Consider the following 71152-nt stretch of genomic DNA (forward strand, 5'->3'; position numbering starts at 1 on the left):
GGTGATTGAAATTCTAGGTTGTTCTTCGGGAATATAAGTCCGGGTTATCGATTGGTTCTTGTTCACCTTGATTTATCAAAAGACGGAACAAAACTCGTAGATATTTCTGTGGGAGATAGAATTATGTATTCCTGTAGACTTTTCTGTGTGATACAGATTTGTTTATCAAAGTCTTCGACTTTGGGTCGTAGCAACTCTTAGTTGTGGGTGAGATCAACTAAGGGAATCAAGTGCATAGTATCCTGCTGGGATCAGAGACGTAAGGAGCGCAACTGTACCTTGGATCAGTGTGATATTGATTGGGGTTCAACTACAGTCCAGAGCGAAGTTAGTTTGTAATAGGCTAGTGTCTGTAGCGGTTTAATACAGTGTGTGTTCAATCTGGACTAGGTCTCGGGGTTTTTCTGCATTTGCAGTTTTCCTCGTTAACAAAACTTCTGGTGTCTGTGTTATATATTTTCCGCATTATATATTGTTATATAATTGAAATATCACAGGTTGTGCTTTGAGCCGATCAATTGGTAAATCCAAGCTTTGGTTGTTGATTGAAATTGATTGATACTTGAACATTGGTCTTTGGTACCGTTCAAGTTAATTTCTCTCGTGTTCAATTAGACTCGCAGATTTCTATTTGCTTGAGTAAATATTGAATCGAGAAATTGAGATATAACTCCTTGATATACTTTTTATTAAAATTGAGTCTGACCGTCTAGTTGATTCTCTTAAAAGTATATTGGAGATTGCTAAGCGAATTATTGGGCGAGGTTGTTGGACCCCCGCTTTTTCATTCTTATCTTTTATTGTTCAAAGATATTCCCTAATAACTAAAGGAGAATCCCAGATTGAAATAAATTGAGAATCTTTTGATTAAGGTTTTTAGTTTTATATGCTTTTAATTTCCAGCGATTAAAATGCATATCTTTAGACAATAAAAATTGGTAATGTGCATTTACTAATTGGAGATTCTCTACTGAGATTTCGGTCAATATTTGGACATAGCATTTCCAGGAATTATGAAGACCGAATTTGGAAATATATTGCATATCTTGAGAATATTTTCGGTTTTGGAAATTCCTTCGTGTCCAAACTTCCTTGGTCTATAAATATTGAAGTTTGCATTGCAAGCAAACTAATCCTCAGAGCCAGCAAAACTACCTAGTTATGTTGTTACTGGTGGAGCCGTCTATTCGGAGAGGAAAGTACCCTAATTAGGCGAAATCTCTTACGGTCGTTCAGTTTAAAGACTTCTTTGGGATTGAGAAGCTCTATTAGTACCGTTGGTGGGAAACTAGATAATTGCAGTTTATTATTAGTTTTCGATTGATTTGATTGACTAGCGGTGGTTGAAATTTTATTGCACCTAGTTTATTCATGCTTGAGAATCTTCTCTTCTGATATAAGATTCACTCAAACTAGATCGAAGTTTCGATGGGGATCTTTAGACTGTTTGTAGATCTAAGGACGTCTTGTGATAATTCATTGTTAACAGACTCCGTTCTGTGTGTCATTGATCACAAGAGATTCAAGTTGATTGTGTGCAGGTTTTTATTGAAGATCTAAGAAGATTTGAAGACGAAGAAGATTTCTGATTTGAGTTCATAATCTTTCGTGTGCACAAAACTTGATCGGTTGGGGATCCAAATATAATCGATTTATCTTTGTGATAATCGTGATTGATTAGTTGAGTAGATCAGCATCAATATATTGTCTTTGTAACTAAGAAGTATTTATTGCAAAATCTAGACAATTACTTTGGTAGTTGTATTGAGATAGATCTAAGAACCTGACAAAGGAGTTTATTGGGATAAACGAAAGATCCTTTTGTCAAACTCATATCACTTGTTTGAAAATAGTTGTTACCGAACATATTTGTTGTTCCTTTACTATTTGGAATACGAACCAAAGGAATTGTTCCAAGTGCGTGACTTATTGCAAGTTGGAGGCGCAGGGATACAGACGGTACTAGGTGAACTATAGGTTTAGTTGCTTGGTCTCAACTATACGAATTTGGTTTAGATTTTGTATTGCGGCTTAATCCTTAGAGTATTCAATTCTAGACAAGGTCCCGGGATTTTTCTGCATTTGCGGTTTCCTCGTTAACAAGTGTTAGAGCATTGCTCGGTTGAACCCACCAAGCGTTGGTATGTCAAGTTTGGTTGTCATATTTTAGTGAATCAAAACTCATGTTAAGAGTCGCTTGATTATGTACTAGAGTCAACTTTGTATAGGTTAGCTTGAAAGTATTAGGATATGAGACATTACAAGTATTGCGAAGTCTTGAAGATGTGAAGAAGCAAGGAGCTACAACGACAACAATCATCCTTCCACTTGAGGCTAGTGATATTTGACTTGAACTGTTTCATTTCCTAACGTATCTTTCAAGTCGTGCATATTGAAAACATAACCGTGAAGCATATTTGAACTCTAGATAGACATAGTATTAAGGAATACAATACGAGGTTTATTGCTTAACCATTAAACTTTGTAGATAAGACATCGCCATAATCATTTGAATGCTATTGTGATTATGTATGGGTATGAGGTGAGGATTTCATCCTAGGGAACAATGTTTACATGTGTTCTATGGAAGTAAGTTCATAAACTTGTTTGTGGACCGAAAAGGAAATTTCTAGGTGTTATTGGTTTTGTTATTCATTGCATATCTTATGAACAACCAATATGTGTGATAGAGTATAACCGCTCACAACTTGTTGTGTTCTTGGTAGAACTATTCACAAAGACCTGACTTATGTATTGGTATAACTTTTATTAGTAAAACCGTTCTTAAGTAATCACATGTGGTATGATCGGATTTTGTATTTATGACCAATTAAAAGGAAAGGGGAAACGATCCTTGTAATGGGTGCAGTACATCAAAGGGAACCAATCCTTGTATGGGGTGCAACAAGGTTTATAGCAGAAAGGGGAACCGATCCTATGGACATGTGCAACACATATAAGTTAGATACCATATGTATGTGGGGAACCGATCCTAGTACCTAGTCAACTGAATTTTTGGAAAGCTAGTGTGATTATGCACAATACTCACATGGAGAACCAAAACTTGTTTTGGTAGAACCGTAAACCCATGATTGTGATTGAATGTTGGTTTGATCAATCACATAGTTCTTGAAAGTCAGATGAACCAATTATAAACTTGTTTGGAAGTGTGGAAAATCGGTTTCAAGGTTGTAAGTGTGAAAGAGAACTTACAAAGTTAAGATGTCGACAAACTTTAAACACGTGATGTGAATGTTTATTTCTTTAATTGTTCGAAGATACTCCTTAACGGCTAAGGGAAGAAAATCCCAGGACCGAAACATAAGTAAGTTAAGAATATTTTAATTAAGGTTATTAAATTCATTTTGTAGGGAAATTACAGAATTAGTAATGTGCATTTACTAATTAGATTTTCCGAGAGTTTTGGATCATTATTTTTGGACAGAGCATTTCCAGGAATTATGAAAACCGAATCTGTGCTTTAATGAATATCTTGAGAATATTTTCGGTTTTGGAAATTCCTTGGTGTCCAAACTTCCTTGTCTATAAATACTCGAAGTTTGCCTTTCTAGAAAAATAATCCTTCGTAACAAAAGATTTACTCTTTTGTTTTTGTTACTGGTGTAGCCGCCTATTCGGAGAAGTAACCTAATTAGGCGAAATCTCTTACGTCCGCTCAGTTTAAAGTCTTCTTTGGGATTGAGAAGCTCTAGCGTGTACCATTGGTGGGAAACTAGATAATTGCGGTTTATCTTTTGTTTTCGATTGATTTGATTGACTAACGGTGGTTGAAATCTGATCGCACCTAGTTTGTTTATTGTTGATAATCTTCTCTTTTGATATAAGATTCATTCAAACTAGTTCAGAGCTTCGACAGGGATCTTTATACTGTTGTTAGTTCTAAAGACGATCTTGTGATAATCCATTGTTAACAGACTACATTCTGTGCGTGATTGATCACAAGAGATTCAAGTGATTGTGTGCAGGTTTTTATTGAAGATCTAAGAAGATTTGAATACAAAGAAGATATTGAAGATTTCTGATTTATGGGCTCATAATCTTTGGTGTGCACAATACTTGTTTCGGTAAAAGAGGATCCAATTAATAATCGGTGTATCCTTGTGATAGATTGGATTGATTAATTGAGTAGATCGGCATCAACACAATTCTTTGGATTAATAGTGTTGTTGGCTTAATCTTAAACGATTACTTCGGTAATTGAACATAAGATAGATATAAGGACCTGACGAAGGAGTTTATGTTAAGATAAACAGAAGAGCCTTTGTCCGAATCATATCACTTGGTTGAATAGAGTTGATACCAAACAGATTTGTTGTTCCTTTACTGTTTGAAATACGAATCAAAGGAATTTTTCCAAGTACGTGACTTATTTATAAGTGGAGGCGTGGGAATACGGACGGAACTAAGTGAACTATAGGTTTAGTTGCTTGGTCTCAACTATACGAAGTTAGCTGTAATTTTGTGTGGCGGCTTAATCCTGAGAGTATTCAATTCTGGACAAGGTCCCGGGGTTTTTCTGCATTTTCGGTTTCCTCGTTTACAAAATCTTGCTGTGTCATTTACTTTATATTTCCGCATTATAATTGTTTTATTATAATTAAAATAAATTACACAAACGTTAATTCCTATTTACTTTATAAGTGAATCCTATTGTGTTTGGTTAAGTCCGAACCTTTTTATCAAGTAACATACTTCGTTGTTGTATTGTCTCGATCTCGTATCCATAGACGATCATATTAAGTATGAACCTATTAGTTGTATTGTCTCGACTCAGTCCATAAACAATCACTTTCGGAGAAAGTGCTTATAGGTAAGAAAAGTTTTACCTTGAGGTATATTTGGGTACCCTCGACTTTTCAGATCGAATTTTACAGCCTTACCGAACATAATATGTGTGCCCCAATTAGAGCTGGCAAACAAGCCGAAACTCGCGGGTTAACCCGTGCCCGGACCGTGAAAGACCGAACCCGGACTGGCTGGTTTCTAAACAAGCCGGGTTCGGGTTGTAGAAATGGTGACCCGTCGAGAAACGGGTTAACCCGTCCCGGACCGCAAAACCGCGGGTTAACCCGTAAACCCGTACTTCCAATTTTCAGATAATCGACCCGGCTTCCCTTATCCTTTTTCGTGGGTGCCTTAGAAATTTAATTTGGTCTTATCCCCAAAACGTGTCGAGCAGGAGTCATTTCTCTTATTCTTTATCTTTTCTTCTTCTTCTTCGTTTTTATTTCTCCTTCTCATCTCTTTCTTCTTCTTTTCTTCCTGTTCTTCGTCTGTGAGAGGCTTACGAGATGAGAGTGAGAAGTGATTGAGTAAAATCAACAATGGGTTTTTACATATGATGAAGGAGCTGAGGTAGTTGTCGATACAACTCAGAGTGAAGAAGAAGGGTAATCGAGAATTAGGGATTTTCTGTAAATTTAATTGGAAATCGAATTAGATGATGATTAAGAATAAATTAGAGATGGGTTTGTTTAATTGAATATTTTTATTTTTGATTTGGGTTCGAATTAGGGATGTATTGATCTGAGGATTACTTTAGGGTTTTTGAGATTCCGAATTCGTTGAAGTTTATGATGAATTGAGGGTGGAATCAAGTATTTCATAGGGGGTTGCTGTTTAATCGATGAGGTGAAGCTGTTCTTGTGAGAAAGGTAATTTAGGGTTCTTGTAATTTGAATTTATCTTGAGTAAAATTGAATACGAATTGATGAATCTTATATGGATTTGTTCAATTAAAGTTGAATCGGTTATATGGAGGTTTAATTTGAGTTATTTGTAAAATTATGAATTCACTGAATTAGGGTTTCTCTCATGTTCTTCCCCATATTATAAATTAAGGTTCCAGAGTTGGAAGTTTAAATGAATGTAAATATAACTGAGGTGATGATATGGCTGGTGGTGTTGGTGTATGAACTGATAGGGGTTTTGCTTTAAGATGGTAGCTTTGTGGTGTTAAGGGAGGAGGTAGTTGTCTGGAAGATGAGTTACTTTGAATTGCTAGTATGAATGGGTAATGTTGGATGAACTGAACTGGTGGTTTGTTGATGTGCAAGATGATATGTTGTTGAGTCATGAGATGCTCCTACAGGTGGCTGTAACCCGTGAACCCGCAGGTTGACTCACCATAAATAGGTTTCTGGCGAGTTGACTCACCATAAACGGGTTAACCCGTGAACCCGCAGGTTTAACCCGTTACGGGTGCGGGTTGAAGAAATAACGACCCGTGAAGAATATCAACCCGCGGGTTTTGACCCGTGTTAACCCAAACCCGTGTAACCCGTAACAAGCCAGCCCCGGCCCGCCCGTTTGCCAGCTCTAGCCCCAATTCTCGTGATTCACTCACCGTATACATAGCAGGGCATTCCTTGGTGAGGATGCACTTACAACACAATCAAGTTTTGTTGAGGTGAACAATGTCTTGCTCACCATGGCACCAAGAAAGAGTTTCTTTCCAACTACTTTTGCATTCAAAAAAGTTGAGAAACATCCAAGAATCTGTTTTTACAAGTTTTGCAAAAGACTTTAGAGAGATACACAAAAAATTGAGTCCCTGATGTCTCGTTTTAAAACTTAATAAAAATAGTGTCTGCAGATAATGTTTAGTACTGCGCAGGGAAACTCTTTTGGTGTAAGAAGGCGTCCTGACATGTTTACAACAATAAACAAAAAAATTATCATAACACAGTGTATCAGGAATTGACCAATGAACTGATTCATGCTTTGAGGTGATACTGTCAGATGACTGAGATTTAAACTCCCCTTGTAATACGTTTAGTTTACTACAACCAAGTGGATTACACAGAGGAGGAGCATTTCTCTCACTAATTAGTAAATCAATATCAACCTCGAAATGAGTATTATTCATCATAACTTGATGTATCTTGTCAAGAGATTCTTGTTCTTTCTGGAGGTATAACTTAACATCAATAGATAAGCTCTCAAGTTTCTTTTCAAGACCTGAAAACACTTTAAGGGATTTTAAACCTGTAGGAGGATTAGATAGAATTTATTCTACAGATTTAATTAAATCAGTCATGGAAGAGAATTTTGAAATCCCTGGATCTGGTGGTGCATTTATTGAGATAGAACTTCTATCCATATAGTCAGATCGCTACAAACACAGACTTATGAGGTCTTAAACGTGTTTGCCTGCTCTGATACCAATTGGCCAAAGAGAAATCTTACCAACACATATTTCGAGAAATAGATAAGAGAGATAAACTCGGCTCGAAATAGCAAATGTGTATAATCGAAGTTTATATAGCAATATGACTTTTGTCTCAAGATAGGAGATAGAGTAGATAGACTTTTGGGTGATAGATGATTTCAAGTCTCCACATACCTTTTAGTCGATGAAGTTCCACCAGTTCCTTGAGCAGTTCTTCGTCTTTGTATGATGAACGTCGTTGAGTCTAGAGCTCAACTACACTTTCTATCCTAGTCCGAGACTTAGCTATAAGTAGACTAGAAATCAAGACTTATAGTTTTGGCAACTAAACTTGACAAACAAGCTTGAGATAACAACGCTTTCAAGTTCGACCGAGCAGTGCTCTAACACGTTTAAACTCAATTTCCGAATTTTCTATCTTTGGACGAATATAACCATCGACGACTAATATCCATGTATTAAAGTCTCGTGATTGAAGAAAAGATCTCATAAAAGATTTCCACCATAGATAGTTTGTCCCGTCAAATCTTGGCGGTACGTTAATTGAAGTCGATTCATGAGAACTCGAGTTCATTCTTATAGGTTGGATCACATCAAACACAGATTGTTAGATCTTTTCGTATTTGCCTGCTCTGATACCAATTGAAAAGACGAGGGTACCCAAATACACCACAATCTTTTATTTTGATCACAACCTATACAATACCCACTGTGTATAAACCTCTTGGAGATAAAATCACTCAAGGAATATTTCAACACAGCTTGATATAGGGTTAGTCCGGACTGACCTAACTCGTGAATTAAATATCAAAGGCAAGTGGAGAAAACCAATACACTTTGTGTGATTGTCCATGGATATGAAATCAAGATAATTAAAAAAAAAAAGTGATCACTTGATAAAAGGTACGGAAATAACCGAAACCAATGGGATCAATATCAAGTGCCATGTTAACGTACAAAGTGCAATTTACTTTAATTATAACAAAACAATTACAATGTAGAAATGAAAAGTAAATGGCACAACAAGATTTTGTTAACGAGGAAACCGCAAATGAAAAAAAACCTCGGGACCTTGTCGAGAATTGAATAGTCTCAGGATTAAGCCGCTATACAAAATCTAAACCAACTTCGTAGAGTTGAGACCAAGCAACTAAACCTATAGTTCACCTAGTTCCGTCTGTATCCCTACGCCTCCAACTTGTAATAAGTCATGCACTTGGAACAATTCCTTTGGTTCATATTCCAAACAGTAAAGGAACAACAAATCTGTTCGATAACAACTCTTTTCAAACAACGTGATATGAGTTTGAAAAAAGGCTCTTATGTTTACCCCAATAAACTCCTTTCTCAGGTCCTTAGATCTATCTTAATAACAATTATCAGAGTAATTGTATCTAGATTTTGCAATCAATACTTTTAATCACAAAGAAATGTATTGATGCCGATCTACTCAACTAATCAATCAAATCTATCACAAAGATAAATCGATTATAGTTGGATCCTTTTCCATCCGAAACAAGTATTGTGCATACCAAAGATTATGAACCCAAATCAGAAATCTTCTTCGTCTTCAAATCTTCTTCGATCTTAAATAAACACCTGCACACAATCAACTTGAATCTCTTGTGATCAATTACACACAGAACGGAGTCTGTTAACAATGGATTATCACAAGACGTCTTTGGATCTACAAACATTCTAAAGATCCCCGTCAAAAATTCGATCTAGTTTGAGTGAATCTTATATCATAAGAGATTCTCAAGCATAAAAAAACTAAGTGCAATCAAAGTTCAACCACCGTTAGTCAATCAAATCAATCGAAAACTAATAATAAACTGCAATTATCTAGTTTCCCACCAACGGTACTAATAGAGCTTCTCAATCCCAAAGAAGTCTTTAAACTGAACGACCGTAAGAGATTTCGCCTAATTATGGTACTTTCCTTTCCGAATAGGCTGCTCCACCAGTAACAACATAACTAGGTAGTTTTGCTGGCTCTGAGGATTAGTTTGCTTGAAATGCAAACTTCAGTTTTTATAGACAAGGAAGTTTGGACACCAAGGAATTTCCAAAACCGAATATTCTCAAAGATATGCAATAAAGCCAAAAACGGTTTTTCATAATTCCTGGAAATGCTCTGTCCAATTAATGACCGAAATATCAGTAGAAAATCTCCAACTAGTAAATGCACATTACTAACTTTTCTAAAGATATGCATTTTAATTGCTGGAAATTAAAAGGATATAAAAACTAAAAACCTTGATTGAAAGATTCTCAATTTATTTAGATCTGGGATTCTCATTTAGCTATTAAGGAATATCTTTGAACAATAAAAAATAAGAGTTACTGCACATGTTCAAAGTATGTAGACATCTTTACTTTGTATATCCTTTTTCATATTTACAATCTTGGAACCGATTTGCCACACTTCCAAACAAGTTTAGAATTGATTCATCTGACTTCCAAGAACTATGTGATTGACTATCCTATCAAATCACCATTAATGGGTTTCACGGTTCTACCTCAGCATAAAGTTTCGGTTCTACCTCCAAGTGGGTACTAGGATCGGTTACACTAGTTACCATAAAATGGCTAACTAAGTACTAGGACCGGTTACCACTTCTTATGGTAAAACTTGTGATTGGTTGACCAAGTTATAGGATCGGTTACACCAACTTACTAAAACTTGTTAAACCTCTTACACTGATGGATTACACTCTCTCTTGTGATCGGCCACACCTCTTACTAGGATCGGTTACCCAATAGCTAGTATTTAGTCATACCAAATTCAAGATATCAATCTTACCATCTTAAGTGATTACTTAAGATCGGTTTCACTAATAAAAGTCATACCAATACAAAAGTCAGGCCTTGTAAATAGTTTTACCAAGATACATAAACAAGTTATGAGCGGTTATACTAAACACACATATTGGTAATTCAAAAGATTTGCAATTAATAACAATACCAATGATCCTAGCGATTTCCCTTTCGATTCACAAAACAAGTTTATGAATTTACTTCCTTTAAACGAATGTAAAACATTGTTTCCTAGGACGAAATATTCACCCATACCCATACATAATCACAATAGCATTCATATGATTATGTCGATGTCTTATATACGAAGGTCAAAATATAGGCGTTATACTTTGTATTGTAATTCTTTAATACTATGTCTAACTAGAGTATAATCATTCACAGCTTGGCAGTTATGTTTTCAATATGCACGACTTGAAAGATACGTTAGGGAATGTAATAGTTCAAGTAAAGTATTACTAACCTCAAGTGGAAGGATGATGTTGTCGTTGTAGCTCCTTACTTCTTCTCATTCTTCAATTCTTCACGTAATACTTGTAATGTCTCATATCCTAATACTTTCAAGCTAACCTATATGAAGTTGACTCTAGTAAATAATCAAGCGACTCTTTAAATGAGTTTTGGTTCACTAAAATATGACAACCAAACTTGACATACCAATGCTTGGTGGGTTCAACCGAGCTATGCTCTAACAAGATCTTTTCTTCAATCACGAGACTTTAATACATGGCTATTAATCGTCGATGGTTATAATCACCCAAAACTAGAAAATTCGGAAACTGAGTTTAAACGCTTAGTGGATTTTTCAAACGAAGAAAAGGCTTTTGCTAAGCAGAATTCAGATGGTTTGAATGCTATATACATGCTGTAAGTCGTGATCAACAACATCATGTATCAACATTTCAAACTTTGAAAGAAGCTTGGGATAATCTTCAGATCATATTCAAAGGAAACACATCAGAGAAAGAAGCTATACTTCAAACTCTTACGTCCGATTGGGAAAACCTTCGAATGGATGACAACGACACTTTTGAAGAGTTTTATATCAAACTCTCTGAGATGGTAAATACTTCCTTTTCTCTTGGAAAGACTATTTCTGAAAAGATATAGTGTGCAGAATTCTCAGATCGTTGCCATCTAGATACGATTATAAGAAGCATGCAATCATCAAAGCTAACGATCTTTCCTCCTTATTGAGAAGCTCCCTTGTCTGAAAACTAAAGATATTTGATTAGGAGTATTCGTCTAAACAAAAAGATAATCTGTCTTATAAAGTTGGTAGAAAGGTTCCGACTCAATGTTCGGAAGACTCTCAAGATCAGTAAGATTAAAATGTTGAAGATGAAGATGAACTAAATCATCATTTGTCTCTTATTATTCAACGATTCAAGAAATTGTTGAGACACCGAAAAAGAGAATCTCCTGTGTCAAAAATAAATCACATTTCTACACATAAGAGTGAAGACACTTGGGATGATAATGATGATATTCTTCAATTCTACAAATGTAGAGGATTTGGTCATATTTCTCCGGATTGTCCAACTAAGGATAACCAATGGAAAAAAAATGCATATACTGCAACCATTGACTATTACCCTAACGAGGATGATCAAGACTATATTATGGATAATATTGCAACCACTGCAGAAGTCTATAACTATGAAATTCTTCCAACTCTATATACTCAAGAAGAGTTTACCCCTACGATTTTCAAAGAAATGTTTCAATGTAAAGACGAAAGAACTCAGCTTCTTGAATCCGACATCAATGGAATAAAATCATCGCTTGATCAAATCAAACAGAGTTTTCTGAATGATAAAGAAAATTTTAACAAGCGACTTGAGAAAATCGATATCTCTCAATTTTCCGAAAAGGTACAAGCATCTAGACTCATTCTCGACATTAAAAGTTGTCAAGATGAGATAAGGAAGTTAAAAGCAGAAAATCAGAAACTGAGAGACAAACTCAATTGCTTTGGAAAACCATCACCTGGGATGAATGCATTAAAAGGCAAGGAGGCAAGGTTAAATAAATCTGTGAAATCTAAATCCAGAAACCGGAATACTTCTGGTGTTTGTTTCCAATGCAAACAAAGAGGGCATTATCAAAGAAAATGTCCTGATACTAAACAGAGAGGGAGACTTTGTAAACCCAGAAATTCAAGATCTAAGTCTAGATCAAAAATCACTTCTAAAAGGGAGAATAAGATTTTCTAACATCAAGATCTTACATCAAGATTAAGAGTTAAACCTAAAAGTTCAAACACAATAGCTTCTGAAATCCTTAAGGATCTTGAAACCTTTTAAAGGAAGAAAATTCAACCACCGAAAGATGATAACCTAATTGGTTATCATGAATCCTTACTTGTTACCCTCAAAAAGTACACAGTAAGGATATGAATGTAAATATTTGGATAAAAGTATTGCTAAAAATAATTTTTTGGTTAAGAATTTTATTGAAATAATATTCTCAAAGATTTTGAGAGAAAGTTCTTGAACTTACAAGAGGAGAGACCTCTTACTTCATTTTATAGAGCTTTGACATAATGTCTACCTCTAGCTGCAACTCTCGCAAAACCGAAAAAGTCTGGACCATTCTGTTTCCTAAGAAGAAACTTCGTCTCGAATCTTCTGATGATGATTCAGATTCATCTCCAAAGCTTCATCAAGATGTTCCTAATAAAGAAATCTCTTCTCTCAATGATAATCTTCTCAAAAATCTTTCACTAAAATTAGATCTAATCTTATGTGAAGTAAGGAACATGGAAAAGGATTTGCGAAAGGAAGTAAAGGAAGTCAATGACAATGTTATTGGTCTTGAATCAAGACTAGTAATCATAGAAGATGATTGAAATCCTGGAAATCTTCTGATCCAACTTTGAAGGAAACTCTAAAAGGATAAAATTAGACTTTCAAAAATGAAAAAGAAAATACACATCAGTTTTTGATTTCTTTCAATAATTGTATTAGGTCTATTTTGAATAAAACTATCTTATTTATGAATAAAATTATTAGTTTATAATTTTTCTTGTGATAGTTTTGATTACATAGCATGTGTTTGAATGCTTTATATTATTGCTATGTATGTTTATGGGATGTTTGATTTCGGTTTTTTTTAACCTTGATATTCGATCTCATATTGTGTGAACTCTTATTGTTTGGGTGACTTTTTGGTTTAGCATGATTAAGTTCTAGCCCATGTTGGTAGGCTTTATCGAAGGATCATAAGGGGTTCCGATTGAAACTAATATGTGAAAAAGTCACAATATGTTGATTCATTTGGTTTAGCATAAAAGCATATGTGTTTCGGGGTTTCAACTTTTGCTATGCATTAGTTAAAACCGATTTTCAACCTTTCTCTGGTAAAGGTTGGTGTTTGTTGTTGTTCTTTTGTCTTGGGATGGCAACACAATGATATTCCTCCCCAGAAACATACGAAGAAATGGAGAAGAGGATGCAGAGCTTGACGTAACGAATTTGTTGGTTAATCGTTTTCCTGTTTAACCAAAGCCTAATTTTATTACATATATTTATTGCTTTTGCTTAACAAAATTTCGGTACAATTGATGTTTTATTCCATTATTTGTGTATGGATGTGTGTGTGATTCAATTGTTTCCGGTTGAGAAAAACTGTTGTTATCTTGCTTTATTGTTTGGTATCAATCGTTTAGGCTTACAAGATTTCGGTGCAATTGCGGTGCTTTAATGTCTATGTTGTTTCAATTGCTTCCGGTTGAGGTAAATAATTATGCAAGTTGATTTATTTGGTTTGTATGAATTGTTTATGGCTTAACGAAAGAAAAGGTTTACGGGATGAATTGTTTAGTCCAATTCGATTCCGGATAAGATAAATTAAGTCAATTCTGATTTTAGTTAGACTTATCAAAGAGGAGATTTCAGTTATTCAAGTCTAATCGAATGCCTTAACAAAATAGAGTTATCTTTATTTTGGTCTTATCGAACAAGCGATTGTATTTGTACAATCGGTTTAGCAAAGGAACTAAGGTGCTTAGTTGATTTTTTGGTTTGATAAACTATATATTAGGGAAAATTGTTTCGGGCAATTGTTTCCTTGGTAACATATCAAAATAAAATTACTTTGTAGTTTCGGTTTTTATATTGGTTATCAAAAATGTTGTGTGGAACCCTTGTGCTTAACTCTATAGGGTGCAAGTCTTTCGAGATTTGTAAGATCCTTTCGGCGTGTCCTTTATTTTTCGTTTCTTTGTCATTTTGTGACAAAAAGGGGGAGAAATTTATGAAGTAAATAAGTGATACTGGTATTGATTTATATTGATTGGTATCACCAAGGGAAAGGACATTGGTGCTTAAACGTTTATCTAACGAATGAGTGAAAGCATAGACTAAGGGGGAGTGGCATATCATATGATACTTGTAGTTATATGGACTACAAAGGAATAACAAAGACGTGCAGATTGGAAATCTACCTATCTTACCTTTAGAGGGAGTATTAGCTTTGTTATTATAATGTCAACATCGATAGTTATGGATTGAATGTATACAGGTTATTGTGTTGTTGAATTCGGGAATCAAGCGTATGTGTAATGAATTCTTGTAATTTGTATATCCATATGATGTAAGAGTTTTCTCACTAAAATTAACAAAGGGGGAGATTGTTAGATCATAGCTCGGTTGAACCCGCCAAGCGTTGGTATGCCAAGTTTGGTTGTCATATCTTAGTGAGCCAAAACTCATTTAAAGAGTCGCTTGATTATGTACTAGAGTCAACTTCGTATAGGTTAGCTTGAAAGTATTAGGATATGAGACATTACAAGTGATAGACACATTTTTTTGTCTAATTTTTCCTCAATGTTCTGTATTGTTGGTACTCGATTTCGTACATATTATGGTGTTTTTATGTTTGTGTAGGTATTTTTTTGGAGAAATACACTTGTGTGGAAAAAGTTGCTCAAAAAGTGCTATTTGGACCCCGGAGGACATTTGTTATATGGACCCCAGATTTTGCTAAGGGGCACCTAGGGTTATGCATATCCCAAATTCATCCTCAACACCCAATTACTAAGGGACACACTACCTGATATTTGCACCCCCAGAGCGCCACATGCTATTCGCACCCTCATATATGTTAGGGGGAGGTCATCCCCTACCTTTTAAATTCTGGTTTTTGGCGGGAAACATGCACAGTTTACAACCAGATTAGAGTTCGAGTTTTGGGCGTGTTTTAGGCGGATTCAATCGCTGAAACTTCTTGGGACGACTGTATTAGACTGAATAGAGATGGTATGTTCTCCGGAATCGAAAGAGCTGGGCTAGATAATCCTCTTGAGGCTAAACAGGGGAGGATAGTTGTTCTCGGGTTTTTGAAGATGTTCTGTGGATAATCAATCATCGAAATTAATTGGACTGGACTTATTCAACTTAAAAAGGACTGGTATGATGGGTTAACTCGTCTGAATTGGGATGGATAATCGGATTTAAGGAAAACAGGGTTCACGGGTTTTTGGCCGTTCACCTGCGTATTCCCTGGAAGATATTTGCGAGAGATTTTGTTTGATTTATTCGCTTATATTGTTTGGTAATGACCTGTTTTAGTCAAACAGGGGTGGTACTTGTGTTAGTTTCCATAAAAAGGAAGATTTCGTGAAACAGAGCAAGCAAGTTATTCTCGGGATATTCCATGATGTATCGGTCAAGTTTTCGTGAGGCTGCAGCGTGCTATTCATCTTCAGGGAGGTGTTTTTACAGATTTGGAGTGATTTTACACATTCAGGCGCGTGAGAAATGGAAGAATCGGGAATTATTCCCTTAACAGGCCGTGAAGAATAATATGAGTTATGACGAGATTATTTGGATTTATGAGGAATTATTCTTGATCCAAAAGTGTATAAATAGGCTTATGGAGTCACAGAATGGGTAACAGAGAGTTTGGGGGAGATTACAGAGCTGTGAAAGTCGAGTTGCAGAAGAATCACCATTTCTGCTGCTGTGAAGAGCACCAAGAACATTAGGCGCACAACAACAGTCGTTTCTCAACAGTGGAAACGACACATAGGCGAGGGTCGAAAATCAGCGACAGTACTCTGTTCTATCGTTCTTTTCAGTTTGTAACACTTATAACTGTTGCAAACCCGATTTTTAATATTTTTTCTCCATTTGAACTTTGTAAACACCCTTTGAGCAATAGAAATGAATTTTGAGTGTGTTTCCAACATGATGATGAGCTAATTCTCCCACAACCAAGGCAATGAGGAAGCTATTTACGCATGAATAATTGGTAACTATTTTATTTTCTCTAATTTATAACTTATAATTCACTCAATCACTGCTTTTGCAGAGTTTTAAATTGTTTGCATAATTTTCTTAATTAGTTGTGATTCAATATGATAGGTTACACTTTGTTTAGTCAATTGATAATCTATGCTTAGGGAATACAATTGATATTTGAGAATTTGCCTGATTATTTGTGAATTAAGAAATAAGGGACTTAAAAAGATAATTAGAGTTTTGGATTATTTTCCATAATTTATTCACGTGTTATAGTGGAATCAGTGTCTTGGTTATTCCTAATAATCTTGAATTAAGTTTTGTTTTTTTTTAAATTTCATTAAATCTATAATCTTTTGCTTTCACAAGTCTCAACGAACTTTTTACTACAACTCAATTTGAAATCACATCAATTTTTGGCGCCGCCGACGCGGACTTGTCTTTAGGCTAGAGTTTTTAGATTTTTTTTTAGGTTTTTATTTGTTTTTTCATTTTTATTTTATTTGTTCTTCTTTACGTTTCTGGGTTTTTGTCTTTTCCTTACAGATTTTGGAATTTGGAGTGAAAGAAAAATTTGCCAAAGCTTTTGGTGAATACTTAAAGATTTGGAGTAAAAGCAAAGCGAAAGGAGCGAAAGAAAAGGAGAATAAAAATTAATTAAAAAAAAGAGAGAGAGAGACAATTTTTTTTTTTTTTAGAATTTTTTAGATTCTTTTTCTTTTGCACTTTTTGGACTTTGGACTGTGGACTTTGGGACTTTTTTTTTTAAACCCTACGGAAGGGTAGTTTAAATATAAACTGTTTGCAGAGAAGGACGGCGATTACGATATCGCCTCGGCCCCTCGGGTTCGTACATGACATAGGAGTCGTGGCCCGAGTCGACTTCAGCGGTTCATCCCCCGTCTGGTACGGGAGGTAAGTTTGTCGAAACACTCGCGAATCCCTGTCAGCGAGTTACTGTATTCCTTCGTTTGCATATATGCTGAGGATTTGAAAACGGCTGCTTTAATTTCCTAGTAAAGGGCAAGGACTGGCCATACAAGATAAGGGTTCGGATTTCATCACCGTTCCCTTCTTGCCCGCCTTAGGAAAACGAAACCAAACGCGAACCTAAGCCTAAAATTTGACTAGAACGAGACCTATAGGGTAACGAGCTTAATAGGAAAGTCATTCGAAAAATATTGGTTACTCTTTTAAGCATGCTTCAAAGTTCATGATGGTTTCTGTGAGTTGAATACGCCGCCTTGTAACGCCGGTGAGGCCTTGGGTATCAAAGCTCCATTGAGCTTCCCTCGTCTCGATTCAACTTACTTAAACTCGGATTGATTCCAGAGGGGTTTGCTTAAATTGTAACGAATTCCCTTTCGAAGGATTAGAAGCTGGTCTAGAAACAATCTAAGTGGAGCCATCATGCTTTTTGTTTGCTAGAAATCAGTAGGTTTGCTTGTGGTGGAGTCAGCCTTGTTTGTGTTTGCATAGAACTTCCCTTCCTTTTAGGATTTCTTTCTTTTTTTGTTTTTCTAGTGTATGCCCAAGGTTATTAAAGAGCGGGCTTGGAAAAGAAACACTCTAGGTCGTTTGATTAGTGAAAACCTAGTAGTTCTTCTTGTGAAGGCGGGGAGCTCGAAGACTCTTCTTTTGAGAGCCCTGTTTTTGGAAACTTCAGTTTTGAGAATCTGTCTCTTCGTGAGGAAAATACCCCTAGTACTTCAGCTGTGCCAGCGATGGCAACTTTGAAAGATTACATGTTCCCAACTAGGTCCACCCGAGCTTCGTGCATTAAATTGCCAGCCACTACGGCTAATTTCGAGATAAAACCTAGTATTCTTCAGATGATCCCTATATTCTTAGGGAAAGATGATGAGAACCCTTATTTTCATATTAGGGACTTTGAGGAAATTTGTGGGACAATTAGAATAAAAGACCTTACTGATGAAGTCTTGAAACTTAAGATGTTTCCCTTTTCCTTGAGAGATAAAGCCAAGACCTGGCTGAACAACCTACCATCTGAATCCATTGAAACATGGCAGGAACTTATTGCTGCTTTCTATATGAAATTCTACCCTAAGCATAAAACTGCGTCTGTTAGGCAGAAAATTAGTGCTAGTGTGCAACAAGAGGGAGAGTCTCTTTATAGGTTCTTAGAGAGATTCAATGATCTCCTATCCCAGTGTCCTCACCATGGATTTGATAAGATGAAACTCGTAGAGATTATTTATGATGGTTTAGACTATTCAACCAAAGCCATGGTTGAGTCTATGTGCGCTGGTGAGTTCACTAGTAAAAGTGTTGATGATGCTTTTACCTTCTTAGGAGCTGTCGCTGAAAAATCCCAACAGTGGGAGTCTTGTGTTGAACCCCCCAAAAGACTCTTGGTCAATAGAAGTAGCACCAATGTGGTAGATACAAGCTTCGGGTCTGATGCTAAGTTTGCTGCTTTGTCTAGAAGGTTAGAAGCTTTGGAATTGAATCATCCTAAACATAGGTCTCTTGTTGAACCTGATGATAGGTTTAGAGCCTCTCAAGTGTCTAGTTGTGGAGTAGAACCCAATAACTCGTTTTGGGAAGGTCAGGTTAGTGAAGAGCAAGCCCATGCTGTCTATAACAATGCTAGGTTTGAGAACCGTCAGAAGTTTGACCCATACTCAGAGACTTACAACCCTGGTTGGAGAAACCATCCTAATTTTTCTTGGTCTAAGGGTCAGAATCAAGGACAGTCTAGTAATTCTCAGCCTCCCCCAGGTTTTGGTTATGCTAAGAACTCTTCAGGTCAACCCCAGTTTCAGAATGAGAAAAAGATCTCCACCTTAGAAGAAACCCTTACTATGTTAGCAAAGAACCATGAGATGTTATCAAAGAACCACTGTGGTTTTCAAGAAGAAACCAGGCAGAATTTTAAGAATAATTCCCAGTCTCTTGCTAACTTAGAACTTCAAGTCGGCCAAATAGCTAAGTTTCTTAGTGAAAGAGAAGATGGAAGTTCCCTAGTCAAACTGATCCTAACCCTAAAGGAGAGAAATCGTACAATCATGTGAATTCTATAACAACCCTTAGGAGTGGAAAGAAAGTTGACAATAAGGTTGCCATGCCTGATAGTGAACATGTTGTAGTTCACCTTCTGAGCCAGAAAATGAGGAGACTGATAGAGTCTCCAAAGAGACCAATGAGGGTCTGCTGAGCCCGGCTTTGTTCCCAGAGCCCCGTTCCCCCAGCTGCTAGTTCCAACTAAGAGGGAGTCCAACTTTAATGATATATTGGAGGTTTTTAAGCAGGTTACTATCAACCTCCCATTGTTAGATGCGATTAAGCAGATTCCCGCTTATGCCAAGTTTCTTAAGGATATGTGTACGCGAAAGCGAAAACTTAGTGTCCAGAAGAAAGCCTTCCTAGCTAGTCATGTGAGTTCTATTATTCAGAAACCACTACTCCTAAGTATAAAGACCCAGGGTCCCCTACTATTTCTTGCACAATAGGTAAATACCGTGTCGAGAAAGCTTTGCTTGACTTAGGAGCCAGTGTGAACTTACTGCCATACCATGTGTACCTTAAGCTAGGACTTGGTGAGATGAAACCTACCCAGATGACACTTCAGTTAGCTGATAGGTCCGTTAAAATTCCTCGTGGTGTGATCGAGGACGTTCTTATTGAGGTCGACAAGTTTATTTATCCAGTGGATTTTGTTATCCTATATACCCAACCTGTCCCTGACCCAGAGAACCAAATACCAGTGATTTTAGGTCGCCCGTTTTTAGCTACATCCAATGCGATCATTAACTGTCGAAATGGTATTATGAATTTGTCTTTTGGTAATATGACTATTGAGCTGAACATTTTTAATATTAGTAAGCTACCCTCTGAACTAGATGACTCGAGCATAGAAGAGGTGAACATGATAGGAACATTAGTCGAGAGAGTCATTACCAAACACTTTGTTAGAAGATCCATTAGAGAAATGCCTAGCCCACTTTGGGATTGATTTTGATGATGACGATGTGATTAATGAGGTGAATGCTTTGTTAGATTCAACCCCTTTGATAGACACTAGTAATGGCTGGAAACCTAAGTTCGAACCTCTACCCGTTTCTGAGTCTACCCTAGTTCCTTCGTTAGAAAAGCCTCCTAAGTTGGACCTTAAACCATTACCAGATTCCCTGAAGTATGTGTTTTTAGGCCCATCTGAAACTTTACCTGTGATTATAGCATCCGACTTGGATAGTGATCAGGAAAGTAGGCTAGTGACGTCCTTCAGAATAACAAGGAAGCTTTAGGGTGGACCATAAGACATTAAGGGTATAAGTCCTACTGATTGTATGCATCAGATCTATTTAGAGAGTGACATCAAACCTTCTAGGGAGATGCAACGTCGACTGAACCCTAATATGAAAGAAGTAGTTCGAACCGAGGTTCTTAAGATGTTAGATGCAGGAATTATCTACCCCATTTCAGAGAGTAAGTGGGTCAGCCCCGTTCAGGTTGTTCCCAAGAAATCCGGTATTACTGTAGTCCAGAATGATAACAATGAGTTAATCCCAACCCGGGTGACCACAGGTTGGCGTGTCTGTATTGACTATAGGAAATTGAACAAGGTCACTAGGAAGGACCACTTTCCCCTTCCCTTCATCAACCAAATGCTAGAGAGATTAGCTGGACGTGGCCATTATTGATTTTTATATGGATACTGCGGTTATAATCATATTATCATAGCCCCAGAAGACCAAGAGAAAACCACTTTTACCTGTCCCTTTGGTACCTTTGCGTATAGACGCATGACTTTTGGGCTATGTAATGCCCCTGCGACCTTTCAGCGTTGTATGCTGAGCATATTTTCTGACATGGTAGAATGGTTCTTAGAGGTCTTTATGGATGATTTTTCAGTGTTTGGTTCGTCTTTCGATGAGTGCTTGCATCATTTGTCATTAGTTTTGACTAGGTGTAAGGAAAAGAATTTAGTGCTTAATTGGGAGAAATGTCACTTCATGGTTCGTTCAGGAATTGTTCTAGGGAATATCGTATCTTCGAAGGGTATAGAGGTAGATAGAGCCAAAGTTGACCTCATTAAAACTTTACAGGTCCCAAAAACCGTAAGAGATATTAGGTCATTCTTAGGGCATGCAGGTTTTTATCGTCGATTCATTAAGGATTTTAGCTTAATTTCTAGACCTCTTAGCAATTTGTTTGCAAAAGACGTTAAGTTTGTCTTTGATGAGGCTTTTTTAGAGGCTTTTGAGAAGCTTAAGAATTTACTCACTACCGCCCCTATAGTCCAGGCGCCCAACTGGAACCTACCCTTTGAGATCATGTGTGATGCTTCAGATTATGCTATTGGTGTTGTGCTAGGTCAGCGAGAAAATAAGTTACTTCATGTGATTTACTATGCTAGCAAAACTCTGAATGATGCCCAGTTGAACTATACCACTACGGAGAAGGAACTATTAGCTATTGTGTTTGCCTTAAACAAGTTTAGATCCTACCTCTTAGGTTTTAAGGTCATAATCTTTACTGGTCATGCTGCTTTGAAGTATCTTCTTTCCAAGAAGGATACTAAACCTAGATTGATTAGATGGATCCTATTGTTGCAGGAATTTTCCTTAGACATTAGAGATAAAAAAAGGTGCAGAAAATATAGTAGCTGACCACTTGTCTAGTCTTGTTGTGGATACCCTTAATGATTCTCCTCCTGTTAGGGATAGTTTTCCTGATGAACAACCGTTCTTTGTTACCCAAGCACCTTGGTATGCGAATATAGTGAATTATCTTGTTACTGATCGAATGCCCCAACATTGGGGTAAACAAGATCGTTCTAGGTTTTTAGCCGAGGTGAAGCACTTCTTTTGGGATGATCCTTATTTGTTTAAGTATTGTCCAGACCAGATTATTAGGAGATGTATACCTGAGAGTGACCAGTCCAGTATCATTTCCTTTTGTCTTGATCATGCTTGTGGGGTTCACTTTAGTGCTAAGAAGACTGCTGCTAAGATATTACAATGTAGATTCTATTGGCCTTCGTTGTTTAAAGACTCCCACAGTCACTGTGTTACTTGTGAGCGTTGCCAGAAATTAGGAACCATTTCCCGTAGGAACATGATGCCCTTGAACCCTATTTTAGTTGTTGAGGTCTTTGATGTGTGGGGTATTGATTTTATGGGTCCGTTTCCTAATTCTTTTGGTAACCTTTACATCCTTGTCGTTGTAGACTATGTCTCTAAGTTGATTGAGGCGGTTGCGTGTAAATCCAATGACCATAGGGTTGTGATTGAGTTCTTGAAAAACAATATACTTACATGTTTTGGTACACCGCGAGCTATAATTAGTGATGGAGGGACGCACTTTTGTAATGGACCTTTTAGGCTTTTGATGAAGAAATATGGTATTACACATAAGGTAGCTCCCCATATCATCCACAGACTAGTGGTCAGGTAGAGGTTTCCAATAGGGAGATAAAGCGTATATTAGAGAAAACATTTAATCCTAATCGGAAAGAATGGTCGTCTAGGCTTACTGATGCCTTATGGGCTTACCGTACTGCGTTTAAGACCCCGATTGGAATGTCGCCTTATCGGCTTGTGTATGGCAAGGCATGTCATTTACCTGTTGAGTTAGAACATAGAGCTTATTGGGCTGTTAAGAAGCTAAATTTTTCACTTGACAAGGCAGGAGCTCATAGGAAACTCCAGCTCAATGAGTTGGAAGAGATCCGTATAAATGCTTACGATAGTGCGAAGGAGTATAAGAACAAAATGAAACTTGCGCATGATAAGAATATTTTAAGAAAGTCATTTTCTCCAGGTCAAAAAGTTCTTCTGTATGATACCCGCTTGCATCTTTTCCCTGGGAAGTTATGTTCTCGGTGGACGGATCCTTTTATTGTTCACACTGTCTTTCCTCATGGAGCTGTTGAGATCGAGACACCAGATGGTAGTAGTTCTTCGAAGGTTAACGGTCAGAGATTGAAAACCTTTTTAGAGCCCTTTACTACAGGTGATGTTGAGGAGGTCCCTCTGGAGGACCCTGTTTACCGTTGATTGACCATCGAGGCGATTGTATGTTGTATATTAGTTTTTGATTTCTCTCTCCACCCAGGTACTATCTTTCCGACTTCTCTCTTTACTGATTCCTCATGTTACTTTGCTTTTTGGTATTGCTATTTCATTAGAAACATTGAGGACAATGTTAGATTTAAGTTTGGGGGTGGGGAAGAAACTTTTTGTTAGCTTTTAGTTGCAATAAATAAACTCCAGAGCCTAGAAATTTATGCTTATTAAGGTTGGCACTAACCAATCTAAGTGGATGGGAACATCTTGGTTGTAGTAGTTGAGGAACCAATCTGATTAGATGCAAACATCTAAAGAGTCTATTCATAAAAGCACAGAGCTCAGGTGTTAGAATTAAAAAAAAATGGTAGTTTCGCCATAACTCGTTGAATCCTAATCCCTTCTGTTTTTACTTCTTAAGTGATTTTGTGGGGCACACGACTCAAGTTGTTACCATTGCTAGGTGAAATAGAGTGATTGAGATACAAAAAAAAAAAAAGTTTGAGACCAGACCATCAGACCAACCGAAATAAATTCAATAAAGTCGACCACTGGTGCCCTTGTATATGCCAGTTGTATTGACCTAGAATTAGGTTTATCGACCACTGGTCCCCTTGTATATGCCAGTTGTGTTGATATTAGTCAGACCGGTATCTCAGTCGATTAGGATAGGATCATCTTGGCAGAGGCCTTCAGACAGATATGGGAAACACCGTTCACTTTAACCATCTATTTTTCTCTTTATCCATCTTCTTAATCATTCCATATGATTGGTTTACTCCGGCTATGATGTCTAGAAACTATCTGAGTAGAGCTATGTCACTTATAAATGAATTATAGTATGATGAGTGCAAACTCGTGTACAACAATTGGAATTTCGCATCAGGGTACTTCCTCCTATAGTCAATGATTGTATGCCAACCAAGGAGATTCTTTAGTGCCTTCCAAGGTTCTGCGTAGATAGCTAGGGTCTGGAGTAAAGATTTTGTGGGTACACCTCTGGTAAACCCTCCGGAGACAACACTCCTCCGGTAGGGCCATCTAGCGGTTTAACGGCTTGCTGCACGTGCTTAGTGTAGTCATTTTATTTTTCTAGATTAGTTTTGCTCGAGGACTAGCAAATAATAAGTTTGGGGGTATTTGATAGACAGATTTTTGTGTCTAATTTGTCCTCAATGTTCTGTATTGTTGGTACTCGATTTCGTATCTATTATGGTGTTTTTATGTTTGTGTAGGTGTTTTTTGGAGAAATACACTTGTGTGGAAAAAGTTGCTCAAAAAGTGATGTTTGGACCCCGGAGGACATTTGCTATACGGACCCCAGATTTGGCTATGGGGCACCCAGGGTTATGCATAGCCCAAATTCATCCTCAGCACCCAATTACTAAGGGGCACACTGCCTGCTATTCGCACCCCCAGAGCGCAATCTGCTATTCACACCCACATATCTGTTAGGGGGAGGTCATCCCCTACCTTTTAAATTCTGGTTTTTGGCGAGAAAAATGCACAGTTTACTACCAGATTAGGGTTCGAGTTTTGGGCGTGTTTTAGGCGGATTCAATCGCTGAAACTTCTTGGGACAACTGTGTTCGACTGAACAGAGATGGTATGTTCTCCGGAATCAAAAGAGCTGGGCTAGATAATCCTCTTGAGGCTAAACAGGGGAGGATAGTTGTTCTCGGGTTTTTGAAGATGTTCTGTGGATAATCAATCATCGAAATTGATTGGGCTGGACTTATTCAACTTAAAAAGGATAGGTATGATGGTTTAACTCGTCTAAATTGGGATGGATAATCGGATTTAAGGAAAACAGGGTTCACGGGTTTTTCGCCGTTCACCTGCGTATTCCCTGGAAGAGATTTGCGAGAGATTTTGTTTGATTTATTCACTTATATTGTTTGGTAATGACCTGTTTCAGTCAAACAGGGGTGGTACTTGTGTTAGTTTCCATAAAAAAGGGAGATTTCGTGAAACAGGGTAAGCAAGTTATTCTCGTGATATTCCATGCTGTATCTGGCAAGTTTGCGTGAGGCTGCAGCGTGTTATTCATCTTCAGAGAGGTGTTTTTAAAGATTTGGAGTGATTTTACACATTCAGGCGCGTGAGAAATGGAAGAATCAGGAATTATTCCCTTAACAGGCCGTGAAGAATAATATGAGTTATGACGAGATTATTTGGAGTTATGAGGAATTATTCTTGATCCAAGGGTATATAAATAGGCTTATGGAGTCACAGAATGGGTAACAGAGAGTTTGGGGGAGATTACAGAGCGATGAAAGTCGAGTTGCAGAAGAATCACCATTTCTGCTGCTGTGAAGAACACCAAGAACATTAGGCGCGCAACAACAGTCGTTTCTCAACAGTGGAAACGACACACAGGCGAGGGTCGAAAATCGGCGACATTACTCTGTTCTATCGTTCTTTTCAGTTTGTAACACTTATAATTGTTGCAAAATCCGGTTTTTAATAGTTTTTCTCCATTTCATCTTTGTAAACACCCTTTGAGCAATAAAAATGAATTTTGAGTGTGTTTCCAACATGATGATGAGCTAATTATCCCACAACCAAGGCAACGAGGAAGCTATTTACGCATGAAAAATTGGTAACTACTTTATTTTCTCTAATTTATAATTTATAATTCACTCAATCACTGCTTTTGCAGAGTTTTAAATTGTTTGCATAATTTTCTTAATTAGTTGTGATTCAATATGATAGGTTATACTTTGTTTAGTCAATTGACAATCTATGCTTAGGGAATACAATTGATATTTGAGAATTTGCCTGATTATTTGTGAATTAAGAAATAAGGGACTTAAAACATAATTAGAGTTTTGGATTATTTGCCATAATTTATTCATGTGTAATAGTGGAATCAGTGTCTTGGTTATTCCTAATAATCTTGAATTAAGTTTTGTTTGTTTTTAAATTTCATTAAATCTAAAATCTTTTGCTTTCACAAGTCTCAACGAACTTTTTATTACAACTCAATTTGGAATCACATCAACAAGTATTGCGAAGACTTGAAGAAGTGAAGAAGTAACGAGGTACAACGACAATATCATCCTTCCATTTGAGGTTAGTGATATTTGACTTGAATTGTTTCATTCCCTAAGGTATCTTTGAAGTCGTGCATATTGAAAATAAAACTGCAAAGCATGAATGATTATACTCTAGTTAGACATAGTATTAAGGAATACAATACGAGGTTTATTAATTAACCATTAAACTTCGTATATAAGACATCGACATAATCGTATGAATGTTATTGTGATTATGTGTATGGGTATGGGTGAAGATTTCGTCCTAGGAAACAATGTTTTACATTCGTTTAAAGGAAGTACATTCATAAACTTGTTTTGTGAATCGAAATGGAAATCGCTAGGCTTATTGGTATTGTTATTCATTGCAAATCTTTGGATTACCAATATGTGTGTTCAGTATAGCCACTCATAACTTGTTTATGTATCTTGGTAAAACTATTCACAATGCCTGAGTTTTGTATTGGTATGACTTTTATTAGTGAAACCAATCCTAAGTAATCACTTGAGATGGTATGATCGGTATTTGTAATTGGTGGGACCATTCCTAGTCATTGGGTGACCGATCCTAGAACTTGGTTGGGACTAATAACAAGATGGTAATCGATCCTTGTAGTAGGTTAACAAGTTTTAGTAATTGGTGTGACCGATCCTATAACTTGTGCAACCGAATACAAGTTTATACCATATATATGTGGTAATCGATCATAGTGCCTAGTCAACCAACTTTTGGTAACTAGTGTGACCGATCCTAGTACCCACATGGAGGTAGAACCAAAACTTGTTTTGGTATAACCGTTAAACCCATGAATGGTGATTGAATGTTTTTGATCAATCACATAGTTCTTGGAAATTTGATGAACCAATTTTAAACTCGTTTGGAAGTGTGTCAAATCGGTTCCAAGATTGTAAATATTAAAAAGGATTTATAAAGTAAAGATGTCGACATACTTTGAACATGTGCAGTAACTTTTATCTTTTATTGTTCAAAGATATTCCTTAATAACTAAAGGAGAATCACGGATCGAAATAAATTGGGAATCTTTTAATTAAGGTTTTTAGTTTTATATACTTTTAATTTCCAGCAATTAAAATGCATATATTTAGAAAATAAAAATTGGTAATGTGCATTTACTAATTGGAGATTTTCTACTGAGATTTCGGTCAGTATTTGGACAGAGCATTTATAGGAATTATGAAACCCGAATTTGGAAATATATTGCATATATTGAGAATATTTTCGTTTTTGGAAATTCCTTGGTGTCCAAACTTCTTTGGTATATAAATATTGAAGTTTGCATTTCAAGCAAACTAGTCCTCAGAGCCAGCAAAACTACCTAGTTGTGTTGTTACTGGTGGATCCGTCTATTCGGAGAGGAAAGTACCCTAATTAGGAGAAATCTCTTACGACCGCTCGTTTTAAAGACTTCTTTGGGATTGGGAAGCTCTACGAGTACCGTTGGTGGGAAACTAGATAATTGCAGTTTATTATTAGTTTTCGATTGATTTGATTGACTAACATTGGTTGAACTTTGATTGCACTTAGTTTGTTTATGCTTGAGAATCTTGTCTTCTGATATAAGATTCACTCAAACTAGATCGAAGTTTCGACGGGGATCTTTAGACTGTTTGTAGATAAGGACGTCTTGTGATAATTCATTGTTAACAGACTCCGTTCTGTGTGTCATTGATCACAAGAGATTCAAGTTGATTGTGTGCAGGTGTTTATTGAAGATCTATGAAGATTTGAAGACGAAGAAGATTTCTGATTTGAGTTCATAATCTTTGGTGTGAACAAAACTTGATCGGCTGGGGATCCAACTACAATCGGTTTATCTTTGTGATAATCGTGATTGATTAGTTGAGTAGATCGGCATCAATATATTGTCTTTGTGACTAAGAAGTATTGATTGCAAAATCTAGACAATTACTTTGGTAGTTGTATTGAGATAGGTCTAAGAACCTGATAAAGGAGTTTATTGGGATAAACGGAAGAGCCTTTTGTCAAACTCATATCACTTGTTTGAAAAGAGTTGTTACCGAACAGATTTATTGTTCCTTTACTATTTGGAATACGAACCAAAGGATTTGTTCCAAGTGAGTGACTTATTGCAAGTTGGAGGCGCAGGGATACAGACGAAACTAGGTGAACTATAAGTTTAGTTGCTTGGTCTCAACTATACGAAGTTGGTTTAGATTTTGTATAGCGGCTTAATCCTGACAGTATTCAATTCTGGACAAGGTCCCGGGGTTTTTCTGCATTTGCGGTTTCCTCGTTTACAAAATCTTGTTGTGTCTTTTACTTTTCTATTTCCGCAATTATAATTGTTTTTATTATAATTAGAAGTAAAATACACAAACGTTAATTCCTATTTACTTGATAGCAATCCTATTGTGTTTGGTTAAGTCCGAACCTATTATCAAGTAAACATACTTCGTTGTTGTATTGTCTCGATCTTGTATCCATAGTCAATCACGCAAGTTATCTTGTTGTCGTATTGTCTCGATCTCGTATACATAGACGATCACATGAAGTGTGAACCGATTAGTTGTATTGTCTCGACTCAGTCCATAGACAATCACTTTCGGAGAAAGGACTTATAGGTGGAAAAGTTTTAGATTGAGGTATATTTGGCAACCCTCGTCTTTTCAGTACCCATATTGTAAAAGGGAGACCAGCCATGGATAAGAGGACAACATCATCTTCATCGTTTGAATTTTGATTTTCTATGGGAAAATAAGTTGCAGATTAGGGTTTGCAATTTGGACATGATTTAGAGAGACTAAAGGGCTGATTTCTTTGGGTTGTATTTCCTAGGCCTAAACAGACCTGATATGAGTGTTGGATTGGGTTAGAATTCGAGTTGGATCGAAACAAAGGTGAAAAAATTTACGGATCCCTGTGTGGTTTGATTCTTGGTAATTTAGTGAGAGTAAAGGCCAAATAAGATTTCCTAAGATTCGTATCAATCCACTGGAGTGTTTGGATGGATTGGAACAACTCAGAAATGCATGAATCAAGTAAAGAAAGTGAAAATTCGTGACTTCCACGAAAATAATAGGAGAAATTAAATCAGGTTTCTAAGGTTGTTTGAGAGGTATAAATAGGTTGCTCGAGTTCCTGGGTGGGGAGGCAATTATCAGAAAAAGTATGGGGACCAACAGAGGAATGGAAAAGAAGAAATCAGAGTTGCAGGAATTGGTTTCTACTGCCGCACTTCTGAAGAACACGAAGAACATACTACGCATTAGAGCCCTCAGTTATTTTACTACACATATGTTTTATCGTTTCCTGTCACAGTTTATTCGCAACACTTATATCTGTTGCAAATCTCTGAATTAGAACTTTTCACCTCTTCTTATACACTTTTGAGCTACGAACAATATTTTGAGCAAGTGATTAATATGAGGAGAAAAACCTCTTATCTGAGGCGACAGAGGAAGCCATTGTTTCAATAAAAGTGGTATATTTCTATTCTTTAATGATTTTTGTAATTTCTTTTATGATTATTTGCCTTGAATAAAAATTGTTTTAAAGATTATAATTGAGAAGTTGTGATTTTTTTTTATAGAGCATGCTTAGCCTAGGGTTTTTGATGTTCTATGCTTTCGACTTACAATTGTTACTTTGGAAATCTACTTTTTTAACATATTAGAATCACTTTAAATGTATAGAATTTTGCATGAATATTGAAAAGATTGAACCACTCAATTGGTTAATAGTGAAATTCTAAGTCTCAGTGCTTTTTATAATATTGATAACAACCTTGTCTTGAGTTTTCTGTTTTAAGTTAATTCTAAAAAATCAACCTTCACAAGTCTGAGAATCGGTTCTTTATTTATCAGTATCTACAATCACATCACCGAACCTAAGTGTCAGTTAAAGAGAAGTTCGGTTGATAAATTATTAGCCGAGCCTAAGTTTTTTTTAAATCATACCTAGGTTCAACTGACAAGATCAGCCGAACTTATGAGTATTCTTCATACCCGAACTTTTTTTTTTCAAACATACCTACGTTCGGATGACAAGTTATCAGTCGAACTTATGAGTATTCTTCATATATAAAGCACACCCAAGGTTCGGCTGATAATTTATCAGCCGAATCTAGGTATGTATTAAAAGAATTTAGGCTCGGCTAATAACTTGTAATCTGAACCCAGGTATAGGTTGAAAGAACTCAAAAATTTAAAAATAAAAAATTCAAAGAAAAGTTATTAAAAAAAAACTTTGAAAAAGTTAAATTGAAAATAATTATGAAAATATAAATATGAAGACATTACTGTCATAATTAAAATATGATGGATAAGGGGTTATCGGTTTTACTACCAAAAGACTCTATTTTGTCTTTATTTAGTATATCTCAATTTTTTTGCGTATGCCTTAAAAGTTAAAACAACAAAAAAAAATCGAAAATGATATTCATCTCTCCATTCATAGCTCTATTCACCACTCAATACTAGGTGTCACAAGGATACTAGTTAAGGGATGTTTAGCCGGGACCTACTGCTGGATAAATGGGTTCACCATTTGAGAGATGTTGGGTTTTAGATATTGTGGAGCTGTGAGTACAGATGTGTTTTTTAGCTGTGAATAACACCTCCAAAAAATAAAAAATTAGATAGATAAAGAAAATATTTTTCTCTAACGCTGCTACATCATAATTGATCTAGCAGCACCAATGCCTACCATTTGTAAATTTATGATGTCACGGAATCATGGTTTAAACCATAGTATTTTCAGATCAGGTAAGAGTATGTGGATTTGGAACTTATATTTCTCAGTCTTGGATACAAACCGGCAACGTAGAATATTATAAAAGTAAATAAGATTTACTCAGATTTATCCTATCACGGAATGAGCTTTCGCGAACAATTTGTATGGTGACGTTTGCTCCAATCAATTCAAAAATCTAAGATCATTACAGATGTAAACAAGAAATAGAATTTCCTACATGGCAGAAGATTGTTAAATTACGTAGTATCTACAATCATCCAGCTAAGCTTCACAATCACATTTGTAATTTACTAGGTTATCATCTACACAATGCACACTGGATCAGATTTATTGGAGGTAACAAGCACTTTAAATGATTCATTGAATCCACAGTTTTAAGCTTTTGTTTTGCATAACTTGATAATATTCTTGCTACACATGTAAAATCAAAGTACATCACGAGTATCGATTACTCAAGAATTAATCTTATGAATTCAATTGTTTGGCGATAGACGCATTTGTATGTAATTGTTGAGTTGTGAAGTTGTGCTCGCTTACGATATCGTATCTCGTGTTTTCTTTTGCGGTATTATAGATGGTTGGTTCTTATGCTTCTTAGATCAATCTTACATTGTGACGACAATATATTAGATTTAGATGTTCTTCGAAAAAATAAAAACGATATCCAAATAATCGGAAGGTAACTACGGTTTTGAGCTATGGTTTGCCGAGATCATAAATTGAAAAATGTTAAGCATTAGTGTTATACTGTGAAGCACCGACACGTCAGTATTGGTTCCTTGTCCGTGTCAGGCGCGCGTAGGATACCGACGCGACACACATGTAGAAATTTGTACTTTAATTTACTAGTTGGGTAATCTAGTATGCTACGAAATTTAATATAGTAGTTAATTTTTCCATAGGTGGTCTAGCCTAATTGCATAAATTGAGTTTTTTTCATGTATTTGCGTGATTAATGTATTTGGTATACTATAACACTATGATCTTAGTATATAATTCTTTTTTTTTAAGGATAAAAGGCTCGAAGAGCCCCAAGCTTTATTAAGACTACCTCACTAAATTGAGGTTTGAAGAGATACAAATAGGTGGAGAATCATACTCCCACCAACCCATTAAAAAGTCGCGCTTTGCAAATTGACAAAGTTCATGCGCTAAAACATTGACGCATGTAGGAATAAAAACAAACTTAACATCCTGAAATGTCTTGGCTTTTACTTTAATCCTGAGAATCAAAGATTTTACTGTCCATGGTATTTCCCTTAGAAAACAATTTTGATCTAGCAGCACCGGTGGAAGGCATCTGGCAACTTTTGACGTCATTTAATCCTGGATTTGACTATGGTTTATATCCTAAGTTCCTAACATATTCAGCCGTACTTAAATAACCTCTGAATTTTTAAGTGCGGTATATTCTGCCGAAGTTATCTTCCTTCGTTCCTTTTTGTTTGAGACATCCCATCATACTTCCCTTGTTTTGTTTTTTCTATAGCTTTCTACTTGGCTAAGCAAAACAGTATTAGAGTACTCAATTAAACACCAAAAATGCTAGAACTTTGCATTCATAAACGGTTAACAGACCATGTCACATACACCCTTTTCTTCAAGCAAAATTAAGTTGTTTGAGTCTAGCAGGAAATTGCAAGTTTTGAAAGAAAACTACTGAATCCTAATACGTACAAAAGTTTTATAACATCCACAACCACAAATTACTCTTGCTTCGGCCATTTTATACAGAAACGTCGGAATTTCTCCATTGATGATCCTACTTGACACTGTTATCTCCATATGCTCACCTGCCATGGAAAATATTTACTAGTTCGGTTAGAATGTATATAAAAGATTCAAGGAAATCAAAATATTATAAAATCATGCATAAGAATTATCTTATCGAAAGAAGTCTAATAAAATGTTACTAACCAAGTAATCTCTGTAGCTCATATTGTGGGTTGCTAGCAAGTCAACCAGGATATCTTTGTTCCAACATAAGTTCTAAAAAACTCTGAGACATTCCATATAAACCATTACGAAATGTTAAGGTATAAGGAGTCAAAGAAATCCATAAAAATATTCTGGCTTCTGATGTGCACTTGCATTTCAGGTTCCAAACTATGCTAAAGCATAGAACTGCTTTTTCATCGCATGCCAACAAAAACGTTTTTGGAGGAAAATCAAGCAACACAAAGACATAATATACAGTTAAGTAAGTCGTCCACCATCATCATTATACCCCAAGTTTTCAAAATTATATATATTTTACCTGATCATGCTGGAAATTTTCGAAAATATTGTTGGGTTTTTCACCTTCCGCCGCAATTTTTCCCTAAATAAACACGAAGTATATAGTTAACAATAGGGAATCTTTATATACAAAATTTGTCCCTAGTAGGATGTTTATTTCGTGGACAAGGGTTTGGTCATGTACCTTAAGTTGTGGACAGTAGGGGATCGACAACGAGGTAACACTTTTATCTTGACAAACCAAATCTTGCAGGAGATTGGAGCTACTTGACTGTATATTGTCATGTGTTGAAAATGATATTAATATTCCGCCCAGTGTTGTTGTATTTTTAAATCCATGGGTATTAACCTCCAATGCAGTTGGTTGTATGGTGGCAACGAAAGGGGTTAATTCTTCAACTTCTGAATCAAAATGAGATATTCCTTTTGGATCTGTATCAAAGGGAAACCGTACGAGCATAATTATCTGAAGAGTTATATGTAACCGTACGAGCTAATGAAAATTTAAATGATGTTACCATGTATGTATATAATGGTCCATCTTGAACAACATTTTCCAGAATGAGATCCAAAGTTTCCTTATATTCATTTTGGAAATACACAAACATTTTTGCTGTGTAACGTTCTGCTTCCCGAGTTTCTACTGGCCAATAACTATGCATAGTTGGTTTATTTTACGTGCTTCTAAAATCTTCCGGTTTCTCTTCATCTCGACGAATTGTAAGAACCTTGTCATACTAAACCACGAAACTCTTTAGCGACGAGGTTCTTTTAAGATACTTCTTTAAAAAATTATTCATACCTTCACTCTGTTGTGTGGTTGTCATACCAGCATAACAATGCATTCGACCATATACCTGAGCCCATTTCTCTTTTTTCTTATATAAAGTTCGCAGCCATTTGTTATTAGTTAGCTTGTATTTTTGAAGCAACTTTTCCACATGGATTCAAACTCGTCTTTGGTTTCATTTTCATATATACACTTTTTGAAATCTTTGGAAAAAAATTCAGAACTTGCAAATACATGAGAAAGATGTTTTGCAGCCAATTCAAAAATGTGACAGAGACAAAGTCGGTGATGAGTATTTGGGAATACCAGGTTAATTGCATTCATAATTGGCGTTGCCTGGTCTGTGAAAATTGTCTGTGGATGTTTCCCATTCATGGCATTTAAAAATGTCTTGAATAACAATACAAATGAATCTGTGCTCCCATCTAGTAGTAAAGCGCACCCAAAAAGAGTCGTTGGCCCATGATTATTTTTACCAACAAAGGGTGCAAATGGTTTATCATAGCCATTAGTTCCAAATGTCGTGTCGAATATCAATACATCACCGAAGAAACTGTAGTCCATCATACATTTTGCATCAGTCCAAAAATAATTGCACAGTTGACCAGGCTCATCCATTTCAATTGCATAAAAGAAGTATGGATTATCTTTTTGCTTCTCCAGAAAGTATTCTAACAGATGTTCAACATCTCCTTTTTTTAGGACATCTTGACGTCGTCTTCTTTGTATATGATTATTACAGTCCATTTGAGTAAAGTTCAGAATTTGAGACCCCCCTGATTCAACACTGAAATATACAAAAATATTTTTCTGACTTATACCTGCATCACGCATGTTTTCAATTAATCTCGCTTGAGCAGTTTCTATATTCCTCTGTGATCTCAATAGATGCACTTGCCCTGGACAAGTAAGCACGTGATTGTGTTTTTCCACAAATTCTACAATAGAGTATTTTGAATCATCACTTACTAGTTTGATAACTAACTTTGCTTCGCAAACCGTTCGTGCATGCAAGCATCGTTTCATAGGAGACCCCCTTATATGCTTTCGATAATTTCCTTGATTTGAAAAAACCAAAGCTCTTCTAGAAATTGTTTTATCTTTGCGGTGAGTGGTCGAATCTCTACGGATACCAAACCCAACGCCTCTAGCATAACGATTATAGTACTCATATGCCCTTTCTTCTGAATCAAACTCCATACCTATTTTCGGCACTTCTTCGTTAGCGCCCTTTAAGCCTTCACTCATTGGGACATCCTTTTCCATAAGAAAATCATCGATGTCTTCGTGCATACTATGTGTCTCAATAATCACCATGACCTGATTCATAAATACAATAATTGAATAAATAATAATAGAATAATTATCAAAGTAATTTGGAAATTCGATACAAAATTTCATGCATTCGTATGAATGTAATTAGCATTGTCCTCGGAATTGTTGATTAAAGGGAACTCGATTACAGTCATGTCGTGCCAATTATTGGTATACCCATTCACTACTACACGGTATGAATATAATCAAATGTAATTTTTCAACATGAGAAATGACAATTATTGTGAATGCATATTTCATCTCTTGTTAATCACTATAAAAGTTAATATGACAAATATCTCGTACTGCTAGAACAAGCCAATAAAAACTCATCACATATTGATAATAAAATCTCAATCAAACCAAATCAGGAACTGTAAAGAGAACATTACCTGGTTTACTTATTCTTTGGTTTGAATTAGGTACAAAATCAGTTGTTTGCATCCCTCTAGTTCTCAATTTTTACAAAGAAAAATAAAAACTCTTGAAGATCGAGGAGAAGAATTTTCTTTAGATGCAAATTCTCTACGAAAGAAATATTATAGGCTTTAGGTTTTCCACGAAATAAGAGACTCTTAACTTCCCTTGCCGCCAAAAAGTTGTTTTTACCGCCTAAAGATATTATTGGATATTCTTCCAAAAACACGACAAAAAGTAAGAGTATCTTGTAGCTAGAAATACGTTAGAAAGTAGAAACTTAGGATACAACCATAGTCAAACCCAAGGTTAAAAAGTTTCCAGATGCCTTCCACTGGTGCTGCTAGGTCAAATTTTTTTCCTTTCCCTTGCATCTTCCATGAAAGCTCTGGTTACATTTGAAACATCTCGCTCCAAAATGATTTTTGTTAGGTTCAATCTCTTAGGAAACGCCAAACCAAGAATAACAGCCTTTATCTCTGACATAAGTGCCAAAGTTGCATCAACAATAGTTATACCACAACCTTCAAACAAACCCAAATGATTCTTTTTTTTTTGATCGGTAAATCCAAATGATTCTGCATGATTGCCCCTGCATCAACTTGATTTTATATGTAACCTGTTATAGGGGCGGCATGGTTTATTAGAGGGGCGACCGTGTGATAGTAATGTCCTTCTAGTTGGTTAGGGGATGTCCTATAGGGGGTGTAAATTAACTAGATTACCCCCATTTTTAACCTAAATCAAATCTAAATTGAAAATTTATTTTCTTTCTTCTTCTCTTCTCCTCCTCCCATCAACCGTAACCTCCATTAAAACTCAAAATTTCACCGTCTTCGATTAATCGACGATTCGAAAATTAATCAAATGTAGTGTAATGACTTATATGAGGTATGTTTTGAAAACCCAGTTACGATTTGGTTTATTTTATTCGATTTAAGTTTAATTTCTATCAAAAATTAGGGTTTTAGATGAAAGTTGAAATTGAAATTTCTGGGTTTATGTGAGTTACGATTGATTTAAACTCAATTACGAACCGTAACTGGATATTTTGATGTTGTTACGGTTGGTAATAGTTCAATTACCAACCGTATGTTCTTATATCTGAGAATTTTCTTCAGTTACGGTTGGTAACCGTTTTAGTTTACGAACCGTAACTGGTATCGAGCATTTGGTTACCAATCGTAACTGAGTTACGGTTGGTATCGAGCATTTAGTTACCAACCGTAACTGGTTTTACGATTGGGTTTTCTTCAAATTTAACCAGTTATGGTTGGTAGTTCATCTTTTACGAACCGTAACTTCGATTTACGGTTGCTTATGAGCAAAATTCCAACCGTAATTAGTTCTGAAAATGTAAAAAATTGAATTTTTTACGTACTTTAGATAACTTTGAGCAACAAAAGCTAGTTGGGACTAATTTAGAAGTATACCCGGTCATTTTCAGGTCCTAGTTTTCATTTTGTTGGTTAATTTCTTCAATTGATTGAGATTGACCTTCTCCTCTAAACTTTTTTTTTTTAACTCCAAAAATCTGATTTTGGTTTTGATTTTGAGTTAATATAAGTGAAATTAATCATTAACACTAAACTTGATTATCATCACTAAACTAAGTTATCAATTATGAGGCTTAATTTGTCATTTTCAGTATTTCTTTTATAAGGAACACCTTGAATGATTATGTAATGATCCTTTTTGTCTTATTAGAATGCCGCCCCTCTAATAAACCATGCCTCCCCTATAAACATGTTCTAGTAATTTTGAATTCTACCGATCCCTGTGTTTGTATCATGTGGTGACCGTGTCAGTGCTTCAAGGTGCTGTTAGATTTGATCTAACACCGTGAGAGCAAAATATTTCCCGACAGATAATAATATTATCTAGTCATTTTGAACGGGAGTCTGGTGGACCACCTAATTCTCGTGAAAAATGAGATCAACAAGATATATTCTCAAGATCTCATTTCACAAGAATTCCTCTTTCTTTCTTTTGCTACCCCACACACACAACACAACAACGTTTGTATCATAAAAATCACACCTTTTGCCCCTTTCATCTTTCGTTCTCTGTAAAACTAGACATGGAAATCGGAGAAGCACAATTAGGTTCGTCATCTTCATACTAGCTAGCTCATTAAGTTATTTATAATAATCTTTGGATAACCTAATACCTAATCTTATTTGATCCCATCAGCTAATTATTGATATTTATGCATTTTTTAGCTTTCTTTTCTTGTTAGGTTTTTTCTTCCTAGGGTTTCATTTGTTAGGATAACTCCTAGTTTTTGCACCTTCCACTTATCAGTAGTTTTGGTTCTGTTCTGGACCAAGAAAAATAATTCAATCTCTGGGTTTGTCTTTAATGTTTGCATTAATTCTGGAACAAGTTTTAAAATTGAATTGAGCTTCATGTTTGTGTATTTTAAGAGTAGGTTAGGAGGGAAATTACTAAAATTGCTTACTTGGTTTATCCAAAATCTCATAAATTTATGGTATGTTTTTTTAATTTGACATTTTTCTACTCAAGGTTACTTACTGACTTACAGGTTACTTTAGTTGATCTAAATTCTTTGATTACATGTGAATTTTAAGGCTTTTCCATTAATTTTATCCTCTTACGACTTTTATAGAGTGTCTAAGATTTGTCTTTCTTTATTTGAAGTAGTCTAGGCCGAAATGGTAGCTTAGTTCGTATGTTTTCAGGTTGTTAATCCTTTTCTTATGTTTCCTCTCGTTTATAATCTCAGGTGTACAGGCAGTTTAACGTTTTGGTGTTGTTATACGTGGATATTGGTTTGTAATCTTTTAACTAGTCGATTGAGGCAGTAGACAGATAGTTTATCGGCAAATTCAGCTGATCTGTAGTTTATAATTCTGAAAAGCGAAAATGCATGGTCGTCACCGTAATCCAGGCAATGGGGTTAGATCTAATGCTATGAGAATGGAAGGTTCAGGCAGGGTCCAGGGCATGTATAACAACCGGAACTTCAATCGGGGTGTTGGCCATGGTTCACCCAAGCCTTTCCCACCACATCAGCCACCTCGAAAAAATGACATTTTCATGGAAGCTGGTCGGCTTGCAGCAGAATACTTGATTTCTCAAGGCCTTCTACATCAAATTGAGGTTTCTGAAAAGCGAGAGAATGTTGGTGTGAATCATCAGATTGCAAAAGAGCTTGGGATGCAAGAAAGAGAAAATTTGCAGCTTTCCTCAGAGAGCAGGACATCTGCCCTTGCTCGTTTGGGAAACACGACTCCTGATGTGGGTTTTGCAGTTTTACCGGATGAGTTCAATGCGGTAGGATCTAATGACAGTGGGAGAGGAACGAAAAAGGATGGACCATTTAGATCTAAAAGTTTAAATTTGGGAAGAGAAAATGGAAATGCTGGGTCCTTGTTGGAGAAATCCCGGTCGTTTTCTGATATTAAGGGTGCAGATGATTTTAGAACTGCTAGCCAAGAAGAACAGAAACGAGTTGGTGTTGATGTCAGTGGTGCTGGTGTCTTGCCGCTGAAAAGTGAAAATGCAGGTGGTTCAGAATCTAAGCTAGAAAAGCTAGACTTCCCCAAAGATGGTTGCTCAAACACTAAAAAAGAAGTCTTGACTCCTGAGACAGACGAAGAAAATGCTAAGGGTCCAAATGACTCTCTAGTTTTGGATATGGAGAACTCAAAAATGAAGAATGGAATGGAGAATGCGGTAGAGAAGGAAACAGATATGGAAGGCAAAACCGTGGATAACTACTCTATGCAGTGCCATGTCGTGGGGGACGGTGAACAAATGAGCAAAAACGGCAGTAGTTCGTTGAAACTAGGCACCTCTGCAGAGGTACCAACTAAGGCTCGTTTGCCTTTTGCTTGGAAAAATGCAGAAGGTGATCCAGTTTCGACAGCGGATGAGGAAAACGGATGCGATATTCCTCCACAAGAAGGAACCGAAGTTCCAATTGAAGAAGATTCTTGTCAAGTCTCTTCAAGTGACATGTTGACATATCAATCTCTCACTTCAAAATGTTTGGAATCGGACCTTTCTAGGCCACAGGCTGTCGAAGCTAAGGAAGATTCTGTTGACTCAAATGCTGCATATGCCGTGGAAGAGAGGAAAACGTGCTCAATGGAACCGTCTTTTCCTAGTGTATCTTTCATGTTCCAGGAAGAATCAGGCCAGGGTCCTTCTGGGTATGGAAGTTGTAGTTCTTCAGTTAAAGATAGAGGTGAAAAACGTACTACAGAAACTGATATAGAAAAAGAAAGGACCAAGAAAGCCAGAGAAGAGTGGTCCTCATCTATGGTTATAGATGCTGATGAATACTTTGATAGTCAAACTTTTGGTGGGTTGCCATCGATTTCTTATGAGGAGAGGGTTTCCGGTGATGAAGACATGGTCAATACGGTTAATCAAGAGAGGCTGGTGGAAGTTGACCCAAGTGTGGAGTTCAAGGAAGAGAAACCAATTTTTTCAAATTCCTTCAAAATATGTGACCTAAACCTTATGGAAGCTAATGATATGACTGAGCATCATAATCAAGACTCTGCGCTTGTTATTCCTTCTATTTTGGAAGTAAAAACAGAAGTACCTGATTACTCACCAAATAATAACAATAGATCCATCGAGTACAATAGACATTCATTTAATGGCAAAGAGGTTATAATAGTCGACTTAGAAGATGATTCTGCTGATGACAACAAGGGATTTGATACTTCGGATAGAAAGTAAGTTTCTCTTGTCACCTAGTTGTCCTTCTTTGTTATTTTTCCATTTGTTTGGTTTTATTATTTAATTTTCTTTAGCAGTGTCATTTTTATTCTTTTTGTGTTCCTGTTCTGCTGATGCTTCACATGCCTAGTTTGTTATCTATTTTCTGTGTGCCTATTTTCTTCTTTGATTTGCTAGGTACACACATTAGATACTAAGTAGGTGTCCTACATTTTGGACAGATACTTGTCATGGGGTCTTTATAATTGAATTGTTCTGGTTGTATTCTTATTCTACTGATGCTTCACATGCCTATTTCTTGTCTCTTTTCCTTTGGAATATTTTCGCATGCCTATTTTCTTCTAGGATTTGTTGTATGCAGTTGATTAGATACTTAAGAATGTTCTACCTTCGGGACAGTGACGTGCCATGGTGTCTTGATAAATATTCTCTACTGGTTATCTTCCTGTTATGTTGATGCTCCACATGCCTATTTTTTATCTCTTTCCTTGGAAATATTATGCATGCCAGTTCTCCTCTTTTGTTGTTTGCAGTAGATACTAGAATCTTAAGGCATGTTCCACCTCAGGGACAGTAAGTGGTGTCACGAAGTCCCAATAGATAACTTCGACTTGTCATGTTTAACTCAAGTATCCCTAACTTTGCCTATACAACTAAGTAAAAATACTTTTAATTGGAAAGAGTGAAAAGTCCTTTGAGCTTTTAAAATGAGATCCCAAAATTATTAAGTTGAGTTAGATAGACATAACGATTGCTCTCTGAATGAAAACTCAATAAAAGTTGACATAATATTCTGCACCAGACGTCTGGTTAAAAATATGAAGGATACAGCGGAATTTACATCATTCACTTGAACAAGGAGAACTGATATAGTTGGTTCAACCACCCACAATTATTTCATTAGTTTGGTCACGATAATTATAATACGAGTTATGATTTCTTAGTTTATAAATGTTGACTGGCTGCTTTAAAATACACTATATACTTGGTGAAAGAGCGAAAAGTATAAATAAAGACAGCAATGTACTTGGTTATGAAGATATGAGATAAACCTGGAAGTTGGTGGTTGACCTCACTACCACATCTACTAGTTTGCGCATCTAAATTTACTCTCAAAGTGGTGCTTAACCTCATGATCCCATTTACTTATTGCCCATCTAAATTTACTCTGAAGGTGGTGGTCAACCTCATGACCCCATATAAATTCACGTTGTAGGTGGTGGTTAACCTAATCAGACCCCATCCAAATATATTCTAGATATTCCATATGTAGCTCTTAATATGGGTGCATAGCTTTTAGCTCTAACTCGTAAAATTCCAAAAACATAATTACACAGGGCTGAAGGTGTATATTCGGGCCTATCAAGTTTCCAAAACAACACCGGAAGTACTTGTGACGTTCCCGATGTTCACGATGGTTATGGCCTTATGATCTCTGAGTTGCTTGGAACTGATATCACAAATTGTTCATCTGTATCAACAGATATCACGGGGCTGCAGACTGACATGGGTCTTCATAATGAAGCGGTATATGCCCATCAAAACTGGTTGAAAACTTAATTGTCTATCTGTTGCTCAGAATCATAACAAAAAATTTGATTGTTTTTTGTTATTGCTCACCTTTTCAGGGTATGCTTTGTGATGATGATTCAATATATCTATCTCTTGGAGAAATACCAATAAGTATGCCTTAACAACTAACTTAATCATTTTATATTTACTATGTACTATGGTTTATCTGCCTTGAGATAATCTATTTGTTCACTTTAGTTAATATTTTTCACACTTCCAATAAATCGCCTCACCATATTATGGCAGTAATAGATCATTAGAAAAGAGAAGTAGGATAAGATCAACCAGTTAGTGAGGGAAGTTGAATTAAATCCGTTAAGTGATTATGAACATAGCATGTCTTATCTTGTCTGAAATAGCTAAGTTAGAACAGCATGTAGAAATAATGACTCACGGATTGATCTGGGTCTTTATGATCAAAACATAAACTTTGATACTAGTTATTAATAAAAAAATAAATAGAATCCTTGCATTTGTTGCTAATATCATTTGATTACTTAAATTTCGTGTATGGTGCTCTAGGGTCTGGGTAGACATATAACATTCTTAGTTCGTTCCCCGTTCATCCAGCTTTATTTACCTATTTAATTTTTGAATCAAGGGCATCCAGATAAGGAGTGATACGCTTTAGGAGTTTTACCAACCGAATCGTCTAATGCTTGTTTACATGTTGCTTTCTGCTAGTTGGATGAGACCTTTCCCAGGTCCTGCTAACAGAGTAGGAATGGGTTATAAAAAGAGAGAATTGTGGAAATGACTTGGTTTTATCCACTATAGACATGGAGAGAGAATGATCTGAAGTTTCTGCGATCTTACAAAAACCCATTTGATTTGAGACACAGTTTAGCTGATACAAATGGTTCTCAAGCTACGAGCCTTGAGTACAAGTACAGTTATTTGATGAACTATTATTATTTTACCTAGAGGCAGTACGTTCAAGTTTAGTTTGTAAACTGCTATAGAATTCTGGTAGTTGTCTATTCCAGCGTTTGGTTGACGGATGCATGCCTAAATGTGAATGCCTTCACTAAAACGCGGTATGCTGGGATGTGAACGACTTACCCTGCGATGAGTCCTATCTTTGTGTAATAGCAGCTTTACTTATCTCTCTTCCCTTTTTCTTAATTGGTGAATTTAATAGGTTCAAGTGTCATTGGAAAACGTTTGTCGTGTAGACCTGTAGTGTTCGTAATCTTGGTTGACTTGTGTTTATCGCTTGTTAGTATAAAGAAAATACAATTGGTAGTGGCTTATGGAATCTGTACGGAATGGGTTACAACTGTCCATTCAAGCACATGACATTTCACCAGTCTTCAGTGACATCATTTTTGTAGAGGGTAAAAGTGCTTGTGCTGTGTGTAGGTTTTCAAGGAGTCTGGCCTGAGAAGCCCTTTGGATGAATGCAACTTGGTGGTTATCAATTAGAAAGGGATTTCTTTCGGCTCGTAATTATTTCATCCATCTGATCCTTACCATATACCTTAGCTGGAGAATCTTTGATCTTCATGTACGAGTACTATTGCTTAGTTCATCACGATGGAACTTTGATGTTGTAATTAATCACAAAGTTTCACCTCATTCTGCAATCTCTATATGTACAATTGTCCTTTTTCCTCCCTAAAACGGATGGTTGGTTTATTTTCTTACTTGCATGTTTTTCTTTTAATAATCTCTCTTTCTGTTTTGCATCTCTGTCTACCCTGTCATATTTGACCAAAGGGCTTATTTAGTCATGGATGTTTGCAATATACATTGATCGAGCATCCTATTCTGAACCCTGTTATCATTTCAATCCGCACCAGAGTGAGTATTTAATAACTTACACTGTTACGTTTTTCTTCTTGATCTAGTTGTGTTTCAGTGAAGATTGCTTGAACAGTTTTTTAGTCATCTGAAATAATACAGTCAGGCAATCTATTTGCATGTCCCAAAATGGTTTCAATCAGTAAGGGCATCCATAGGTTGGATGCTCTAAAGCTCCTAGATGAGGGTATTCAGGGTTCAAGTGCATCATTCGCAGGTTGTGGGAAAGTCCCACTACCTGTGAGAGGAATCACTTTTGCGTTCTCACTTTACATTTTCATTTTCTGGTTGCCTAGTGTCTCTGCTGCGCGGATAGAGCAGAGACTGGACGAAGCACATTCGCAGGAAAATGCTCTAAGCTGGCATTTTTTAAGCAGATATTCTTGACTATGATTCATTGGATATCACACACAAATCTCCCTCGGACGAAGCTGAATCTTTCTTTGGAGCTCGCCACATGGCAAAAAAAGAAAGAAAGGGAGCGACTGAGTAGTGGAAGAAGGAGTAGGTGGGGGCCCAGTATTACTTTATGCTGTAAATGGAAGATCTTTGTTTTGGACAAAAGCTGACGGTAGAACAGTCTGAAGAGTACTAAAAGTCTGATTTGGCTGACTGACTGTCTCTCTAGGACTAGGACTTGACTGAGTCGGCTTTAATTAAAATTAACTAACTGAAGAAAGCAAGAAAACCAAAGGACACAGAGAGGAAATTCAGTGTGTGCCTGTGTGGACCATACAAGAGGACCTCGTCTTCACCATAACTGTGCAAGTAAGTTATTACGCGGGTCCCTTTCCTTACACACAGATTGTACCTGCATATCTTCATCGTTCCCATAATATTATCCTGCATATCCCCCCTAGAGCTGATATTTTCTGCAGTGGCCCTGACCAGTTAGAAGCTACACATATTTTCATGTGTAGCATAATCTTGAATGACATTCATTCTAAGGGCACACTCACATGCCCCTTACACCGACGACTAGACAGGTGACCAACATTTTACGATTAGAGAAGATTCTATTAGATGTCGGCTAGTTAGTGTTTAATTAGCATGGTAAGACAGTTCTAGAAAGTTGGTGAAACAAAAACTGCAGATATTTCAGTTTTAAGCATTCCACATCCACATGGCAACAAAACACGTAAACAGACTGTCATCAAGATTAACAGTTCAATTCCATGCACGTGGCATGACTAACATAGATTTTGATCGTTACCTCCTAAGTTCTTTCCAACTTATTAAAATTTTATAAAAAAAAATACAAAAATACAAAAAATGCCGAAATCAATGGATAGATTAGAAAATTAAGGAGATAAACTAAACAGAAAATATAATTAAAAAACCTTAAAATATATAAAAAAAAAGTTAAAGCAGAGAAACAAATTCCTTCTTCTGATTCTTCTTCTTAAAATAAGTTTGTGCTGTTTTCTGTTTGTTCCCCTTCAGAGAATCAAAAACAACCCATTTTCTTTCTCTCTTTTGGGTCTTTGGTCAAACTTATAATCAACATCACCCACAACATACACTGACTCCTCCTTCACTTTTGCTTTTTTCTCTAAACTCTGTTGTCTGCCACAAAAAAAAAAAAGGACACTTATCTTTGAAGATCCTTCTTGAGAAGGAGGAAGAGGAAGAATTATCTATCTATCAAATATCAAAACACCAGGTTTGGTCTTCTTCTTCTTTTTTTCTTTTCTTCTACCCATTATTATTGTTATTAGTATTCTCTAGCTTGGACTCATTTCTAATTATTATTGTTTGGTCTTCATTTCAAATGATTGGATGGTTTATTTTCTGGGTTCAGTAGTTAATGGTATTCCTTTTTCTTTTCTGTGTATGGGTTTTGATTGGGTAATTTTTTCTTTAATTTATGTTCATTTCTACTCATGGATCTATCTACTCATTATCAATGAAACCCTGAGTAGTTATTTTTCCTGGAATAGAAACTTTGTTTTGATTGGTATTTGGAGTCTAAACTGCATTTAATGATTCTTACAGGACTGGGTTTTCATCAGTTTTAAGGATTAGTTGAAATGGCTGGTGGGACAGATGATCATGGTGCAGTATTAGGGGATTGGGCAATTTCAAATCCTAGTCCAAGGACATTTTTCTCATCAATCATGAGTGGTGATGATTTTAGTTCAAAATCATTTTTAGATGTTTTTGATGAGAAACTAACTCAGGGGACTTCTGCTGTAATAAAACATAAAATAGGGATGAATTTAGAGGAGGAGGATGGTAAAGAAATTGGTAACTCAAGTGATCTTTTCTCCGCGAATATGCTTTTTATGCAAAAGTCAGGGCCTCTTGGTGGTGGTGGTCTGGCTGAGAGAATGGCAGCAAGAGCTGGATTCAATGCTCCAAGGTTAAACACTGCAAAGATCTCATCTTCTGAAGCTCAATCTCCTTACTTAACAATTCCGCCTGGTCTTAGTCCGACTACTTTGCTTGATTCTCCGGTTTTCCTCTCTAATTCGCTGGTGAGTTATCCTTATTCCCTAACAGTCATGAAGTAGTCGTATTAACCAAGTGTGAGTCTATTTGGTGCTAACATTTGATTTGGTTTCATTTATGTACTATGTTTAATATGATACTTGTGATTCCATTTGGTATCCTTGGCTCTTGTGTCTGTACTGTGACAATGTTAGTTTTACTTACGAGTGCCCATAAAACATCATATTATTAGGGATTGCGCGAGGATCAGATCAAACATTTCCTTCATTGACTCCCTTCAGTACTAGTGTGTCTTCCACCGCCATGTGTAACACCTAACCTTTCATGACCTTTTCTGGCTCAGGCTCAGCCGTCTCCGACTACAGGGAAATTCTCTTTTGCTTTAAATAACAGCAACAACTTCAAGGATAATCCGTTTGAAGATTTTGATAGTTCGTCGTTTGTTTTCAAGCCTCATGCAGAACCTAATTCCTTATACTTTCCTGATGGTGGAACCGAAGTAAGAGTTAGTATATCTTCTCTCGCACTTTAAATTTGCCAAGTGGGCATCATTTTTTTTATCGTAATTGTTTCTGTTGTTGTGTATACAGTTAACTCCTGCTTCAAATCCTCATGAGTCATACGCAAAGAACTCTATACCAGTTCAATCAGTGCAGTCTCTTCCCGCTCGGAATCTACAAGCTGACACATTTCAGTTTGGGAGTAGGACCAATTTGCATCAGACTTTCAATCAGTCGTTTGAGAAAGAAAGCAGTGGAAATAATATATACTCAGAACCTAATGAAACCAGTTCAATAAGTGGCAACCTCGATAATTCGTCGCCGCCGAACGATCGACAAGATGGTGGAGAAGGAGAGAGAGGCAATGGAGATATAAGCACCACCATGGTTGGTAGTGGTGCATCATCTGACGATGGATACAACTGGAGGAAGTACGGGCATAAACAGGTGAAAGGCAGTGAGTTTCCCAGAAGCTATTTCAAGTGCACCCACCCAAATTGCCAGGTGAAGAAGAAAGTGGAACGATCCCAAGAGGGTCACATTACAGAGATCATTTACAAAGGAGCTCACAACCATCCAAAACCTTCCCCTCATAGACGATCTGGTCTTGGATCTTCAAATCCACCATCTGACGCGCAACATGACCTCCCTGAAAACGGTGCAGCTGATTGTGATTCTGTGTGGGCAAGCTCGCAGAGAGGTTGTTCCCTCGCTGGGTCTGATATAAAGAATGATAACCTGGAGATTGGATCCTCTCCAGCTTTATCCCCAGAGTTCTGCAACCCCTCCACCTCGATCCAGGCTAAAGATGGCTCTTGTTTTGAGAACGCCGATTCGTTGAATATCTCTGCTGTTTCTAATGATGAAGAAGAAGATGATCGGGGTACACATGGAAGTGCATCTTTGGGTTACGAAGGCGAAGGAGATGAATCAGAATCAAAGAGAAGGTTCAAGTTTTTAATTATCGTGCAGTTTATCCTTTAGCCTCTTCTGTAGTTTTTAAGTGACTTACATGCAGTATTTTGTGTATATGGTGTGATTCAGGAAGATTGATGCTTGTGCAATGGACATGAGTGGGGCCACAAGATCAATTCGCGAACCTAGAGTTGTTGTCCAGACAACTAGTGAGGTCGACATTCTTGATGATGGTTACCGCTGGCGAAAGTATGGACAGAAAGTTGTCAAAGGAAATCCAAATCCAAGGTACTATAAATCCGTTTTCTCTCTCTTTCTGATTTTTTGGTTGATTCTCTTGTAATTACGTTGCAAAAAGTTACCAATTAAGATATCTGGAAGGAAAAGAGTGTAAATGAGAACTAAACTTGGCAGTGCAAGGAAAGAAGGAAAATAGTACACACCAAATCCCACTTCAAGTTATAAATGATGGCCAAGAAAAAAGTTCAACCCCCCGGGTTACTCTTCCAAATGTCCGCTTCATCATGTAGTGAAGGTTTCACATTTTCAGTATCACTATGAACTAAAATTGAACGTCATTCTATCTTTGTGTTGCAGGAGCTATTACAAATGCACAAATGCAGGTTGTACCGTGAGGAAGCATGTGGAAAGGGCATCACATGATCTCAAATCAGTGATCACAACATACGAGGGAAAGCACAACCATGATGTACCCGCTGCCAGGAATAGCAGCCATGTAAATTCTGGACTTACAAACACAGCATCCACAGGATCAGGGCAAACACACATTCATAGACCGGAACCGACGCAGATCCATGAGAACATTGGAAGGTTTAATGGACAAGCTTCACTTAACGCATTCAACCTTCCTGGAAGACAACAATTAGGCCCCCAATCTGGCTACTCCTTTGGAATAAATCACCCACAAGGTATGCAAAACCATTCAATGACATCACTTGGACCTGGCCAGGGTAAGCTGACTTGTATGGGCATGCATTCGTATCTGGAACAGCAACGGCAGGCCAGTGGCTTAGGGTTTATGATGCCTAAAGGAGAACCAAAAGAGGAGCTCGTTTCTGAGCCTAGTTTGAACCACACCAATGGGGCCTCCTTGTATCAAGGTATCATGAATAGGTTACCCAGATAGCACATGCGAACTTAGAAGCAGAGCAGGAATGGCCTTATTTTTGTACAGTATAATAGCATATTATGTCGGAATCACAATCTTATAGTATCTTTGTACAAAGGTTCTTGGGAATAGTAGCTGTAACTTACCAGAAGATGGTATCCGTCTTATATCAGTGTGTTTTTCTTACTCTGGATGTATGTTAGTATACCTTGTTTACAGTAAACAGCAACAGTTCTTAAAACTTGTTAGCATCAAACATGGCGGACGGTTGTATCTGAAAGAAACAAATGAAAGTCAGAGAGGTGCAGTTGTAGAAAGTATGCATTTGGTAGACTATGTTTCATATTATTCTTACCTGTTGTTCTCGTAGTGTTCTCTCTTTTTCTTGTTTCTCGTTTATCTTAGGTGGTGCAAATTCTTTCCGCAATCATTTCTTGGTTAAATCTGGAACAGCATCTTAATGATCCTGAACCACGTAGAGGGTTTTCCTATTACCAACTTGAACGATCCATAAGACGATTAGTTTTGTACCTTTCACAAGCACAGAACATGGAGAGAAGACCAAACTGGATTTTAACATATTGAAACACAGTAGTTACTGTATGCATCGAGCGAAAACCTACTCAGGGATGGGGAGTGGGGAATTGATATTTAACGATCATATGAATCCGGTAACAACTATAAAGGAGCAATATAACAATCTACAAGGGGAAAATACGGGTCTACAAGATAATTTGTATCAACTGGTAAACTAGACTGGAGAATAAACTGCACATATATCATTCTCTCCCAAGTGTGATGGAGCTACCAGTATGCACAATTTAAGCTGGTTGACCATCCATTATTTTTAATTCCAAGGAGTATTTGTTGATAGCAGGCAAATCACAGATGGCGTTCTCATTGCTTCTGAATCAATAGATGGTAAGAAAGAGATAAGAACCCTGGTTTGGTGGTGACAGTGGACATGGAAAAAGCTTTTGAAAACATAAATCGGTGTTGTCTTGATTATACACTCACAAGATTTGGTTTTGGTAATGTGTAACAATTTGATTAGGTGGTGCAGCCGGTGCTTGTCTATGACTAGATTTGCAATGACCATTAATGGTGTTGCTTCAGGGTGTGGGAATCAAGAAATTGAAGCTTGTGAATTGGCTATACACGCAAAATGGGTTTGGAGGTCGGCTCGGAAAAGACTACGTTATGGGGACAAATTGTACATCAAAAGTTTGGAGTAATATATATTCTTCCTTCCCCCAATACTTCTAAAAATCCGGTTGCTTCTAGTTTATGGGCAGGCATTTTGAATTCTATAGAGTTAGTAGTTAAATGTTCCCACTTGAAACCCAAGAACGGTGCTAGTGCTGTCCTGGAAAGACATAGGTTGAATACTCCTTTGTAGACTTTGTTTCATTTGCTTATTCAAAATTTCAAGATGGAAGAATGCTTCTGAGTTAGCTACTAATTCAGATGGAGGGAATCTGAATTTTTCTAAGAATCTTAAGGCGAGGATGAAACGGCTTGGTTATATGGTAAGAGGTTTACGGTGGGTGCAACTTATGATACTTTTGATCACAAGGCTTTCATTGTATTTCCTTATAAACAATTATGGAATGCTTTCATTCCATTAAAGGTATCTTTCTTAGTTTGGACCTTGCTATAAAGGCGCCCAACAAGAAATTTTCTCTATCGAGCTGAGAAGGTGCAATCTCCTCTTTGTCTTTTTTGTGCTTCTGAAAAGGAAACAAACTCATATTTATTTCTTCATTGCAAGTTTACTAGCAAGGAACTACTTCTTTAATAACCTAGGTTTAAATTGGGTTTTTTAATAATCTGTTAAAGCTATAATCTGGAATCGGAGAGTTTCGAAACCAAAAACAAAGAAACAGAGGATTTGGTTTCTTTTACCTTTCGCAGTTTGGTGGATTATTTGCAAATAAACTTAGGAGAAGTAAGCAACTCATCATTGCAGTTAAGTACACTATGTTCAATTGCTTATTTCATACCAACACTTTTGATGGTTACCTTCTTTCAACTTTAATATGTAATTGGGATGCTTTTGTGAACCGTTCTTGACATATTTTTGTTTTGCTCTTCTTTGAGCTGATGCACTTTTATCACCTTGAGTGACACTCTTTTTAATATATTTTGCCTTTTCAGTCAAAAAAGGTATTGCTTCAGGTTTGTGTAGAAGTGAAAAGGGTATAGAACAAGGTGGTCAAATATGTCTCTTTCTATTTATAATCGTGGTGGAGGTTCCCTCTGCTTTGATCAAGAAAGCTGCTCGCATGCAGTTGATTGCTGGTTTCAAACCTGTAGTAGGTGCTAATGCTATCCACCATTTTCCTTTTGCAGAGGACTTGATAGTGTTTTTGGATGATGATGTGGTGCAAGTTCAAAAGTTAGAAAATATCTTACTGGATTTTAAATTGATTTCTCGTTTAAAAGTAAATTTCAGTAAAAGTGCATTTATTGCAGTAAAAAATGTTATGAATGCTGCAGAATGTGCAACTACTTTTGGATGCCAAATGTCTAGTTTTCCTATGAAGTGTATGCAGGCCCGATCCTGCACTTTTGGAGGCCTAAAGCCGTAGAAAATTTGGTGCCCCTTGTTAAGCAGAAAGCTTACAAAACAAAATCAATTTTCTTTTGGTCCCTCACAAATTTTTTATTTTACTAGAGGCCCCTTGCAAGTCTGTTTTTTTCATTTTGCACCATGTAGGAAATAAGTTTTACGTGATTTCTTTTTTATATCATTTGAAATCTTAAAAAATATATCCAGTTTTGTGCCCTCCTTCTTTGTGTGGCCTCAAGTGCGGCTTATCCCGCTTATATGGCAGGGCTGGCTTTGAGCGTATGGGAATTCTTTTAGGCAGTAAATCAAAAGTTGTGGAGGTTCGGATGTTATCTTGCATAATTTTCATAAAAAATGGGAAAAATATTGTTTGGTCCTTTTTTAGGTGGTCTCATGTTTGCTTATGGGTTGTAACGGCGTCAGTAACAGCTGTAGGCCGTTACAAAATGACACGTGGTAATAGCTGAGGGCCATTACGAATTTTTTGTAACAACTTTTTCATAACAAGCTTCAGCCGTTACTACGTAGCGCATTAGTAACGTGCATGAGCCGAACTACTTGAAAACTTGAAACGGTTGTTAGCCGATACGAATTTTTTCATAACAGAAAAAAATTACTGCCAGTCAACCTTGACCTGGTCAAAATTAGTCAAGGTTGACTGGCAGTTCATTTTCTGCCGGGAATTCTAAATTCAACACCTGCATACATTCATCATCCACCCTCAACAACAATTTCTTCAATCTATTCATATCACATTCATTCAATTGATATCAGATTTGTATTACAAAAGAACTGGACAGATATAAATTACAAAAGAACCGAAATTTCTCTAAGTACCAAACCTTTTGAAATTTCTCATAGTACCAAACTTTTTTGTTTTTTGGTAAAGTATCAAAATTTCGAAGGGAATACATGGAAGGTTTCAAAATTCTAAGGGAACATAAAAACTTACTAACTGCCTACAAAACTTGAATAACCGCAACTTACAAATCTTGAAGCTGCTTTGTTCTCCACCCTTGCAGCTAAGGTTTATATCCTTTGCAGGATTGCTTTTGTTGAAAGCTTGGGCATCAGAAAACTCGATGTAGGCAATCCTGCAACATACAACAGGCTGCATTATTATGACAAGTAAACTGGAAGAATAATGTTCAAAATACGCAGCAAGTAAAGGCAAACAAGCAATAATTACATAGGTGTAACACCAGATAGAAAATTTACCAACCCCTTGCAGCATGATGGTGTCAATGAACATAATCATGTACCACAGCTTCAACTGCAACCAGTTACGACACCATCTTGTAAGCAAAGAAACATCTGTAATAACCTGTGAACACAAAATTTCTGCAATAACCTGTGAACACAATAGATATAAAACTTGGAGAAAGAAGCTATAGTTCAATTTATACTTACTCCATCTGATGCCAACCCCACTGCAGTTCACTTCCCACCAGCGCAATACCTCGCAAGTATAAACTGAGTGTCAAATCCACAAATTTAAACTTAATAGTACAAATATAACCTGTTTTCTAAGCCTGTTTTCTAAGCATATTTGCATACTATACTGTTGGTTGAGTGTGGGAATGACTTCGAGTAAGTATTCAAGGGTTTTACTGTTGGTTGAGTGTGAGATAAAGTACAAGTTTTTACTTAGTTGAGCATTGGCTACAGAAAGATAGTGTTAAGTAATGCATATTACCATTCTCTAGTGTACAAATTGCTCAGTTTTTTACAATCACCTTCCTCTGGTCCAAAACCCACTTTTGACAGATTTTAGATGTACAGATTAATCCCGTTCAGATATAGAATAGTAAGGAAAAATGAAACAAAACTTACGATTTTGAAATGGGTTTGTGTTCCCAAACTAGAAGGATTGAGTTCCCAACGCGACAATGTATGAAAAGCTAACTAAGTTGGATGGCTCAAGGTCTTGCAAATTTCAGTAGTAGACACACTGATATCTCCGATTACCTGACAAAACAAGAATATGATAAGCAGACAAGCAGTTGTCTTTCACAAAGTCGGGAGCAGTTATCGGGTATGTTCCATTAAAATTGTGATACTCTTGGAGTTGCAAATCATCCAAACCATGAAAATGGTTACTTAATGATTTTGAAACCTTCTCGAATTAAACAGGGAAAGAAAGTAACTGGTGGTCGTATTGTCTCACCCAGAAACAGAGACAGCAGAAGCCCAGTTGTTGTAAACCCCGTAGTCTTTTAACCTGCAACTTCATCGAGGTTCATGTCAGTTTCAAAAGTCATGTATGTGAACTATCACACACCAAATAGCTTCAAATGGGTTTGTTACGTACAGGTGAATGTCATGTAGATCAATTTCTTTAAAGAGATTAATATAAAACCGAAAGCCCTCAGCACTAACATCTCTGCACAGAAGCCCTGCATAGACAATGACAAATGAATCAGTCTTGATAATTCAAAAAGCGCAACATAAGAAAAGTTTGATTAAGTTTATCAAGGGATCCAATCAGTACCTTTTGTTTCAGCTGTTAGAAGATGCTCCTTCGCCAATGACGGGGCAATTCCTAGAGTTATTGCAGCGTCGCTTGCACTTACATCCAATCGGAGGGCCTCAGGTTTCAGTACAAGGGCCTTTATTCTGGCAAACACCTACAAGTGAAAGCATAACCGTTAGACAAACAGGATAGTGCACGGCATAGAAACCAAACCCGTCAATTCCGAACAAAAGGGGAAACTTATTGGAACCTGAAAGTATGTAAGTTCGAAAGTTTCACCAAAAAACTGATCTATCTTATACAGGAAAATATGGATAAGCCAGTGAACAGGGAATACCTCCTCATCACTGTGGGACTTACTTTGGATTACCATCACTCCGCTATCAAATTTTCGCAGCATTACTGGGCTGTTGATAAAGATAGCAGAAATAAACAAAATTAATGACAAATCAAAAATTCATATGCAACTTGAGATTGCATGCCAAATTTTATCCTGCCAATATGTGTCACCAAAATATCAACATTCCAATATTTGGTTCAAAGTCACAGCGTATAAAAAGATGGCTGCATTGAAACCTGTTCTTTGTGCATACACATCAAATTTCGCTCAAATGGCACAAGCTTGTAACAGATCCACCGGTCCAAATGATCCAAACCTCATTCTTAAAACCCATTGGTCCATCTATATCTATTCTTACACAACGGCCATGCCCTTACAAGAAATCATGTTGGACTTACGATACAAATTAGTTTAGTACCAATATCTACAATATGAACATTTCACAGTTAACAAAAAATATCACTTGCATATGCATCATGAGCCATCAACTGTTTTCTGCACATGCTTTCAAATGGCACAACCCCATTTATAAACCAGCTAACCTACACAAATTCAACAGATATCTGTAGCTAACATTTTGGACTAGCTAGTCATGCTGTAGATAACACTTTTAAAATGGGAACAACCCGACCATTTTATTAGAATAAGACCAAATCCAAATCAGCTATACACAATGTTAAAGTGGTATATATTAGTATACGAAACGGTAACAATACATTTACAGTAGATAAAATTATACGAAAGTAACCATAAGATGTCACTGGAAACAACACAGTAAGCGTAGCTCCACGTTAACGTTCTGAAATTAAAGTTCAATTAGCCTATACAGCATCAGTTCCCTAGGTCGTGCAAAATCACATTCTTTTACACTCATCAAAAGACATTTATTGTGCTTTTCTTATTTTGAGTAATAAGATATTAAGCTACTAACAGTTTCTGGGTATTAAGTACCAGGGTGATCTGCCATCTATTAAATCTACCAAAAATTTTGGAACGAAAATTTGGGCTAATTAACTAATTTCTTATCTATCCGTAACGGACAATAGCGATTTCAGTTTTCCTACCTAAATATTCATACACGACAAAGGAAGTATAGATCATTAGCTACCATAAGCTAGTAAAACCGTAACAGGCATGTATCCAAGAGAAGAAGCACACTCACTACAGGTCTTAAAGGAGTACTCCAAACTCAGCAAAACAGTCTCTAGTCTGAACCTTGAATCTGCAACTTAACCTTTCGTTTTAACGAGTCTGACAGTCTAATAGTCATAGAGACATTTTGACAAACCCTTGATAGGTACCCAAACAATTATCTATTTAATCCTTTCATTTCATTTCTATGATTATACTAATATGTATCAGAGTGAATATTAACAATTAAATATGCATTCACATATCAATCACTAACCATACAAGCTAAAGTAAGGTTATGACGAGAAATTAAACTCCTGCCAGTAGACAATCACAATGGAAATCTTTAATTTGTCTAGTGAGCACCAAATCCATATACAAGCTAGAATAGAATGTAGATAGTGCCACAGAATAAATTAATTAGCTATAGCATAAAAAGAAGCCATACGAGCTACAAAGTGATAATTCAATCAAGTGCACCAATCATCATTCAAGGGTAGCATTTCATCTTTTGAATCCGTGTGTGTGCCAGCCTATATTAACGAACGAATAACATGATTCAGAGCTTAATATAGATGGTTCTATACAAAATGAAACTACTTGCCACTAGCTGCATAACCAAGAGAACTTCATTACACACAATCCGTATCAATCTTCTGGCAGAACAAATGTTGGAATTCCAATCCAGCGATAGTGTTTTACCAGTAAAAGAATTAAACATGGACCCAATCTTAGTCTTAAATTGACAACCAACACCAAGAAATCAAACCCAAATACGTTTTTGAGCACCATTAAATCATCAACAAAAATTAGTTTAATCGACCTATGAGTTCTCAGATTTATGAGAAACCATGCTCATTACTATAACTGAATACATATTAAGTAATTTTTAAACAAACCACCTCAGGAACAAGGTGAGGATATTCTCAGTTATTCGTTCAACTCTTTGAATACCGGCAGTAAGTTTTTGGCAGTTCCAAATGTGAGTTTTTATAAACAACTTAACATGAAACTAAAGTTCAGATCATGTTGAGCATATTCATGGAAAAACTGCACATGCTGATTCATAAAATAACATAAAACCCTATAATCAGTTCAATTTATTGAAATTTATACCTTCCAAGTCTTCAAAAAAATTTAAAGTCCTTCAGTACTTCAAACCCTGAAATGAAATCATAAAAAATAAATCGAATCAGTTCATACTTTCAAACCCTAAAATAGAAAATAACATAAAACCCTATAATTAGTTCAACTTACTGAAAATTTTACCTTCAAATTCTTCTAACTTCTCCGGAACTTCAAAACATGAAATGAAATCAGAAAAAAAAAAAAAAAAAAAATCGAATTAGATTCACGGATTAACAAATCGAAAAACTAAAAAATAGATGAAATGAAACCCTAAAAAATAAATCTATTGTAAACAGATGAAAACCTAAAAATCGAAAAACTTAAGATGATTAACACTTACATAGATCGATGATTGAAGGTTATTGAAAAGATTGAAGAGATTTCTGAGATGGTTTCTAGGCTAATACGAATTTTGTGATGAAACCCTAGTTTCATCGCCTGAGAGGAAAGAAAAGAGGCAGGAGGAGAAGAGAGAAAAAAGAAGAATGAAAATGAAATTCGATCTGGTCGATTCACAGGATATCATCAAAATCACGCATGCGACTGGCACACGCATGGGAGGAAAAATCCTCTAGCTTTACTTATCGTGGGTGGAAACATAATACCACGCATGTGAAGGGCATGCACACAAACCCTAGGTGTTACGATCCAAGTGTTACCAAGCGTGTGACTCGCACGCCTATAAAAAATCCGTAACGGCTTGTATCTGTTACGAAATTTTAAAAATTTATTAACGGCTACAGCATGTTACGAATATTTTGTATCGACCATTTGTAACGGGAATTTGGTGCAGTGTTTGTAGCAGTTCATTCGTCAAAATGAACTCTTGTTAATTTCTGCTTATTTTTTCAGAAATCACCTTTTATCAGGAGTTCATTCCATAATGAACTCCTGATAAAAACCTACATAAACCAGAGTTCATTCCAGAAAATGAACTCCCGATAGAAACCTAAAAAAACATAGTTCATTCCAGAAATGAACTCCCGATAAAAACCTAAAAAAAAAAGAGTTCATTCCAGAAATGAACTCCCGATAAAAACCTAAAAAAACAGAGTTCAATCCAGAAATGAACTTCATCAAAATCATCGTCTTCATCATCTCCAGCAGCACCAACAAAACGCATAAATCTTCATATTCTTCATCATCTTCATCGACTTCAACAGCAGCAACAACATCAAATCTTCATTAACAACAACATCAAATCGCCTTCGTCATCTTCGTTTCAATCTTCATCTTCTTTGACAACAACAACAACAAAACAGAGTTCATCTTCATCATAAAACAACAGAAAAAACAGAGTTCATCATCTTCATCTTCAACACGAGCAACAAGAACAATAACATGAGTTTCTTGTTGAGACGCCATTGTTACAGCAGCAGGAAGACTTCAAAACAAATTAAAACACATCTAGAAAAAAAAAAGATTCAGATCTACTTTCACCTTTGAATCGTCTTCAACAACAACATCATTAACAACATCAACATCTTCGTCATCTTCTTCAACACCATCATCTTCATCAAAAAAGAGAAAGAAAAACAAGAAAGAGAAAGTAGATCTGAATCTAGAGAGGAGAGAAAAAAGAAATCTGAAAATGATTTCTTTTTTGCTAATAAATCCTATATGTATTTTTCTTAAAGGGTATTCCTGTCACTCCCAGATGAAAATTATATCATTCATGATGTCATCCCGCGTGGGTATTGTACACCCTAGGACCAAACTATAATTTTTATGACCAAACTATAATATATTTTTCTAAAAAGGACCAAACAGATAGTTGACTGAGTCAACTGGACCAAACTCATCCTAATTTATTATTTCTAGGACCATATGGTATTTCCTACATAAAAAATTGAGTATTTGGCTGAGAAGGTACTTATCCAAAGGGGAAAGGTTGATGCTAATAAAGCATGTGTTATCTAGTTTACCAATATATTATTTGTTCTTATTTCAAATTCCAGCTTCTGTGGATAAAAAGATGGTGAAAATCATGATACAATTTCTTTGGGGGTTCTTCAGCTAATAAAGTGAACATAAATTGGTTCAGCTGGCATAAGATTTGTCTGCCTAAAGAAATTGGTGGAGTTGGTATTAGGAAGATAAGATTATTGCATAGAGATTTACAAGCTATTAAGTGGATTCAAAGGTATGAGAATGAGGAAAATGCACCGTGGAAAATAGCTATCAACCATAAATTTCGGGGTAATCCTAAATCTTTTTTCCCAAATGAAAGCAATAAGCGATTAGGGAAGAGTTTATGGGTTGGTATCCTTAAATTTAGTCCTAGTGTTGATCATTGTTCTATGGTTCAAGTAAACAATGGTAACAGAGTTTTTTTGTGTAAAGAGAGATGGTTGAATGGACTAGCTCCGAAGACTATGTTTCCAGCTCTTTTCAAGATCATCAATTAGAAGAATGCAACAGTTCAAGAAATGTTGATGTTTAATAGTAATAGTACCTGGAATTTATGTTTGTTGTAGGTTATTAAAAGTGTAGAAAATTGAGGATGTTGTTCCTCGGTTTTAATTCCAGCAATAAACAAGAACAGTGGTGGTGATCCGAGAGCTTAGAAAGTAAGGAGCATAGATTTTGGTTTTCCGTTTTTCCTACCCTCACTTTTTCTATTTCCCATCCCCAATTATCTTATGTACCACTCAAATTAATTTTCGAATATCCTAAATACTATCCATTAACTTTTTATATACACCTACACACTAAAACAACCAAACAATCAAGATACAACTTAATTAAAAACACCAGAATCTCGAACCACCTCTTCTTCTTCTTATTCTCCATCTAGTTTCCACTCATCGACATCCACCTATTCTTCTCTTGTTGTATATTGGTATGCTTCGGTTAATGCGAGATTAGAGATCAATCTCCATGGGCCATGGTTGATGGCTTAGAGTCCCGCCACTTATGATCATTATTTTAAGATTGATTAGAACAAGGGTGAATAGCTATTGGAGATGTTAAACTTAGTCAATCTGTTAATATCCTAGATAACTTAAAATTAATAATTAAATAACTTGGTCGTTTCCAAAATTATGTGTAGGTTTAATGCTTAACCAACACCAGATGAGTTGCAGTCGTTAAAACATGAATGACGACGTTCTGCAGTAGCCGTCAGACACAAAACAGACTTGATTTTTCTTTATTTTAGGTTTACGGATGTTTTTTTAGGTTTACAGATTTTTTTTATTAGATTTACATACAGATTAATCAACCGAAGAAATTAGAGGATTACAAAGAAACTAAAGAAATAAAACGATCTTGGGTATTATAATTAAATAAAAATCAAATCTGGAGTTTACTACATATTGATTCTTTAATAAGAAAAATAAAAAGTTAATTATGGAGAAGAAGGCAGATTTTAGTGGTAATAGCCATAGTCAGATTTAGTTTGACTTTTGGAGGTGGGAAATAGGAGAAATCAGAATGGAAAAGTAAATTAATTTCACAAATTGTGGGAGGGATGGGAAATAGGAAAAGTAGGGGTAAGAAATAGGGAAAACCAAGATTTTTCTGTGGCAGAGTGTTACAAATCTTTAAAAGATGATGGACTTCTTGTGTTTTTTCATAAGTGTGTTTGGAACCCCAGAATACGTCATATGGTTATATCTTTTTGTTTAGACCCTTTGCTATAATGCAACTCCTACTATGGACTATGTTAAAGCACTCCTAGGTCGAACTCGCAAGTTTTGCTATCTTAATGTTAGTAGCACAAAACTATATCTTGATTTCTAGTCTACTAAAGTCAAGTCTCGGAATAGGATTAGAGTATGGTAGTTGAGTAACATACATCACTGAATAACCTCGAAGATTGAAGGCTGAAGATCAAACGAATACATTTGAAGAATTTCATCGACAAAGAAGTATATGAAGACTGAAACATTATGTTTACTCACGACATTACCAATCTATCTTTATGAGATTATTTCGTATGACTTCTAGTAGATTTAATATTACAAAGAAGAAATTTCGAGTCAACCTTACCTTGTTAAACATATCGAAATACGATTCAAGCAATGGATATTCATGGATCCTCGGCAATCTTGGTGCAAAATAATTTATTGTTCAAGAACTGTTCTTGTTTCAAATGGATCATTTGGAAATTGCCCAAGCAATGATATTTTATATCTATGGAAATTGAGAATGTTTCAAGACATGAAAATAGAGTTTTCAGAACTATTGAAATCAGGACATAGGGTAGGTACGCATACCCAGACGCTTACCCTAGTCAACTGAGTTCCCGAACAAGGTAAGTACGCATACCCAGTACGCGTACCCTGAGATTTTGAAATTTGTAAAAAGGGGAGGTACGCGTACCCCAAGGACCTGAGTTCGTAAATAGCTTAAGGGTATGCATACTTGGTACGCGGACCTTAGCTCCCCGATTTCACGAACAGGTTCATATGTACGTGTACCTCTACGCATTACCCAGTACGAATTAAGCATATTCATAAGCTATTTTCAAAAATATGTTTGGCATTGCTACAACTCTCATAAACACCTCTAAAACATCATTTATCACTAAATCACTTTGTGTTTGTGCATCATGATTCAAGTCTTAAGTGTTAGATGAATACGACTTTTGCTTATAAGTTTTTATAGCATATTTTCCATGAACTATCATTGTACACGGTTCCAGTACCCTGGACCATAGTGTATATTCTTCTATATAATTTCAAGACGAAATTCTCACATGCTTAAATGAACTCCCAACAAGAGTTTCATCTAAACTGAGAAACGTTTTTCTTGAATATCAAGTTATCTTAGCTTGAATTCTAAGAAACCTCTAGTCTTGAAAGTCTACAAATAGAGAGACTCAAGCAAATGGGAACTTTAATTCCCGACACTTCTGTGTCCTAGTTGTATGCTAGAGTCGTCCTCTATTAACCTAGGTTTCTTCTGAGAAACATAATTAAGTTTACGACTTAAATACTTTACTTAGTAATTCGTGAAACCATGTCCGACTATATTTACCTTGATAGTTCGTGTATCTTGATATTGTTCTTTCTGTTACCAAGGTTTTCGTTAATTTCCTTTAGGAACGAGATAAAAAGAAATCACAAAGTTCTCTTCGTCTCAGACTTTGTGATTCCTCAAGAGAGGTATTATCTAAAACTCTTCTTTATTGACCTGTTTAAGATTCTTCTTGAGAGGTGGTTAATAATCTAGGCTTCTCATCTAACTGAGTGTAAGTCTTCTAGATTTGTAAGGTTTGCTAGCTTTGTCTATTGCAAACAGATTCACAAGCCTTGATTTATTCGATCTAAAGGGAAATGAAAAGGGCTTGTCTGTTAGAGGCAGATTGGTACCAAAGTCTTCACTAAGGTTGAAGGAACTCTTAAGATGTAAAGGAAAGCTAAGGGAATCAATTGTATAGAGCCTTGCGAGGTTCAAGAGACGTAAGGAGCACGACTGCAGCTGAATTGCTTAAAAGGTGAATTCGGTCTCAACCACATTCTAGTCCAAAGTCTGATAGTAGGATAGTATTTGTAGCGGCTTAATACGGTTTGGTGATCAAATCTGGACGAGGTCTCGCGATTTTTCTGCTTGTACAGTTTTCCTCTTTAACAAAACTTCTGGTTTTTTGTGTTTTTCCTTTTTCGCATTATATTGTTATATCTTTATAATAGGAATAACACAAGTAGTACGTACCCAATCTTAGTATATAAGTCCATATTATTGTGATCAATTACGAGACTCGTTCTTGTAGAATTCGTATCTTGAAAGATAGATAACAAGTTTCATATTTGGAAGAATTTTGATCCTCTTTATTTGAATACGACTAGATTGAACTTAGATATTGATTTTTGAGATCGTCTAAGTACTCTTCTATACTATCAGGTTCACGGACTTTATTGTCTTAAGTATTCTGATTGTGGAAGATAAAGAGATATAAACTCTATATACGTATTTTTCAAAGATCTTTAATTATATCTACTTGCAATTATATTTAGTTTTGTCCATACAGGTTGTTGAACGAAAAAGTTTGTAGTGTCATTAGTAAACTCTCTTTTTCAATTGGTATCATCATGGGCAAACACTTTTAGACCTAACCGGTCAAAGCCTGTTATCAATGAGTCAAAGAATAGATTTTTATCTACCAAGAGAAGACTCATTGTACGTACTACCCAGAATTAAGAACACTTATAGAATACATACTTTTCTCTCTGGAAATTCTACCTTGATAGGAATCCGACAGAGTATATCTCCAGAAACGCTTAAAAGACAGTTGGTAAACAGGTTCATTAACTCTCATGACAAGAAGATAGGAGGGCGATTCTTCAGTAGGATTAACATCGCTTTGATATGAAACAAGACAAGACTCATTGTCAGAGGATTCCATTAGTGTTCTTAATTACAACTAGAGGTAGACATTTGCTCTTCCTCTCTGAAAATGAAATATTACTTTCATTTCTCTATTAAGTAACAGAGTTGTTTCAGATTTCTAGAAAGGTAATAATATTCCAAGAGAATATATTCTTTAAATGTAATATTACATGAAAACAAGAATAGTTTTTCCAACAATATACAAAAAGATTTCTGAAAATTCCCCCTTTATCCAAGTCCTCATTTTGTATATCGCCCCTTCTAAAGCACATAGTGGTAAGAATGCTTCCTCAAACGACTAATACGAGAACAAGAATTTCTGCTGCTTAAAACACCTTTCCCCTTTTTAGAAACCATTATAACCTCACATGCATTTTCCTTCCGAAATTCCTTTTGCTATGTAGTTTTAAGTTCTTCCTTAGTTTGGTAACAAAATCATGATGGTCTGATATCAAGTTATTCATGTTCCTCTTCTGATTTGTCTTGACAGAGCCACATTGTTCCTTGAACATACAACAGAACTTTGTGGGATTTTTCGGGTTAGTTAATCCAGACGATCTATAAGAATCTCGCTTTGTTTTATGTCTGAGATTTCAGGACTTGTGTGGATAGTGATTCATGTAATGACCCCATTGTTTACATTAAAAACATGAGGTCCAACCCTGGTTTTAGGAGAATAAATCCAAATTTCTCTCTTGTTCTAGATTTCCTGACCTGAGCTTTGGTTTGCTGCAAGGCAGTAGAGTTGCCACATTTCATCCATCTCTATACCACCAAGATGATCATGACAAGAAAAGGTGAAATAAATCCATATTTTATTACTCAAAATTTAAAAGAAAGGGGTGATTGAGGGAGTACGACCAATAGAAATTAAAACTATGGAAGTGGTAAGGGATTACATTGTCTTAAGAATTTTATAAGGCTTTAAACTTTGTGCAGGTACTCCACAAAAACGTCAAAAATGCACGAAGGAAAAATGCTCACCAATGGCTCAATTTTAACTCTTCATATTAGTCTTCTATGTATACATCCGGTATATAACTATAAGCTTGATAAAAATAAAAAACTTAAATTTACAGTTTTCTAGTACTAAATATACAGAAGCCATGGGAAATGTAAAAATTACCAGAAAACTGAGCTTGTATATCTGAATGGACACCTTACTTGTACTATACCTGTGAAACCATCACATGCTCTTGAAAGGCTGAACTCCCAAAATGAATTAGATGTAATGATATCTTGTAGCTGAACACTGGGAGTAAAGTGAAACTCCCAAAAATGAATAGTTGCAATAATTTCTTATGGTTGATCTCCCGGAATAGGCTGAAACTCCCCAAAAACAGTAGCTTCGATGGCTTTTAAAATTCCAATCCTCAAGCGATCATGAATACCAAGTTAGGAGTAAGCTTTTACACCACTTAATGAGCATTAACTGTTCTCTCCCCAAGATCTTTCCTCTGCTGCTGAGTTAATTTGCGGTGCTCTATCTCCTCTCTGCAAAGATGTCATTAAGGAACTGAACAATTGAGCTAAAGACATGAGGCTGAAGTTTATCACCATTAACACAAAATTAGATACTAAAATCTTTTTAACATGTACGACCCAAGTTCCATTAATGGAGGGTTTAGGTTTAGTTATTTAATCCTCTGCTTTCCCTAAAAAATGATCCATATATAGAGGTTTTAGGTTTCATGTTTTAACCCTCTGCTTTTTCGCTGGTGTGCTTTACACTATACAAGCACAGTCTTCTCTTAAGTTTTACAGATGTATTGCCAATACAAATGGGTTACTGGAAAATTTTCCCAAGAAATTTAACATTTCATGTGCAGACCTTGATTAATGTCAAAAAACCAAATCAAAGTCAACACATGGGCTTATAGAGACAATGTGACCGTTAGTAGTTGTTTTTCGTCATGAAAGACAGCTTAGTAACTGAGAGAGCTGGTTCACCATCGAACACACACCAGAATAGTAACTACAGTATGACTTACCGACCCAAAAGTCATGCGTCTAAGTGAAATCTACCTACTGGTGCTCTATGCCATTACCATGCTGTTACTAACTATTAACATCAGCTATGCAAAACATCTAGCCAGTTGTTGCTTTCTAGATTATAACTAGATGATATGGAGTAATTCAGAACCTTCACTTAAACATCAAAACCAAAATCATAAATGGAAAGGAGAGACAAAAAACAACTGTTAAACTGTCTAGTTGAGTGTGTTAAACCTGAAGATTTTCCATAACGAACTGTAAGTCCAAAAATGTGGACCAGTTCATATAAAAACAATAACCTAGCCGTCCTAATGGGCAGTCCCATGACGATAGATTGTCATTCGAGCAGATGTAGACAAGTAGGTAGTTGGAAAACTTAAATATAATGGCAGTACACAGTGTTTCATCTTACTCTTTTTTTTTTGACGGATAGGTAGGAAACTAGCCTGTGGACGATGTTCCGAACTCAGGTCATGGGTATCCACACTCAATCACTAAACCACTCTACTAGATAGGCATCTGCAAATTGAACTGTTTTATTTTACTTAGAAAAAACATTAGAAGGTGAAGACAAATTAAAGTGGTCTTAACCTGATGTAGCGCCAAATTGAATCATAATGAAGAAGGGCAACAACCCTTCGTTTCCTCCTTCTGGGGTCACCACCACGTCTAACAACAGGCAACTGTCTGATTCCTTTAGCCTCCATTAGTTCCTTCGCAGTCTCCAAATCTGTATCCGGGAAACAAGTTAAAAGGCCACGTTCTGTTCCACGATATTGTATTCCTCGAGTGCAGACAGAAGAAACAACACAGTTATTCACCTGTTAAGAATTTGATTAGGTTAAACAACTTAAACTATAGAAAAAGTATATCCTAGGCTATAGTTTGGATTAAAGTATAGCCTCTTAGGAGGCTAGAAATATTCAAGAGAACCACAAAACTTATTCCAGTAAAGAAAAAGAAAGGAAATATCTATCAAATAAGAAATATCAACAAATAGATAACCTTCCGGAATCCAAAACTAACATAAAAACATTTGGTATCAATGTGGCTCAACGTTTTAGCAAAACTTTAATTTTACAAAGATCTATCAACGATTTGTACACCTCTTTTTTAGTTAAGTTGTGACATTATGTGATCCTGTTTTACAATTAGCATAAATAATCTGAAGTATTTATCAGACAGAATAATGTTTGGAAGAAAAGGAGGTTCCCGACAAAATAGATGAAATGGAAGAGATTAGAGTACGTACATCCAAAAGTGTACCGCTGTTGGTTGCATCACCATACATCTTTGGCACATGTCTCTGAATATCCCCAAGTGTGAGAATTCCTTCAAGAAGATCTTCAGCATCTACAACAAGGACACACCTCTGTCGCTCATCATCCATAAGTTTTATAGCCTCTTTCAAGGATATTGCTGCCGCAACCTTCACATAGCTTTTTGACATGACCTGAGACACCTGGAAACAACAAGACGGGATATGGAACAGAGTTGAGCACCACATCAACATGTTAAAAACAGGAGCATTAATCATTTTCGCTTATGAATGAACTTGGGATAAACAATACGTCTATGAGTTAAGAGAGTCGATGCAACCAAGTGAAAAGTACATCAAAACATTTTAAAGAGATAATAAGATGATAAAACCTTCAGATCATCCAAAAGCGTATCTTCAGTAGTTCCTATAACAGAGAGTTCCAGACCGTTCCCATCAACATCCCGCTTCCAAATGTCCTCATGTTTGTCTTCAGTGGGAGAAACGGAAGAATAACCTCGTGATGCCCTCGGTTCAGATGCCTCACTCTCCTTGGGTTGGTTTGTAACAGATGGGACCCAAATTGCTAGTCCAACTGCTCCCTGTCACAATAGAAAGGAAAGGATATAAAACAAATTCATCATTTCTCTCTTACAAGTAATATCTAAGACAAATGGCATTTGAAGCTCTATAAAGGTATGACAATCTAGCAGGGTAGTTAGCAAAGCAGGAAAGTAAAGGATTTCCAAAAAAAAAAAAAAAGAGAAGAAGTTCTCTGTCGATTATTTTCCTAGAAATTCACAATTACTACCACACAAAATAAATAATGCCATGTGGCCTCCTAGGGATTCAAATCCAGGATGGTGGGAGCTGACTAAGCAGCCGCCAATGACAAACCACAACATTGAAACTTATGACTTATCGAAAGCAACCTAAGCAAGAGCGTTCTTGAGGTTTTCAATCAAAAAACTTGTCAGAGGGATGTGAAAAAGGAGGAGAGGGAAAAAAATGAATAAGAAAAAGAGAGTAAGAAAAGGCTACCATGAGAGGAAGCAAAATACGATAATCTTTTGTCAGCTCAAACAAAAGAAGTACTGAAGTCAAGGGAACTGAACAAACTGAAGCCAGTGTAGCAGCCATCCCGACCTGTATCAAGAAGTTCAAAATTCATATCAACTTGCACCAATGATATAGTGATATTCACAGAAAGAAAAGCTAACCACATTTTATAACTAACTTTAATCAAATAAGCGGAAGAAATCTAACCAGAGCATAAGCCTGCGGCTGGGCAACAGCGGCATTTCCTGGAATAGCTGAATTAATAATTTCTGCAGCGGAACCCCCAAAGACAGCACCAACAGCAGCACCGATCATTAGGCTTGGAGCATAAAGGCCACCTACGAGCCCAGACCCCTTGCACAGAGCGGTAGCCACAACTTTGGCTGCGGCCAGTTGAGTTAGTAACCAGATTCCAGGTGCTGAAGCACTCTTTCCTGTGTGTAGGATTTCTTCAACATTTGTGAAACCCCAGTACAGAACTCCTGGGTACTTGAGAGCTATTATACCAGCTCCTAGCGCTCCTAAAGCAGGGCAGACAACAGGAGGAAGGCCAAATCCCTCCTTAATATATTCGAACAACTTGGTGAACCAATTTACCAAGCGGGTGAACACCACACTTACTACTCCACATAACATACCTAGTATCAGGTACAAAGGCAGTTCTGCAGAATAAAAAAAATTCAAGTTCTAAAATAATAAAATCCATATCTCATACCGCCATAACCAAGAAAGCTATATTATAGATGTTCTAAGAAAGTAATGAAGCAAAATGCACATTATATCTTCAGATTCTTCTACTTGGATTGAACAGCATGAAACTTTGATAGCAAGAATTATCACATATATCGAAACAAGAAATGCACTAGCAATTATTCATGAGTAAATTTTTTCTCTGTAACATACAGTACATTTCGACAACTAAAAATGTCACTGAGTTAGGAAAAGATAGAATACCAGCAGCAGATTTCAGTTCATAGGCAGGCACTATAAAAGCTGGTCTCTCTCCAAGTAAAACATTTGAGACAGTGGATGATATAACAGATGCCAGTATAATCATTGCAGTTGTAAAAGGAGGGGAATTTTCTGCGCGAAGAGGCCTTAAAACCGTTTCTATAGCGAAGAAACAACCAGCAACCGCTGCATTAAACCCTGAAAATCCAGTTGAGAATCACAAAAGAACATTTAGTAGATGAAGCTGATAACTTTATGAGCTCTAACTAATCCGATGCTTTTCAAAAATACAGTTCATGGAAAGTGCATATTGCGGAGCTCGACATGCCCAAATGAAACCGCATATAAAATTAATTCGAGGAAAGTGACTTCCAGTTACATGTGATGATTGGGCCGACACGTAAATCAGTGTTATGGGCGTTCTCTTAGTGTAAAGATTATTTCACACTGGAGATTCTCTTAATAACATCCAACCTAAATTTGTCGGCTGAAAGAATCCAAAAAATAATGGATGTAAATGTTGTTGATATCCTCAATGAAGTTTAATATAAATCAGAAAGTCCTGGATACATTTTCAAGTGGGGATGATAAATCTAGGCAATTCTAGATGTCACCATTTCGTATGCTGATGGATCCCGACAGTACTACTTTCTTCTCTCCTCTACTCAAGGTAAACATTTATTCCCTGGATGTGCTCGTTACGTGTCTCTCATATTACTTTCACTCGATCATCTCGACACTCCTTTCTGTTTACTGTATCTCTAATCGAATACAAAATCCCACCAAAAAAAAAAAGAGAGAACGAGAATATTTTCGAAATCCAAGAGCTTCCATTTGCCAAATAGTAAGCATTATCTTCTGATGGCAGTAAGAATCAACCAACTGCAGTTTCATCAACGAACAAACAAGGATTGCTGATGGATAATCTCCACATAAAAGAATCAGACTGACAATTCAAATTTTGATTATGTTCAAACGACAATGTAGATATATTTGGATCTTATGTGGTGTAGATACCTGAAGCAATGCCAGCAGCAGAACCAGCAGCAATGAGAGCTATTTTTCTTTCTCTGTTATTTTCCATCAACTCAGAGCATCCATTAGCGCAGGCTCTTCCTATATCCACACTTGGACCTTCAGGACCTAAGGAACAACCAGTACCTAAAGTTACTGCAGCTTGAATTGCCTTTATTGTGGGGAATGCTCCAGCAAGCAAATCAAAGCTTCCTCTTGGTGAAGATCTGGACTGATTTATTTGTTCAAATATTTCAATTAATCCATGCATCATGCCAACAACAACTCCTCCTGTAACAGGTATCAACAGTATCCGGTGCCATGTGTCAGCTAGTCTTTGTATCCGAAGCCAAGCAGCACCTTCATTTGGAGTACCTGCCCAAGCCCATTCATGTATGACATGAACCTATATAACAAATTAAAGCTTGTTAGAAAGATCCCGGCACATAGAGCAAGAAAAAACAGAGAAGAAACTTGAAACACATTGCTGAAGAGGAATCTCATGAATGACTTTTACGGTTAAGCAAGAAAGAAACACAGTAACAGTTTTTGATTACCACCTCAACCTCGTCCTTTTTGAGACTTCATAAAGCCTCTAAACAAAGTTCAACAGAAACATCAAGAATATGAATTATTGATAGTATGACCTGACTTGATCCTATAAGTGACATCCTTTTGTAAAAATGCAACCACCATTCAAATAGATTCCCATTGACTGCCTTATCAAGGTGTATTTAGAACATAGTGATAAGAAGAAAACATTTATAGCAAAATCTACGATTCTATAAACAAAGTAAACAAATGAAATGCATTTAACACAATAAAAAAACACCAATCCCAACCCAAGGAAAAGCTTTCCCTGAGAACTATCCTACTAATGTAACAATTGTAATTTATTAAGAGATTATTATCCAGCTTCACATCTCTGTTGGAAGATCATATTAATCAGTTCAACAGAGGGGAGTTGGGTCTTCCAACCTACTAAATCTGAGCTTAATGAGCTTAATGCATATATGTAAAAAGATAACAAGTTTATAGTTTTACCTACAATCTTAGTTCAACTTCAATATCTTTAGTTTATACAAATACAAGTAATTAGAGAAGTTAGGGCATAAAAAAGAAAGAAACTAACTGACCCCATGATTGAATGCGGCAACACAAAGACCAGTAGCAAGACCAAGAAGACAACCAATTAAAAGCAACGCCCATTCAGGTGGAGCACCATCAGCAAGAGGATCATGATTTGATGCTGAAGAAGATGATGATGCTAAAGGTGAAGATGATGATGTAGATTGAACCCTATTATTATTATTACTATCTAAATTCTTTGCACTTAATCTTCTACCAGAAAATCTTCGATCTAATTTGTTCAATAAATCAGTTAAGCCTTTTTTCTTTGATCCCCCATGTACTACTTCTAAATCTGGTTCAGAAGATGATGAATTTGAGTCATTTGACCTAATTAGAATCTTATGTTCTTCCTCATTACCACTATTGTTATTACTAGACATCTTCTCTCTCATAACAAATTCAACCTAAATTCCATCAATCTTCTTTCTGTACAGGAGATTTCTCATTGAATTTTGATGAAAATGAATCAAATGAATAATATAATATAAAATTAATTGTGATTTGATTTGAGTATGTCTGAATCTGATTTTCTTGTTCCTGTTTTCGGTTTCAGAAATTCAGAAATCAGATCTTCACTCGCGCTCAATTTTGTTTCTTTTTTTATTTATTTGTCAAAGGTAACTAACAAGGACATTATAAACTATTCTGCCAAAAATACCCTCGTGGCATGTCTTCAGCGTTACGTAGCTGGAGGCTCACCGCCCACGGCCAACATGAACCTATTTTAGCAAGAAAGTGTAGCGGGTTCCATAAAAACAATGTCAAGGTGAGAAGGTCTTATCAGTGATGGGAAATCTTACTAGATTGATAATACATCATTAGCAAAACTAGACCTAACGTAGTTGTTGGTCCCAGAGT

The 71152-nt window shown here is 36.4% G+C and overlaps 5 protein-coding genes across 12 annotated transcripts; 2 read left to right on the plus strand and 3 right to left on the minus strand.

The window, feature by feature from the left end:
• Positions 1-34209: 34209 nt before the first annotated feature.
• Positions 34210-35406, minus strand: LOC113305844 (protein FAR1-RELATED SEQUENCE 5-like). The gene has a single exon (XM_026554841.1). It carries the CDS (start codon positions 35404-35406, stop codon positions 34210-34212), a length of 1197 nt encoding a protein of 398 aa, XP_026410626.1.
• A 2317-nt stretch (positions 35407-37723) lies between these two features.
• Positions 37724-43881, plus strand: LOC113302290 (uncharacterized protein At4g26450-like). 4 transcript variants are annotated; one of them, XR_003336734.1, is made up of 5 exons: positions 37724-37925; positions 38567-40532; positions 42020-42063; positions 42165-42219; positions 43471-43881. XR_003336734.1 is itself a non-coding variant. In XM_026551192.1 (5 exons), the coding sequence occupies exons 2-5, from the start codon at positions 38707-38709 to the stop codon at positions 43506-43508; spliced, it is 2109 nt and encodes a 702-aa protein (XP_026406977.1). In that variant the 5' UTR covers positions 37724-37925; positions 38567-38706; the 3' UTR covers positions 43509-43881. The 4 variants fall into 4 exon arrangements, 3 of the variants coding, with proteins under 3 accessions (XP_026406977.1, XP_026406979.1, XP_026406978.1); XM_026551192.1 differs by having other exon boundaries at positions 41874-42063; XM_026551193.1 differs by lacking the exon at positions 37724-37925 and adding an exon at positions 38052-38311 and having other exon boundaries at positions 41874-42063.
• A 1350-nt stretch (positions 43882-45231) lies between these two features.
• LOC113302291 (probable WRKY transcription factor 2) lies at positions 45232-49260 on the plus strand. 3 transcript variants are annotated; one of them, XM_026551196.1, is made up of 6 exons: positions 45232-45574; positions 45907-46388; positions 46706-46861; positions 46953-47809; positions 47907-48065; positions 48375-49260. In XM_026551196.1, exons 2-6 carry the CDS (start codon positions 45942-45944, stop codon positions 48922-48924), a joined length of 2169 nt encoding a protein of 722 aa, XP_026406981.1. In that variant the 5' UTR covers positions 45232-45574; positions 45907-45941; the 3' UTR covers positions 48925-49260. The 3 variants fall into 3 exon arrangements, with proteins under 3 accessions (XP_026406981.1, XP_026406982.1, XP_026406983.1); XM_026551197.1 differs by lacking the exon at positions 45232-45574 and adding an exon at positions 45606-45721; XM_026551198.1 differs by lacking the exon at positions 45232-45574 and adding an exon at positions 45741-45759.
• A 2900-nt stretch (positions 49261-52160) lies between these two features.
• Positions 52161-57018, minus strand: LOC113306629 (vacuolar protein sorting-associated protein 36-like). Of its 3 annotated transcripts, none has more exons than XR_003338748.1 (9): positions 56891-57018; positions 56692-56718; positions 56539-56584; positions 54312-54358; positions 53970-54105; positions 53790-53874; positions 53646-53699; positions 52697-53446; positions 52161-52572 (listed from the first exon to the last, which is right to left on the minus strand). XR_003338748.1 is itself a non-coding variant. In XM_026555548.1 (9 exons), exons 4-8 carry the CDS (start codon positions 54349-54351, stop codon positions 53443-53445), a joined length of 342 nt encoding a protein of 113 aa, XP_026411333.1. In that variant the 5' UTR covers positions 54352-54358; positions 56539-56584; positions 56692-56718; positions 56891-57018; the 3' UTR covers positions 52161-52572; positions 52701-53442. The 3 variants fall into 3 exon arrangements, 2 of the variants coding, with proteins under 2 accessions (XP_026411333.1, XP_026411332.1); XM_026555548.1 differs by having other exon boundaries at positions 52701-53446; positions 54289-54358; XM_026555547.1 differs by having other exon boundaries at positions 54289-54358.
• Positions 57019-63848: 6830 nt separating this feature from the next.
• On the minus strand, positions 63849-70892 carry LOC113302292 (chloride channel protein CLC-f-like). The gene is made up of 9 exons (XM_026551199.1): positions 70300-70892; positions 69167-69569; positions 68153-68347; positions 67406-67860; positions 67181-67285; positions 66532-66741; positions 66134-66343; positions 65473-65702; positions 63849-64380 (listed from the first exon to the last, which is right to left on the minus strand). Exons 1-9 carry the CDS (start codon positions 70684-70686, stop codon positions 64305-64307), a joined length of 2271 nt encoding a protein of 756 aa, XP_026406984.1. The 5' UTR covers positions 70687-70892; the 3' UTR covers positions 63849-64304.
• Positions 70893-71152: the final 260 nt, after the last annotated feature.

Source organism: Papaver somniferum, chromosome 8 (assembly GCF_003573695.1).
Source record: "Papaver somniferum cultivar HN1 chromosome 8, ASM357369v1, whole genome shotgun sequence".
NCBI classification, from domain to species: Eukaryota; Viridiplantae; Streptophyta; class Magnoliopsida; order Ranunculales; family Papaveraceae; genus Papaver; species Papaver somniferum.

Bases quoted from the DNA above. Each gene is read 5' to 3' on its own strand.
- LOC113305844 (XM_026554841.1), bottom strand. From the start codon at position 35,406: ATGGTGATTATTGAGACACATAGTATGCACGAAGACATCGATGATTTT.
- LOC113302290 (XM_026551192.1), top strand. From the start codon at position 38,707: ATGCATGGTCGTCACCGTAATCCAGGCAATGGGGTTAGATCTAATGCT. The intron at 40,533-41,873 runs GTAAGTTTCTCT...ATAATTACACAG, and splicing joins TTTGATACTTCGGATAGAAA to GGCTGAAGGTGTATATTCGG. The intron at 42,064-42,164 runs GTATATGCCCAT...TCACCTTTTCAG, and splicing joins TGGGTCTTCATAATGAAGCG to GGTATGCTTTGTGATGATGA.
- LOC113302291 (XM_026551196.1), top strand. From the start codon at position 45,942: ATGGCTGGTGGGACAGATGATCATGGTGCAGTATTAGGGGATTGGGCA. The intron at 46,389-46,705 runs GTGAGTTATCCT...TTTCTGGCTCAG, and splicing joins TTTTCCTCTCTAATTCGCTG to GCTCAGCCGTCTCCGACTAC. The intron at 47,810-47,906 runs GTTCAAGTTTTT...GGTGTGATTCAG, and splicing joins GAATCAGAATCAAAGAGAAG to GAAGATTGATGCTTGTGCAA.
- LOC113302292 (XM_026551199.1), bottom strand. From the start codon at position 70,686: ATGAGAGAGAAGATGTCTAGTAATAACAATAGTGGTAATGAGGAAGAA. The intron at 67,286-67,405 runs GTTAGATTTCTT...TTCTTGATACAG, and splicing joins AGCCGCAGGCTTATGCTCTG to GTCGGGATGGCTGCTACACT. The intron at 64,381-65,472 runs GTTAAGACCACT...ACATCTTTGCAG, and splicing joins TCAATTTGGCGCTACATCAG to AGAGGAGATAGAGCACCGCA.
- LOC113306629 (XM_026555548.1), bottom strand. From the start codon at position 54,351: ATGCTGCGAAAATTTGATAGCGGAGTGATGGTAATCCAAAGTAAGTCC. The intron at 54,106-54,288 runs GTATTCCCTGTT...TTTCACTTGTAG, and splicing joins AGTCCCACAGTGATGAGGAG to GTGTTTGCCAGAATAAAGGC. The intron at 53,700-53,789 runs GTACGTAACAAA...ATGAAGTTGCAG, and splicing joins GATCTACATGACATTCACCT to GTTAAAAGACTACGGGGTTT.